Consider the following 72,089-nt stretch of genomic DNA (forward strand, 5'->3'; position numbering starts at 1 on the left):
AACCTTGGTCGGTTGGTTGAGGATTTTCTTTTACTTAACCGTTTTATTATTTCCCCCACCGGTTCTATTTCTTCATCCGGTTCCTCCTCTTCCGGTTCTGATTCTTCTTCCGGTTCCGACTCTTCTTCCGGTTCCTCTTCGGGAATTTGTGAATCAGTCCACGAATCATTCCAATTTACATTTGACTCTTCATTATTATTAGGTGAGTCAATGGGACTTGTTCTAGAGGTAGACATCTATCACATAATATCAAACGCGTTAAGAGATTAATATATCACATAATATTCACATGTTAAAAATATATAGTTTCCAACAAAATTTGTTAAGCAATCATTTTTCAAGTAAACACGGTCGAAGTCCAGACTCACTAATGTATCCTAACAAACTCGATAAGACACACTAATGCAAAATTCTGGTTCTCTAAGACCAACGCTCTGATACCAACTGAAATGTCCCGTTCTTATTGATTAAAAACGTTCCATATTAATTGATTTCGTTGCGAGGTTTTGACCTCTATATGAGACGTTTTTCAAAGACTGCATTCATTTTTAAAACAAACCATAACCTTTATTTCATCAATAAAGGTTTAAAAAGCTTTACGTAGATTATCAAATAATGATAATCTAAAATATCCTGTTTACACACGACCATTACATAATGGTTTACAATACAAATATGTTACAACAAAATAAGTTTCTTGAATGCAGTTTTTACACAATATCATACAAGCATGGACTCCAAATCTCGTCCTTATTTAAGTATGCGACAGCGGAAGCTCTTAATAATCGGCAGAGAATAAACATGCTTAAAACATCAACAAAAATGTTGGTGAGTTATAGGTTTAACCTATATATATCAAATCATAATAATAGACCACAAGATTTCATATTTCAATATACATCCCATACATAGAGATAAAAATCATTCATATGGTGAACACCTGGTAACCGACATTAACAAGATGCATATATAAGAATATCCCCATCATTCCGGGACACCCTTCGGATATGATATAAATTTCGAAGTACTAAAGCATCCGGTACTTTGGATGGGGCTTGTTGGGCCCGATAGATCTATCTTTAGGATTCGCGTCAATTAGGGTGTCTGTTCCCTAATTCTTAGATTACCAGACTTAATAAAAAAGGGGCATATTCGATTTCGATAATTCAACCATAAAATGTAGTTTCACGTACTTGTGTCTATTTTGTAAATCATTTATAAAACCTGCATGTATTCTCATCCCAAAAATATTAGATTTTAAAAGTGGGACTATAACTCACTTTCACAGATTTTTACTTCGTCGGGAAGTAAGACTTGGCCACTGGTTGATTCACGAACCTATAACAATATATACATATATATCAAAGTATGTTCAAAATATATTTACAACACTTTTAATATATTTTGATGTTTTAAGTTTATTAAGTCAGCTGTCCTCGTTAGTAATCTACAACTAGTTGTCCACAATTAGATGTACAGAAATAAATCGATAAATATTATCTTGAATCAATCCACGACCCAGTGTATACGTATCTCAGTATTGATCACAACTCAAACTATATATATTTTGGAATCAACCTCAACCCTGTATAGCTAACTCCAACATTCACATATAGAGTGTCTATGGTTGTTCCGAAATATATATAGATGTGTCGACATGATAGGTCGAAACATTGTATACGTGTCTATGGTATCTCAAGATTACATAATATACAATACAAGTTGATTAAGTTATGGTTGGAATAGATTTGTTACCAATTTTCACGTAGCTAAAATGAGAAAAATTATCCAATCTTGTTTTACCCATAACTTCTTCATTTTAAATCCGTTTTGAGTGAATCAAATTGCTATGGTTTCATATTGAACTCTATTTTATGAATTTAAATAGAAAAAGTATAGGTTTATAGTCGGAAAAATAAGTTACAAGTCGTTTTTGTAAAGGTAGTCATTTCAGTCGAAAGAACGACGTCTAGATGACCATTTTAGAAAACATACTTTCACTTTGAGTTTAACCATAATTTTTGGATATAGTTTCATGTTCATAATAAAAATCATTTTCTCAGAATAACAACTTTTAAATCAAAGTTTATCATAGTTTTTAATTAACTAACCCAAAACAGCCCGCGGTGTTACTACGACGGCGTAAATCCGGTTTTACGGTGTTTTTCGTGTTTCCGGGTTTTAAATCATTAAGTTAGCATATCATATAGATATAGAACATGTGTTTAGTTGATTTTAAAAGTCAAGTTAGAAGGATTAACTTTTGTTTGCGAACAAGTTTAGAATTAACTAAACTATGTTATAGTGATTACAAGTTTAAACCTTCGAATAAGATAGCTTTATATGTATGAATCGAATGATGTTATGAACATCATTAGTACCTTAAGTTCCTTGGATAAACCTACTGGAAAAGAGAAAAATGGATCTAGCTTCAACGGATCCTTGGATGGCTCGAAGTTCTTGAAGCAGAATCATGACACGAAAACAAGTTCAAGTAAGATCATCACTTGAAATAAGATTGTTATAGTTATAGAAATTGAACCAAAGTTTGAATATGATTATTACCTTGTATTAGAATGATAACCTACTGTAAGAAACAAAGATTTCTTGAGGTTGGATGATCACCTTACAAGATTGGAAATGAGCTAGCAAACTTGAAAGTATTCTTGATTTTATGTAACTAGAACTTGTAAAATATATGAAGAACACTTAGAACTTGAAGATAGAACTTGAGAGAGATCAATTAGATGAAGAAAATTGAAGAATGAAAGTGGTTGTAGGTGTTTTTGGTCGTTGGTGTATGGATTAGATATAAAGGATATGTAATTTTGTTTTCATGTAAATAAGTCATGAATGATTACTCATATTTTTGTAATTTTATGAGATATTTCATGCTAGTTGCCAAATGATGGTTCCCACATGTGTTAGGTGACTCACATGGGCTGCTAAGAGCTGATCATTGGAGTGTATATACCAATAGTACATACATCTAAAAGCTGTGTATTGTACGAGTACGAATACGGGTGCATACGAGTAGAATTGTTGATGAAACTGAACGAGGATGTAATTGTAAGCATTTTTGTTAAGTAGAAGTATTTTGATAAGTGTCTTGAAGTCTTTCAAAAGTGTATAAATATATATTAAAACACTACATTATATACATTTTAACTGAGTCGTTAAGTCATCGTTAGTCGTTACATGTAAGTGTTGTTTTGAAACCTTTAGGTTAACGATCTTGTTAGATGTTGTTAACCCAATGTTTATAATATCAAATGAGATTTTAAATTATTATATTATCATGATATTATCATGTATGAATATTCTTAATATGATATATATACATTAAATGTCTTTACAACGATAATCGTTACATATATGTCTCGTTTAAAAATCATTAAGTTAGTAGTCTTGTTTTTACATATGTAGTTCATTGTTAATATACTTAATGATGAAATGTCCCGTTCTTATTGATTAAAAACGTTCCATATTAATTGATTTCGTTGCGAGGTTTTGACCTCTATATGAGACGTTTTTCAAAGACTACATTCATTTTTAAACAAACCATAACCTTTATTTCATCAATAAAGGTTTAAAAAGCTTTACGTAGATTATCAAATAATGATAATCTAAAATATCCTGTTTACACACGACCATTACATAATGGTTTACAATACAAATATGTTACAACAAAATAAGTTTCTTGAATGCAGTTTTTACACAATATCATACAAGCATGGATTCCAAATCTTGTCCTTATTTAAGTATGCGACAGCGGAAGCTCTTAATAATCACCTGAGAATAAACATGCTTAAAACGTCAACAAAAATGTTGGTGAGTTATAGGTTTAACCTATATATATCAAATCGTAACAATAGACCACAAGATTTCATATTTCAATACACATCCCATACATAGAGATAAAAATCATTCATATGGTGAACACCTGGTAACCGACAATAACAAGATGCATATATAAGAATATCCCCATCATTCCGGGACACCCTTCGGATATGATATAAATTTCGAAGTACTAAAGCATCCGGTACTTTGGATGGGGTTTGTTAGGCCCAATAGATCTATCTTTAGGATTCGCGTCAATTAGGGTGTCTGTTCCCTAATTCTTAGATTACCAGACTTAATAAAAAGGGGCATATTCGATTTCGATAATTCAACCATAGAATGTAGTTTCACGTACTTGTGTCTATTTTGTAAATCATTTATAAAACCTGCATGTATTCTCATCCCAAAAATATTAGATTTTAAAAGTGGGACTATAACTCACTTTCACAAATTTTTACTTCGTCGGGAAGTAAGACTTGGCCACTGGTTGATTCACGAACCTATAACAATATATACATATATATCAAAGTATGTTCAAAATATATTTACAACACTTTTAATATATTTTGATGTTTTAAGTTTATTAAGTCAGCTGTCCTCGTTAGTAACCTACAACTAGTTGTCCACAGTTAGATGTACAGAAATAAATCGATAAATATTATCTTGAATCAATCCACGACCCAGTGTATACGTATCTCAGTATTGATCACAACTCAAACTATATATATTTTGGAATCAACCTCAACCCTGTATAGCTAACTCCAACATTCACATATAGAGTGTCTATGGTTGTTCCGAAATATATATAGATGTGTCGACATGATAGGTCGAAACATTGTATACGTGTCTATGGTATCTCAAGATTACATAATATATAATACAAGTTGATTAAGTTATGGTTGGAATAGATTTGTTACCAATTTTCACGTAGCTAAAATGAGAAAAATTATCCAATCTTGTTTTACCCATAACTTCTTCATTTTAAATCCGTTTTGAGTGAATCAAATTGCTATGTTTCATATTGAACTCTATTTTATGAATCTAAACAAAAAAAGTATAGGTTTCTAGTCGGAAAAATAAGTTACAAGTCGTTTTTGTAAAGGTAGTCATTTCAGTCGAAAGAACGACGTCTAGATGACCATTTTAGAAAACATACTTCCACTTTGAGTTTAACCATAATTTTTGGATATAGTTTCATGTTCATAATAAAAATCATTTTCTCAGAATAACAACTTTTAAATCAAAGTTTATCATAGTTTTTAATTAACTAACCCAAAACAGCCCGCAGTGTTACTACGACGGCGTAAATCCGGTTTTACGGTGTTTTTCGTGTTTCCAGGTTTTAAATCATTAAGTTAGCATATCATATAGATATAGAACATGTGTTTAGTTGATTTTAAAAGTCAAGTTAGAAGGATTAACTTTTGTTTGCGAACAAGTTTAGAATTAACTAAACTATGTTCTAGTGATTACAAGTTTAAACCTTCGAATAAGATAGCTTTATATGTATGAATCGAATGATGTTATGAACATCATTACTACCTTAAGTTCCTTGGATGAACCTACTGGAAAAGAGAAAAATGGATCTAGCTTCAATGGATCCTTCAATGGATCTAGCTTCAAGCAAAATCATGACACGAAAACAAGTTCAAGTAAGATCATCACTTGAAATAAGATTGTTATAGTTATAGAAATTGAACCAAAGTTTGAATATGATTATTACCTTGTATTAGAATAATAACCTACTGTAAGAAACAAAGATTTCTTGAGGTTGGATGATCACCTTACAAGATTGGAAGTGAGCTAGCAAACTTGAAAGTATTCTTGATTTTATGAAACTAGAACTTTTGGAATTTATGAAGAACACTTAGAACTTGAAGATAGAACTTAAGAGAGTTCAATTAGATGAAGAAAATTGAAGAATGAAAGTGTTTTTAGGTGTTTTTGGTCGTTGGTGTATGGATTAGATATAAAGGATATGTAATTTTGTTTTCATGTAAATAAGTCATGAATGATTACTCATATTTTTGTAATCTTATGAGATATTTCATGCTAGTTGCCAAATGATGGTTCCCACATGTGTTAGGTGACTCACATGGGCTGCTAAGAGCTGATCATTGGAGTGTATATACCAATAGTACATACATCTAAAAGCTGTGTATTGTACGAGTACGAATACGGGTGCATACGAGTAGAATTGTTGATGAAACTGAACGAGAATGTAATTGTAAGCATTTTTGTTAAGTAGAAGTATTTTGATAAGTGTATTGAAGTCTTTCAAAAGTGCATAAATACATATTAAAACACTACATGTATATACATTTTAACTGAGTCGTTAAGTCATCGTTAGTCGTTACATGTAAGTGTTGTTTTGAAACCTTTAGGTTAACGATCTTGTTAAATGTTGTTAACCCAATGTTTATAATAACAAAAGAGATTTTAAATTATTATATTATCATGATATTATGATGTACGAATATCTCTTAATATGATATATATACATTAAATGTCGTTACAACGATAAACGTTACATATATGTCTCGTTTCAAAATCATTAAGTTAGTAGTCTTGTTTTTACATATGTAGTTCATTGTTAATATAATTAATGATATGTTTACTTATCATAATATCATGTTAACTATATATATAACCATATATATGTCATCATATAGTTTTTTTACAAGTTTTAACGTTCGTGAATCACCGGTCAACTTGGGTGGTCAATTGTCTATATGAAACCTATTTCAATTAATCAAGTCTTAACAAGTTTGATTGCTTAACATGTTGGAAACATTTAATCATGTAAACATCAGTCTCAATTAATATATATAAACATGTAAAAGTTCGGGTCACTACAGTACCTACCCGTTAAATAAATTTCGTCCCGAAATTTTAAGCTGTTGAAGGTGTTGACGAATCTTCTGGAAATAGATGCGGGTATTTCTTCTTCATCTGATCTTCACGCTCCCAGGTGAACTCGGTTCCTCTACGAGCATTCCATCGAACCTTAACAATTGGTATCTTGTTTTTCTTAAGTCTTTTAACCTCACGATCCATTATTTCGACGGGTTCTTCGATGAATTGGAGTTTTTCGTTGATTTGGATTTCATCTAACGGAATAGTGAGATCTTCTTTAGCAAAACATTTCTTCAAATTCGAGACGTGGAAAGTGTTATGTACAGCCGCGAGTTGTTGAGGTAACTCAAGTCGGTAAGCTACTGGTCCGACACGATCAATAATCTTGAATGGTCCAATATACCTTGGATTTAATTTCCCTCGTTTACCAAATCGAACAACGCCTTTCCAAGGTGAAACTTTAAGCATGACCATCTCTCCAATTTCAAATTCTATATCTTTTCTTTTAATGTCAGCGTAGCTCTTTTGTCGACTTTGGGCGGTTTTCAACCTTTGTTGAATTTGGATGATCTTCTCGGTAGTTTCTTGTATAATCTCCGGACCCGTAATCTGTCTATCCCCCACCTCACTCCAACAAATCGGAGACCTGCACTTTCTACCATAAAGTGCTTCAAACGGCGCCATCTCAATGCTTGAATGGTAGCTGTTGTTGTAGGAAAATTCTGCTAACGGTAGATGTCGATCCCAACTATTTCCGAAATCAATAACACATGCTCGTAGCATGTCTTCAAGCGTTTGTATCGTCCTTTCGCTCTGCCCATCAGTTTGTGGATGATAGGCAGTACTCATGTCTAGATGAGTTCCTAATGCTTGCTGTAATGTCTGCCAGAATCTTGAAATAAATCTGCCATCCCTATCAGAGATAATAGAGATTGGTATTCCATGTCTGGAGACGACTTCCTTCAAATACAGTCGTGCTAACTTCTCCATCTTGTCATCTTCTCTTATTGGTAGGAAGTGTGCTGATTTGGTGAGACGATCAACTATTACCCAAATAGTATCAAAACCACTTGCAGTCCTTGGCAATTTAGTGATGAAATCCATGGTAATGTTTTCCCATTTCCATTCCGGGATTTCGGGTTGTTGAAGTAGACCTGATGGTTTCTGATGCTCAGCTTTGACCTTTGAACACGTCAAACATTCTCCTACGTATTTAGCAACATCGGCTTTCATACCCGGCCACCAAAAATGTTTCTTGAGATCCTTGTACATCTTCCCCGTTCCAGGATGTATTGAGTATCTGGTTTTATGAGCTTCTCTAAGTACCATTTCTCTCATATCTCCAAATTTTGGTACCCAAATCCTTTCAGCCCTATACCGGGTTCCGTCTTCCCGAATATTAAGTTGCTTCTCCGATCCTTTGGGTATTTCATCCTTTAAATTTCCCTCTTTTAAAACTCCTTGTTGCGCCTCCTTTATTTGAGTAGTAATGTTATTATGAATCATTATATTCATAGATTTTACTCGAATGGGTTCTCTATCCTTCCTGCTCAAGGCATCGGCTACCACATTTGCCTTCCCCGGGTGGTAACGAATCTCAAAATCGTAATCATTCAATAATTCAATCCACCTACGCTGCCTCATATTCAGTTGTTTCTGATTAAATATGTGTTGAAGACTTTTGTGGTCGGTATATATAATACTTTTGACCCCATATAAGTAGTGCCTCCAAGTCTTTAATGCAAAAACAACCGCGCCTAATTCCAAATCATGCGTGTAACGACCCGCACTTTTTCGATCGTTCTATACTTATAAGATTAATATTTACATAAATTAAACCTTACCAACATGATAAGCAATCCAAATTGTCGAGATTTATATTTCCGAAAAGAGTTTACACAACGTTTGACCGTCTAGTTTGACCGATGATATCACGAACTATATAACATATGATAATTATACGTTTGTGTATATATATGTATATATATATATATTTAACATGATCTAAGAATGTTTTAATATCTCATTTTGTATTAATAACAATAAGTTATAAGTATATTTTAAAACTACTAACTTAAGTTTTCAAAACGATAACTATACGTAATGTTTTTCGACGTAAATACTTATAACCTATATTACTTATACATGCATCGTATAGATATGTATTTTATCACTTTTAAAGGGCTTACATACATAAAACAATATAAGTATATTTGCAAAAGATAGCTATATTTGAATCCTCGTTCCGTTTCCTCAAAGATTTCTATACGTATACCTAGAGTATATGTACCCGTATCATACGCAGCTTCTAGATGTATTTACTATTGGTATATACCAATAAAAATCTGCTCCTTAGCAGCCTTAAATGATTAAGAAACATGTGGAACCAACCATTTGTCAAGTAGCATGAATTATTTAGCAAGAAAACAACGTTAGGTATCTTTTTTTTCCTTTATAACCTAAAAACGTTTTTATGCATGCACACCATTTCTTCACCCCATTTTCTCATACTTACACTTCCATTTCTCTCTCAAAATACTCTTAACTTCATACTTGATCATCTCCAAGCATTTTCCCCATCATTTAGCTTCAAAAACAACACTTAAACCTCATAAGAAAACCTTACAAAAACACTTCAAGAAATCCTTCCAAGAACACCAACTTACTTCCAATCTTTCATCCACTTCCATCACCCTTTTGGTTCTAGGTTCTTACTCCTCTTTTACAACAACCTTGTCCAAGGAACTTGAGGTAGTAACTATGTTCATAGCCTTATTCGATTCATATATATATAGCTATCTTATTTTGTGGTATAAAATTTTAACAACAAGAACATAGTTTGAAAGTTTTCAAACTTGTTTGCAAACTAAATAGATCCTTCTAACTTAACTTTTAAAATACTTCAAGACCTGTAATATAACTTAATTACATGCTAATTTAACAAGGTATAACTTGGTTTTTCAAAGAACACCTTAAAAACTGTTTTTACGACGTCGGAGTGCCACCGGGGGCTGTTTTGGGTTGGATAATTAAAAACCATCTTAAACTTTGAATTGGAGGTTTATTTTTTGAAAAAATGATTTTTACTATGAATATGATAACACATAAAAATTTCATGATTTAACTCAAAGTATAAGTATTTTTAGAAAAATAATCATTTAAGGTTGTTTACATGATGGAAAATGATTAACTTCATAAGTTTCACTAAAGTTTGACCTATGCCGTGTGATTTTGAATACAAACTAAGGTATTTACAGTTCATAGTCTTAAAGAAGGACTCGATCCAAGGAGATGGCAAGTTGAATCAACGAAAACGGAGTTGTAACGAAGAAACTATGACCGAAACAAAATCGGATATCCAAGACTAGTTTAGCCACGAAAATAATTGGGAAAAATTAAATAAATCACATCTTTTTAAGTTAACATGATATTTTATATATATGTACTTATAATTCAATTTTATATGGTTCAGAATCACCCGTAAACAACACGAGAAGATTAATCATAAGATCCCATGATTGTACGCAACACGTCATTTGACAACACCGGTACTTTATGTACGCAACACGTCATTTGACAACACCGGTACCGTGGGTCAAGATTAATCTCGACCAATACATATACGATGGGGTTTTATTTATTTCATTGGGGGTTTTATTTATTTCATTGCGGGTATATTAAACATCTAAAAATGAACCATTAAAATTGAGTTACTAACAACGAACTGCTAACTACGGACTAAGGAATTATTCAAAGTATTAAAAGTATAACAAGTATATATATGTGACGTTTGTTTAAAAAGAAAAGGTATTGATATATTATATATGGATAGGTTCGTGATATCAACCGGAGACCAAGTCAAATTATATATATATCTTCAAGACGAAAGTGAGTATATAGTCCCACTTTTAAACTCTAAATATTTCGGGATGAAAAATATATTCCCTGTAGCTTGGACACAAGTAACTGAAAAATATATTCTACGTTGAGTTGTACCACTGGCATACTTCCCTGTAGCTTGGTAACTGTTATTTACAGCGGTATTGTAAACGCGAATCCTGTTGATAGATCTATCGGGCCTGACAACCCCAACCGGACTGGACGACCAGTATTCAACGGTTGCACAGTACTTCGTTTCGTGACTACACTTGGTACGGTGTAGTAAGATTTCATAATAAAGGGAATATGCGACGTGATTAAATGTTAAGTATGGTTACCAAGTGCTCAACCACTTAGAATATTTTTATTAAACTGTTTATATACGAAATCTTGTGGTCTATATATATATATTGCTGCCGGCATTAAACCTATATCTCACCAACTTTATGTTGACCTTTTAAAACATGTCTATTCTCAGGTGATTACTAAAGCTTCCGCTGCATTATGTTGAATTTGAGCAGGATCTTGCGTACGCATATTTGTGTCAAAAATAAAACTGCATACCCAAGGATTTGTGTTGTAAAATATGCTCGAAATCGTGTTGTTATCATTATATGTAAAGTTTGTAAGTCGAAGATTATCGCTAAACGATAATCATCTTTTTATTGTCTAAAGCTTGTAACAAAAATAATGGTTATGGTTTGTAATGTATAATATATGCAGTTTCTCTTTTAAAAATGTCGCATATAGAGGTCAATACCTCGCAATGAAATCATACGTTATCTAACACGTTCTTATGGTTAAGGACGGGTTATGACATGTGGTATCAGAGCGGTGGTCTTAGCGAACCAGGTTTGCATTAGTGTGTCTAACTGATAAGTCGTTAGGATACATTAGTAAGTCTAGACTTTGACCGGGTCTGATTTAAAAACCATTGCTTATCATTGTTGGTTAAAATTTATATGTAAATATTATGTAGTACTAATGGGTTAGTTGTTGTGTGATAGATGTCGGGCTCAAAACTTGTCATCACGTTCAGCGACTCCGAACCAGAATCTTCAGATGGTGTTCCAGTCATTAACCTATCCGATGACGAAAATAATATCTTTGGGGAAGACTCACAAATTCCGGATGAACCGACTATAGAGAACCCGGAAAGTGAACCCGAGGAGGAAAGTGAACCCGAGGAGGAAAGTGAACCCGAGGAGGAAAGTGAACCCGAGGAAGAAATACAGGAAGTTACAAAAGATGAGTTCGAACTAGGAAAGAAACGAAAGGCTAATGAATTAGAAAATTCAAATCCCGAGTTTAGTAAGGATGATGTGGCACCAACTCCACTAGACACTACCACCCCTATTCTCGCTATTCCTATTCGTTCTATTCCGGCATCCAGTTCTTCAGCCCCACAGCCAAAATATAGGCAGACAGCCAGGATAAGCGTTAAGCGATTCTTTGAACCTAAACGTCCTAGAAAATAGACCAAACGATGCGCTGCCGTATTAAACCATGGGATCATATAATGTTTTGTATAATATTATTAGTGTGGTTTGCTTAATGTTCGATGTAAGATAAGCATATGTAAAATAGTGAAGTGTGAAATGCAATAATTTTCCATGGTTAAGTATTACTTAGATGGTAGTAATTGATTCTGTACTAAGCTATTAAATATGGACATTAACGGGTAGGTACTACCCTAGATATAATTATAAAACGCTAATAAGAAGAAAAGGCTTTTATAATAATACCTGGTTCATATTATTAATAAGCTATAATGTACTGTAAATATACACTACATCTATAATATTCCATGTGAATAATTATTTTCTTTTCATTCTTATAGAAGAATATGGCGCGATTGAACCGAATGACGGAACAAGAAATCCAGGAACTCATCAATCAGCGAGTGAACGACAGAATGTTATGGGTCGAGGCTGCAAGAGGTGCTGCAGTTAACCCAAATCCTCGTGTGGGGTGCACTTACAAAACTTTTCAAGCTTGCAAGCCCTCATCATTCAGTGGAACAGAAGGACCGATCGGTTTAACCCGGTGTAACGACCCGCACTTTTTCGATCATACTATACTTATAAGATTAATATTTACATAAATTAAACCTTGCCAACATGATAAGCAATCCAAATTGTCGAGACTGATATTTCCGAAAAGAGTTTTACACAACGTTTGACCGTCTAGTTTGACCGATGATATCACGAACTATACAATAGATGATAATTATACGTTTGTGTATATAAATGTATATATACATATTTAACATGATTAATAAATGTTTTAATATCTCATTTTGTATTAATAACAACAAGTTATATGTGTATTTTGAAACTACTAACTTAAGTTTTCAAAACAATAACTATACGTAACGTTATTTGACATAAATACTTAAGACTTATAATGTTATACATATATTGTATAAGTAATGTATTTAATTACTTTTAAAGAACTTAAATACATAAAACCATATAAGTGTATTCACAAAAGATAGCTATATTTGAATCCTCATTTCATTTTTCACAAAATTTCTATACGTATACCTAGAGTATTTGTACTCGTATCATACCTAGCTCCTATACGTATTTACTAATAGTAAATACACATCAAAATCACCACCTAACCAGCCATTATTCATGCCCTTAGAGCTAGGTAATTACTTTTGGATGATTACTTGACTAATTAGCAAGATTACACACTAGAATTTTGTCCATGAACACCTAATGCCACGTTTTTTTAAGGCCTTTATATGTATCATCATCTTCATTCATTTTACTTCAACTTTCTAGCCAAAACACACACATACTTTGAAGCCTTAAAACCCTTAATCAATTCAGCAAAGTTTCTAAGAAGATCTAGCTTCAAAAACCATACTAAAACACCATAAGAAAACCATACAAAAACACTTCAAGAAAACCTTCCAAGAACACCAACTTACTTCCAAACTTTCATCCACTTCTATCACCCTTTTGATTCTAGCTTCTTACTTCTCTTTTACAGCAACTTCATCCAAGGAACTTGAGGTAGAATCTATGTTCATAACCTTATTCGATTCATATATATATAGCTATCATATTTTGTGGTATACAAGTTTAACAACAAGAACATAGTTTGAATGTTTTCAAACTTGTTTGCAAACTAAATAGATCCTTCTAACTTAACTTTTAAAATACTTCAAGACATGTAACATGACTTATTTATATGTTAATTTAACAAGGTAAAACTTGGTTTTTCAAAGTATAAGTATTTTTGGAAAAATGGTCATTAAATGATTTTGTTGTAACAAAAATGTTTAACTTCATATGTTTCACTAAACTTTCACTTATGCCGTATGATTTTGAATACAAACCAAGGTATTTACAGTTCATAGTCTTAAAGAAGAACTCGATCCAAGAAGATGGCAATTTGAATCAACGAAAACGGACTTGTAACGAAGAAACTATGACCGAAACAAAATTGGCTATTCTAGACATTTTCAACTTCGGGATTCATTGGAAAAATTTACATAAAATCACATACTTCTAAGATAACATGATATTTTATATATATGTACTCATAATTCAATTTCATATGGTTCAGGATTCACCCGTAAGCAACACGAGAAGATTAATCATAAGATCCCATGATTGTACGCAACACGTCATTTGACAACACCGGTACTTTATGTACGCAACACGTCATTTGACAACACCGGTACCATGGGTCAAGATTAATCTCGACCAATACATATACGATGGGGTTTTATTTATTTCGTTGGGGGTTTTATTTATTGCGGGTATATTAAACATCTAAAAATGAACCATTAAAAATTGAATTGCTAACCTCGGACAGCTAACTTCGGACTAAGGAAATATTCAAAGTATTAAAAGTATAACAAGTATATATATATATATAACGTTTGTTTTAAAATGAAAACATATTGATATATTATATATGGATAGGTTCGTGATAACAACCGGAAGACCGAGTCAAAATATATATATCATCAAGACAAGAGTGAGTATATAGTCCCACTTTTAAACTCTAAATATTTCGGGATGAGAATACATGTATTTTATGTTTTACGATATGGACACAAGTAACTGAAAAATATGTTCTACGTTGAGTTGTACCACTGGCATACTTCCCTGTAGCTTGGTAACTAATATTTACAGCGGTATTGTAAACGCGAATCCTGTTGATAGATCTATCGGGCCTGACAACCCCAACCGGACTGGACGACCAGTATTCAACGGTTGCACAGTACTTCGTTTTGTGACTACACTTGGTACGGTGTAGTAAGATTTCATATTAAAGGGAATATGCGACGTGAAAATGTTAAGTATGGTTATCAAGTGCTCAACCACTTAGAATACTTTTATTAAACTGTTTATATACGAAATCTTGTGGTCTATATATATATTGCTGCCGGCATTAAACCTATATCTCACCAACTTTATGTTGACCTTTTAAAACATGTCTATTCTCAGGTGATTTCTAAAGCTTCCGCTGCATCATGTTGAACCTAAGCAGGATATTGCGTACTCATATTTGTGTCAAAAATAAAACTGCATATCCGAGGAGTTGTACTGTAACTTATGGTCGAAATCGTGTTGTTATCATTATTTGTAAAGTTTGTAAGTCGAAGATTATCGCTAAACGATAATCATCTTTTTATTGTCCAAAGCTTGTAACAAAAAATAATGGTTATGGTTTGTAATGTATAATATATGCAGTTTTCTTTTAAAAATGTCTCATATAGAGGTCAATACCTCGCAATGAAATCATACGTTATCTAACGCGTTCTTATGGTTAAGGACGGGTTATGACATGTGGTATCAGAGCGTTGGTCTTAGCGAACCAGGTCTGCATTAGTGTGTCTAACCGAGAAGTCGTTAGGATACATTAGTAAGTCTGGACTTTGACCGGGTCTGATTTTGAAAACCATTGCTTATCACTGTTGGTTAAAAATTTATATGTAAATATTATGTAAGTACTAATGGGTTAGTTGTTATGTGATAGATGTCGGGCTCGAAACTTATTATCACATTCAGCGACTCCGAATCAGAACCTTCAGATTGTGTTTCAGTCATTAACATATCCGATGACGAAAGTGGTATTTTTGGGGAAGACTCACAATTTCCGGATGAACCAACTATAGAAATATCGGAAAGTGAACCCGAGGAGGAAAGTGAACCCGAGGAGGAAAGTGAACCAGAGGAGGAAAGTGAACCAGAGGAGGAAAGTGAACCCGAGGAAGAAATACAGGAAATTACAAAAGACGAGTTCGAACTAGGAAAGAAACGAAAAGCTAGTGAATTAGAAAATCCAAATCCCGAGTTTAATGAGAATGAAGTGGCACCAATTCCACTAAACACTACTACCCCTATCCCCGCTATTCCTATTAGTGCTATCCCCGCATCTAGTTCTTCGGCACCTCAGCCAAAACGTAGGGAGACAGCTAGGATTCGCGTTGGGGGATTCCCTGGACATAAATGTTTTGGGAAATAGACCAAATGATGCGCTGCCGTATTAAACCATGGAATCACATAATGTTTTGTATAATATTATTAGTGTGGTTTGTTTAAAGTTTGATGTAAGCATATGTAAAATAGCGAAGTATGAAATGCAATAATTTTCCATGGTTAAGTATTATTTAGATTGTAGTAATTGATTCTGTACTAAGCTATTAAGTATGAACATTAACGGGTAGGTACTACCCAAGATATAATTATAAAACGCTAATAAGAAGAAAAGGCTTTTATAATAATACCTGGTTCATATTATTAACAAGCTATAAATGTACTATAAATACACACTACATCTATAATATTCCATGTGAATAATTATTTTCTTTCATTAGGAAATGGCGCGATTGAATCGAATGACGGAACAAGAACTCGAGGAACTCATCAACCAGCGAGTGAACGATAGAATGCTATGGGTTGAGGCTGCAAGAGCTGCTGCAGTTAATCCAAATCCTCGTGTAGGATGCTCCTACAAGACGTTCCAAGCTTGCAAGCCATCATCATTCAGTGGAACGGAAGGACCGATCGGTTTAACCCGATGGATAGAAAAGATGGAGACGGTGTTTAAAATCAGTGGTTGTGATGAAAAAGACATGACCAAGTTTGCATCGTGCACTTTACAAGATAGTGCACTCACATGGTGGAAGAATTATGTGAAGGCGGTAGGAGGAGATGTAGCTTATGATACTCCATGGGAAGAATTCAAAGCGATGATAATCACCGAGTATTGTCCAAGGAATGAGGTTATTAAGTTAGAAGATGAGTTACGAAGTTTGAAGGTGGTTGGTACTGAAATCACCAACTACAATCAGCGATTCATGGAATTGGTTTTACTATGTCCTGAATTGGTTCCAACCGAAGCACGGAAGATTGAAATATACAAAGGTGGTTTGCCCAAAAAGGTCAAGGCAAACGTTACAGCATCGAAACCTAAAACAATTCATGAAGCTATAACCATGGCGAACGAGCTAATGGATCAGGTCATTTTGGACAAGAAAGCATTCAATACTGAGGTGAAGGTATTAGGGAACAAGAAAAAGTGGAATGGAGGTTATGATCGAGGTAACCAACAACAACCTTATAAGAAACAAGAAACCACGAAAGGTGCGGGTAGCGGTTCAGGCTTTGGTTACAAAGGACAAAGTCCTTTATGCAACCGTTGTCACAAACATCACTTTGGTTACTGTAGTGTGTTGTGCACCAAATGCAATCGACAGGGACATCTTGCTGAAGATTGTAAGGCTCTCGTTACAAATGCAAATGGTAACAAGACTCCTGCCACCAACGCAAATAGAACTGCTTTGGCTAACGTTACTTGTTTTGGGTGTGGAAAACAAGGTCATTATAAGAGTCAGTGCCCGAATCCAGAAAAGAATGGCGGACCTGCACGTGGAAGAGCGTTTGTTATTAATGCTAGAGAGGCACGTGAAGACCCGGAGCTTGTTACGGGTACGTTTACCATCAATAACTTATCAGCATCTATTTTATTTGATACTGGCGCCGATAGAAGTTACGTGTGTATAAATTTTTACACTAAATTGAATTGTTCATCATTACCTCTAGATGCTAAGTACTTGATTGAGTTAGCTAATGGTAAACTAATCAAAGCCGATAAAATTTGTCGTGATTGTGAAATAAATCTAGCCGGAGAAACGTTTAAAATCGACTTAATACCCGTAGAATTAGGAGGTTTTGATGTAATAGTCGGCATGGACTGGATGTCCAAAATAGGAGCGGAAGTTGTTTGTGCCAAGAAGGCAATTCGTATTCCTGGTAAGGATAAAATACCGGTGATGATTTATGGAGAGAAGGGTAATTCAAAGCTAAAACTCATTAGCTGTTTGAAAGCCAAGAAGTGTTTAGAAAAGGGATGTTACGCTATTTTAGCACATGTTAATAAAGTCGAAAAGAAAGAAAAGTGCATCAACGACGTGCCTGTGGCAAGAGATTTTCCTGAAGTTTTTCCGGAAGAATTGCCGGGATTACCTCCATTTAGATCGGTAGAATTTCAAATAGATTTAGTACCAGGAGCTGCACCAGTGGCTCGTGCTCCATATAGACTTGCACCGTCCGAGTTAAAAGAACTTCAAAGTCAGTTAAAAGAATTACTGGACCGTGGATTTATACGACCAAGTACTTCACCGTGGGGAGCTCCAATTTTGTTTGTTAAGAAGAAAGATGGATCTTTCAGGATGTGTATAGATTATCGTGAATTAAATAAGTTAACTATCAAGAATCGGTATCCACTACCGAGAATTGATGACTTATTTGATCAATTGCAAGGATCATGTATGTATTCGAAAATCGACTTAAGATCGGGCTATCATCAACTACGCGTCAAAGAAGAGGACATTCCGAAAACTGCTTTTCGGACACGCTACGGCCATTACGAATTTTTAGTCATGCCGTTTGGATTGACGAATGCGCCAGCTGTATTCATGGACCTCATGAATCGAGTTTGTAGTCCGTATTTAGATAAGTTTGTTATCGTTTTCATTGATGATATTCTTATCTATTCCAAGAGTGAGCAAGAGCATGAAGAGCATTTAAGGTTGATATTGGAGTTGTTAAGAAAAGAACAGCTATATGCTAAATTTTCTAAGTGTGCTTTTTGGTTGAAAGAAGTGCAATTTCTTGGCCATGTTGTTAATAGCGAAGGAATTCAGGTTGATCCAGCAAAAACTGAAGCTATTGAAAAATGGGAGACTCCTAAGACACCAACGCAGATACGCCAATTTTTGGGTTTAGCCGGTTATTATAGAAGGTTTATTCAAGATTTTTCCCGAATAGCTAAGCCGTTGACAGCATTAACGCAAAAAGGGAAGAAATACGAATGGACCTCGGAGCAGGAGAACGCATTTCAATTACTGAAGAAGAAGTTAACTACGGCGCCTATTTTATCGTTACCAGAAGGGAACGATGATTTTGAAATATATTGTGACGCTTCGCGACAAGGTTTTGGTTGTGTTCTTATGCAACGAAAGAAAGTAATTGCATTTGCATCCCGACAATTGAAGATTCACGAGCGGAATTATACGACCCATGATCTAGAATTGGGAGCAGTCGTGTTTGCATTGAAGATGTGGAGACACTACTTGTATGGGGTTAAATTCACTGTGTTTACTGATCATAAAAGCCTTCAACATATTTTTGATCAGAAACAATTGAACATGAGGCAACGTAGGTGGGTCGAGTTAATAAACGACTATGATTGTGAAATTCGTTATCATCCCGGAAAGGCGAACGTGGTGGCCGATGCTTTAAGCAGAAAGGAACGAGAACCAATTCGAGTTCGAGCAATGAATATAAAAATTCGCCTAAATCTCAACTCACAAATCAAAGAAGTTCAACGAGAAGCACTTACTAAAGAAAATAAAGGAAATGAAATAATGAAGAAGTATGAGAAGCAACTCGTTATGCGGGAAGATGGAATTCGATATTTTGCAAATCGTATTTGGGTACCGAAGTTGGGTGGATTAAGGAAGTTGATATTGAACGAGGCACATAAGACAAGATATTCGATACATCCTGGAGTTGGAAAGATGTACCAAGATCTTAAGACGCATTATTGGTGGCCTAATTTGAAGACAGACGTTGCAACATATGTTGGGGAATGTTTAACTTGTTCCAAAGTCAAAGCAGAACACCAGAAGCCGTCAGGGTTACTTCAACAACCAGAAATTCCAGAATGGAAATGGGACGGTATTACCATGGATTTCATCACGAAGTTACCAAAGACTGCCTGGGGATACGACACCATTTGGGTAATTGTTGATCGTCTTACCAAATCTGCACATTTCTTGCCTATAAAGGAAACAGATAGAATGGAGAAATTATTACGATTATATATAAAGGAAGTTGTTTCAAGGCATGGAATACCTATTTCCATTATATCCGATCGTGATAGTAGATTTACTTCAAAGTTTTGGCAATCACTACAAGAGGCACTAGGAACTCGTTTGGATATGAGCACCGCATATCATCCGCAAACCGACGGGCAGAGTGAGAGAACGATTCAGACTCTCGAAGACATGCTCAGGGCATGTGTGATCGATTTTGGAAACGGATGGGATAAATATCTACCGTTAGCAGAATTCTCGTATAATAATAGTTATCATGCGAGCATTGGAGCTGCGCCATTCGAAGCATTGTATGGAAGGAAGTGTAGATCTCCTATCTGTTGGAATGAAGTAGGAGATCGACATTTAACTGGTCCCGAGATTATACACGAAACGACCGAGAAGATAGTACAAATCAAGGAGAGATTGAAAACAGCCCGTAGTCGACAAAAGAGCTACGCCGATGTCTGAAGGAAACCATTAGAGTTTCAGGTCGGGGACATGGTTATGCTAAAGGTGTCACCTTGGAAAGGTGTAATACGTTTCGGCAAAAGGGGTAAACTAAACCCAAGATATGTAGGCCCGTTTAAGATCATCGAACGCATTGGACCGGTAGCTTATCGACTCGAGTTACCGCAACAACTAGCCGGAGTACATAATACTTTTCACGTCTCAAACCTTAAGAAGTGTCTTGCAAAGGAAGACCTCACCATTCCTCTTGAAGAAATCCATGTCGACGAGAAACTACAATTCATCGAAGAACCAATTGAAATCATGGATCGTGAAGTTAAACAGCTCAAGCAGATCAATATACCGATTGTTAAAGTTCGTTGGAATGCTCGAAGAGGTCCCGAGTTTACGTGGGAACGGGAGGATCAGATGAAACAAAAGTATCCACACTTGTTTCTCGATAACGCAAAATAGGTACAATTTTAAAATTTCGGGACGAAATTTATTTAACGGGGAGGTAATGTAACGACCCGCACTTTTTCGATCATACTATACTTATAAGATTAATATTTACATAAATTAAACCTTGCCAACATGATAAGCAATCCAAATTGTCGAGACTGATATTTCCGAAAAGAGTTTTACACAACGTTTGACCGTCTAGTTTGACCGATGATATCACGAACTATACAATAGATGATAATTATACGTTTGTGTATATAAATGTATATATACATATTTAACATGATTAATAAATGTTTTAATATCTCATTTTGTATTAATAACAACAAGTTATATGTGTATTTTGAAACTACTAACTTAAGTTTTCAAAACAATAACTATACGTAACGTTATTTGACATAAATACTTAAGACTTATAATGTTATACATATATTGTATAAGTAATGTATTTAATTACTTTTAAAGAACTTAAATACATAAAACCATATAAGTGTATTCACAAAAGATAGCTATATTTGAATCCTCATTTCATTTTTCACAAAATTTCTATACGTATACCTAGAGTATTTGTACTCGTATCATACCTAGCTCCTATACGTATTTACTAATAGTAAATACACATCAAAATCACCACCTAACCAGCCATTATTCATGCCCTTAGAGCTAGGTAATTACTTTTGGATGATTACTTGACTAATTAGCAAGATTACACACTAGAATTTTGTCCATGAACACCTAATGCCACGTTTTTTTAAGGCCTTTATATGTATCATCATCTTCATTCATTTTACTTCAACTTTCTAGCCAAAACACACACATACTTTGAAGCCTTAAAACCCTTAATCAATTCAGCAAAGTTTCTAAGAAGATCTAGCTTCAAAAACCATACTAAAACACCATAAGAAAACCATACAAAAACACTTCAAGAAAACCTTCCAAGAACACCAACTTACTTCCAAACTTTCATCCACTTCTATCACCCTTTTGATTCTAGCTTCTTACTTCTCTTTTACAGCAACTTCATCCAAGGAACTTGAGGTAGAATCTATGTTCATAACCTTATTCGATTCATATATATATAGCTATCATATTTTGTGGTATACAAGTTTAACAACAAGAACATAGTTTGAATGTTTTCAAACTTGTTTGCAAACTAAATAGATCCTTCTAACTTAACTTTTAAAATACTTCAAGACATGTAACATGACTTATTTATATGTTAATTTAACAAGGTAAAACTTGGTTTTTCAAAGTATAAGTATTTTTGGAAAAATGGTCATTAAATGATTTTGTTGTAACAAAAATGTTTAACTTCATATGTTTCACTAAACTTTCACTTATGCCGTATGATTTTGAATACAAACCAAGGTATTTACAGTTCATAGTCTTAAAGAAGAACTCGATCCAAGAAGATGGCAATTTGAATCAACGAAAACGGACTTGTAACGAAGAAACTATGACCGAAACAAAATTGGCTATTCTAGACATTTTCAACTTCGGGATTCATTGGAAAAATTTACATAAAATCACATACTTCTAAGATAACATGATATTATATATATATGTACTCATAATTCAATTTCATATGGTTCAGGATTCACCCGTAAGCAACACGAGAAGATTAATCATAAGATCCCATGATTGTACGCAACACGTCATTTGACAACACCGGTACTTTATGTACGCAACACGTCATTTGACAACACCGGTACCATGGGTCAAGATTAATCTCGACCAATACATATACGATGGGGTTTTATTTATTTCGTTGGGGGTTTTATTTATTGCGGGTATATTAAACATCTAAAAATGAACCATTAAAAATTGAATTGCTAACCTCGGACAGCTAACTTCGGACTAAGGAAATATTCAAAGTATTAAAAGTATAACAAGTATATATATATATATAACGTTTGTTTTAAAATGAAAACATATTGATATATTATATATGGATAGGTTCGTGATAACAACCGGAAGACCGAGTCAAAATATATATATCATCAAGACAAGAGTGAGTATATAGTCCCACTTTTAAACTCTAAATATTTCGGGATGAGAATACATGTATTTTATGTTTTACGATATGGACACAAGTAACTGAAAAATATGTTCTACGTTGAGTTGTACCACTGGCATACTTCCCTGTAGCTTGGTAACTAATATTTACAGCGGTATTGTAAACGCGAATCCTGTTGATAGATCTATCGGGCCTGACAACCCCAACCGGACTGGACGACCAGTATTCAACGGTTGCACAGTACTTCGTTTTGTGACTACACTTGGTACGGTGTAGTAAGATTTCATATTAAAGGGAATATGCGACGTGAAAATGTTAAGTATGGTTATCAAGTGCTCAACCACTTAGAATACTTTTATTAAACTGTTTATATACGAAATCTTGTGGTCTATATATATATTGCTGCCGGCATTAAACCTATATCTCACCAACTTTATGTTGACCTTTTAAAACATGTCTATTCTCAGGTGATTTCTAAAGCTTCCGCTGCATCATGTTGAACCTAAGCAGGATATTGCGTACTCATATTTGTGTCAAAAATAAAACTGCATATCCGAGGAGTTGTACTGTAACTTATGGTCGAAATCGTGTTGTTATCATTATTTGTAAAGTTTGTAAGTCGAAGATTATCGCTAAACGATAATCATCTTTTTATTGTCCAAAGCTTGTAACAAAAAATAATGGTTATGGTTTGTAATGTATAATATATGCAGTTTTCTTTTAAAAATGTCTCATATAGAGGTCAATACCTCGCAATGAAATCATACGTTATCTAACGCGTTCTTATGGTTAAGGACGGGTTATGACACCCGGTGGATAGAAAAGATGGAGACTGTGTTTAAAATAAGTGGTTGTGTTGAAAAGGACATGACCAAGTATGCATCGTGCACTTTACAAGATAGTGCACTCACGTGGTGGAAAAATTATGTGAAGGCTGTAGGAGGAGATGTAGCTTATGATACTCCTTGGGAAGAATTCAAAACAATGTTAATCAACGAGTATTGTCCAAGGAACGAGGTTAGGAAGTTGGAAGATGAATTACGAAGCCTGAAGGTTGTTGGTACTGAAATCACCAACTACAATCAGCGATTCATGGAATTAGTTTTGCTATGTCCTGAATTGGTTCCAACCGAAGAACGGAAGATTGAAATGTACAAAGATGGTTTGCCCAAAAAGGTCAAGGCAAACGTTACAGCATCGAAACCTAAGACAATTCATGAAGCTATAACCATGGCAAACGAGCTAATGGATCAGGTCATCATGGATAAGAAAGCATCCAATACTGATGTGAAGGTATCAGGTAACAAAAGAAAGTGGAATGGAAATTATGATCGAGGTAACCAACAACAATCTTTTAAGAAACAAGAAACCATACAAGGTGCAGGTAGTGGTTCAAGCTTTGGTTACAAAGGACAAAATCCTTTATGCAACCGATGCCACAAACATCACTCTGGCTACTGTAATGTGGTATGCAACAAATGTAATCGAAAGGGTCATCTTGCTGAAGATTGTAGGGCTCTCGTTACAAATACAAATGGTACCAAGACTCCTGCCACCAATGCAAATAGAACTGCTTTGGCTACCATTACTTGTTATGGGTGTGGAAAACAAGGTCACTATAAGAGCCAGTGTCCGAATCCAGAGAAGAATAATGGATCTGCACGTGGAAGAGCATTTGTTATTAATGCTAGAGAGGCGTGTGAAGACCCGGAGCTTGTTACGGGTACGTTTACCATTAATAACTTATCCGCATCTATTATATTTGATACTGGTGCCGATAGAAGTTACGTGAGTAGAGGCTTTTACGCTAAATTGAATTGTTCATCATTACCTCTAGATGCTAAGTACATGATTGAGTTAGCTAATGGTAAACTAATTAAAGCCGATAAAATTTGCCGTGATTGTAAAATAAATTTAGCCGGAGGAAACATTTAAAATTGACTTAATACCCGTAGAATTAGGAAGTTTTGATGTAATAGTCGGCATGGACTGGATGTCCAAAGTAGGAGCTGAAGTTGTGTGTGCCAAGAAGGCAATTCGCATTCCTTGTAAGGATAGAATGCCGGTGATGATTTATGGAGAGAAGGGTAACTCAAAGCTAAAACTCATTAGTTATTTGAAAGCTCAAAAGTGCTTGAAGAAAGGGTGCTATGCTATCTTAGCACATGTTAATAAAGTCGAAAAGAAAGAAAAAGAGAAGTGCATCAACGACGTGCCTGTGGCAAGAGATTTTCCTGAAGTATTTCCGGAAGAGTTGCCGGGATTACCTCCATTTAGATCTGTAGAATTTCAAATAGATCTTGTACCAGGAGCTGCACCGGTTGCCCGTGCTCCATATAGACTTGCACCGTCCGAGTTAAAAGAACTTCAGAGTCAGTTAAAAGAATTACTGGATCGTGGATTCATACGACCAAGTACTTCACCGTGGGGAGCTCCAATTTTATTCGTCAAGAAGAAAGACGGATCTTTCCGAATGTGTATAGATTATCGTGAATTAAATAAGTTAACTATCAAGAATCGGTATCCACTACCGAGAATTGACGACTTATTTGATCAACTCCAAGGATCATGTGTGTACTCGAAAATTGACCTAAGATCGGGCTATCATCAATTACGTGTCAAAGAAGAAGATATACCGAAAACTGCTTTTCGGACACGTTATGGTCATTACGAATTTTTGGTCATGCCGTTTGGGTTGAAAAATGCGCCAGCTGTATTCATGGACCTCATGAATCGAGTTTGTAGTCCATATTTAGATAAGTTTGTTATCGTTTTCATTGATGATATTCTTATCTATTCCAAGAGTGAGCAAGAGCATGAGCAGCATTTAAGGTTGATATTAGAGTTGTTAAGAAAAGAACAGCTATATGCTAAATTTTCTAAATGTGCTTTCTGGTTGAAAGAAGTGCAATTTCTTGGCCACGTTGTTAGTAGCAAAGGAATTCAGGTTGATCCAGCAAAAATTGAAGCCATTGAAAAATGGGAGACTCCTAAGACACCAACGCAGATACGCCAATTTTTGGGTTTAGCCGGTTATTATAGAAGGTTTATTCAAGATTTTTCCCGAATAGCTAAGCCGTTGACAGCGTTAACGCAAAAAGGGAAGAAATATGAATGGACTTCTGAGCAGGAGAGTGCATTTCAATTACTGAAAAAGAAGTTGACTACGGCGCCTATTTTATCGTTACCAGAAGGGAACGATGATTTTGAAATATATTGTGACGCTTCGCGACAAGGTTTTGGTTGCGTTCTTATGCAACGGAAGAAAGTTATTGCATACGCATCCCGACAATTAAAGATTCACGAGCGGAATTATACGACGCATGATCTAGAACTGGGAGCAGTCGTGTTTGCATTGAAGATATGGAGACACTACTTGTATGGGGTTAAATGCACTGTGTTTACTGATCATAAAAGCCTTCAACATATTTTCGATCAAAAACAGCTGAACATGAGGCAACGTAGGTGGGTCGAGCTGATAAACGACTATGATTGTGAAATTCGTTATCATCCCGGGAAGGCGAACGTGGTGGCCGAAGCTCTAAGCAGAAAGGAACGAGAACCAATTCGAGTACGAGCGATGAACATAAAAATTCGCATGAATCTCAACTCACAAATCAAAGAAGTTCAACGAGAAGCACTTACTAAAGAAAACATAAGAAATGAAATAATGAAGAAGTATGAGAAGCAACTCGTTATACGGGAAGACGGAATTCGATATTTTGCAAACCGTATTTGGGTACCGAAGTTGGGTGGATTAAGGAAGTTGATATTGAATGAGGCACATAAGACAAGATACTCGATACATCCTGGAGTTGGAAAGATGTATCAAGATCTTAAGACGCATTATTGGTGGCCTAATTTAAAGACAGACGTTGCAACATATGTTGGGGAGTGTTTAACTTGTTCCAAAGTCAAAGCAGAACACCAAAAGCCGTCAGGATTACTTCAACAACCAGAAATCCCAGAATGGAAATGGGACGGTATTACCATGGATTTCATCACGAAGTTACCAAAGACTGCCTGGGGATACGACACTATTTGGGTAATTGTTGATCGTCTTACCAAATCTGCACATTTCTTGCCTATAAAGGAAACGGATAGAATGGAGAAATTATTACGATTATATATAAAGGAAATAGTTTCAAGGCATGGAATACCTATTTCCATTATATCTGATCGTGATAGTAGATTTACCTCAAAGTTCTGGCAATCACTACAGGAGGCACTAGGAACTCGTTTGGATATGAGTACCGCATATCATCCGCAAACGGACGGGCAGAGTGAAAGAACAATTCAGACTCTTGAAGACATGCTCAGGGCATGTGTGATCGATTTTGGAAACGGATGGGATAAATATCTACCGTTAGCAGAATTCTCGTATAATAATAGTTATCATGCGAGCATTGGAGCTGCGCCATTCGAAGCATTGTATGGAAGGAAGTGTAGATCTCCTATCTGTTGGAATGAAGTAGGAGATCGACAATTAACGGGTCCCGAGATCATACACGAAACGACTGAGAAGATTGTACAAATCAAGGAGAGATGGAAAACAGCCCGTAGTCGCCAAAAGAGCTACGCCGATGTTCGAAGGAAACCATTAGAGTTTCAGATCGGTGACATGGTTATGTTAAAAGTGTCACCATGGAAAGGTGTAATACGTTTCGGCAAAAGGGGTAAACTGAACCCAAGGTACGTAGGCCCGTTCAAGATTATTGAACGCATTGGACCGGTAGCTTATCGACTCGAGTTACCGCAACAACTCGCCGGAGTACATAATACCTTTCACGTCTCGAACCTTAAGAAGTGTCTTGCAAAGGAAGATCTCACCATTCCTCTTGAAGAAATCCATGTCGATGAGAAACTACAATTCATCGAAGAACCAATCGAAATCATGCACCGTGAAGTTAAACAGCTCAAGCAGAGCAACATACCGATCGTTAAGGTTCGTTGGAATGCTCGAAGAGGTCCTGAGTTTACTTGGGAACGAGAAGATCAGATGAAACAAAAGTATCCACACTTGTTTCTCGATGACGCAAAATAGGTACAATTTTAAAATTTCGGGACGAAATTTATTTAACGGGGAGGTAATGTAACGACCCGCACTTTTTCGATCGTTCTATACTTATAAGATTAATATTTACATAAATTAAACCTTACCAACATGATAAGCAATCCAAATTGTCGAGATTTATATTTCCGAAAAGAGTTTACACAACGTTTGACCGTCTAGTTTGACCGATGATATCACGAACTATATAACATATGATAATTATACGTTTGTGTATATATATGTATATATATATATATTTAACATGATCTAAGAATGTTTTAATATCTCATTTTGTATTAATAACAATAAGTTATAAGTATATTTTAAAACTACTAACTTAAGTTTTCAAAACGATAACTATACGTAATGTTTTTCGACGTAAATACTTATAACCTATATTACTTATACATGCATCGTATAGATATGTATTTTATCACTTTTAAAGGGCTTACATACATAAAACAATATAAGTATATTTACAAAAGATAGCTATATTTGAATCCTCGTTCCGTTTCCTCAAAGATTTCTATACGTATAACTAGAGTATATGTACCCGTATCATACGCAGCTTCTAGATGTATTTACTATTGGTATATACCAATAAAAATCTGCTCCTTAGCAGCCTTAAATGATTAAGAAACATGTGGAACCAACCATTTGTCAAGTAGCATGAATTATTTAGCAAGAAAACAACGTTAGGTATCTTTTTTTTCCTTTATAACCTAAAAACGTTTTTATGCATGCACACCATTTCTTCACCCCATTTTCTCATACTTACACTTCCATTTCTCTCTCAAAATACTCTTAACTTCATACTTGATCATCTCCAAGCATTTTCCCCATCATTTAGCTTCAAAAACAACACTTAAACCTCATAAGAAAACCTTACAAAAACACTTCAAGAAATCCTTCCAAGAACACCAACTTACTTCCAATCTTTCATCCACTTCCATCACCCTTTTGGTTCTAGGTTCTTACTCCTCTTTTACAACAACCTTGTCCAAGGAACTTGAGGTAGTAACTATGTTCATAACCTTATTCGATTCATATATATATAGCTATCTTATTTTGTGGTATAAAATTTTAACAACAAGAACATAGTTTGAAAGTTTTCAAACTTGTTTGCAAACTAAATAGATCCTTCTAACTTAACTTTTAAAATACTTCAAGACCTGTAATATAACTTAATTACATGCTAATTTAACAAGGTATAACTTGGTTTTTCAAAGAACACCTTAAAAACTGTTTTTACGACGTCGGAGTGCCACCGGGGGCTGTTTTGGGTTGGATAATTAAAAACCATCTTAAACTTTGAATTGGAGGTTTATTTTCTGGAAAAATGATTTTTACTATGAATATGATAACACATAAAAATTTCATGATTTAACTCAAAGTATAAGTATTTTTAGAAAAATAATCATTTAAGGTTGTTTACATGATGGAAAATGATTAACTTCATAAGTTTCACTAAAGTTTGACCTATGCCGTGTGATTTTGAATACAAACTAAGGTATTTACAGTTCATAGTCTTAAAGAAGGACTCGATCCAAGGAGATGGCAAGTTGAATCAATGAAAACGGAGTTGTAACGAAGAAACTATGACCGAAACAAAATCGGATATCCAAGACTAGTTTAGCCACGAAAATAATTGGGAAAAATTAAATAAATCACATCTTTTTAAGTTAACATGATATTTTATATATATGTACTTATAATTCAATTTTATATGGTTCAGAATCACCCGTAAACAACACGAGAAGATTAATCATAAGATCCCATGATTGTACGCAACACGTCATTTGACAACACCGGTACTTTATGTACGCAACACGTCATTTGACAACACCGGTACCGTGGGTCAAGATTAATCTCGACCAATACATATACGATGGGGTTTTATTTATTTCGTTGGGGGTTTTATTTATTTCATTGCGGGTATATTAAACATCTAAAAATGAACCATTAAAATTGAGTTACTAACAACGAACTGCTAACTACGGACTAAGGAATTATTCAAAGTATTAAAAGTATAACAAGTATATATATGTGACGTTTGTTTAAAAAGAAAAGGTATTGATATATTATATATGGATAGGTTCGTGATATCAACCGGAGACCAAGTCAAATTATATATATATCTTCAAGACGAAAGTGAGTATATAGTCCCACTTTTAAACTCTAAATATTTCGGGATGAGAATACATGTATTTTATGTTTTACGTTATGGACACAAGTAACTGAAAAATATATTCTACGTTGAGTTGTACCACTGGCATACTTCCCTGTAGCTTGGTAACTGTTATTTACAGCGGTATTGTAAACGCGAATCCTGTTGATAGATCTATCGGGCCTGACAACCCCAACCGGACTGGACGACCAGTATTCAACGGTTGCACAGTACTTCGTTTCGTGACTACACTTGGTACGGTGTAGTAAGATTTCATAATAAAGGGAATATGCGACGTGATTAAAAGTTAAGTATGGTTACCAAGTGCTCAACCACTTAGAATATTTTTATTAAACTGTTTATATACGAAATCTTGTGGTCTATATATATATATTGCTACCGGCATTAAACCTATATCTCACCAACTTTATGTTGACCTTTTAAAACATGTCTATTCTCAGGTGATTACTAAAGCTTCCGCTGCATTATGTTGAATTTGAGCAGGATCTTGCGTACGCATATTTGTGTCAAAAATAAAACTGCATACCCAAGGATTTGTGTTGTAAAATATGCTCGAAATCGTGTTGTTATCATTATATGTAAAGTTTGTAAGTCGAAGATTATCGCTAAACGATAATCATCTTTTTATTGTCTAAAGCTTGTAACAAAAATAATGGTTATGGTTTGTAATGTATAATATATGCAGTTTCTCTTTTAAAAATGTCGCATATAGAGGTCAATACCTCGCAATGAAATCATACGTTATCTAACACGTTCTTATGGTTAAGGACGGGTTATGACAATGCGTCGTATAATTTTGTTCGTGAATCTTCAATTGTCTAGACGCATAAGCAATCACCTTCGTTCGTTGCATTAATACACAACCGATACCTTGCTTTGATGCGTCACAATAAATCACAAAATCATCATTCCCTTCAGGCAATGACAATATAGGTGCCGTAGTTAGCTTTTTCTTCAATAACTGAAACGCTTTCTCTTGTTCATCATTCCATTCAAATTTCTTCCCTTTATGCGTTAATGCAGTCAAGGGTTTTGCTATTCTGGAAAAGTCTTGGATGAACCTTCTGTAGTAACCAGCTAGTCCTAAAAACTGGCGTATGTGTTTCGGAGTTTTCGGGGTTTCCCACTTTTCAACAGTTTCTATCTTTGCTGGATCCACCTTAATACCTTCTTTGTTCACTATGTGACCGAGGAATTGAACTTCTTCCAACCAAAATGCACACTTTGAAAACTTAGCGTACAATTCTTCCTTCCTCAATACTTCTAACACCTTTCTCAAATGTTCACCGTGTTCTTGGTCATTCTTTGAGTAAATAAGTATGTCATCAATGAAAACAATGACAAACTTGTCAAGGTATGGTCCACACACTCGGTTCATAAGGTCCATGAACACAGCTGGTGCATTAGTTAAACCAAACGGCATGACCATAAACTCGTAATGACCGTAACGTGTTCTGAAAGCAGTCTTTGGAATATCATCTTCTTTCACCCGCATTTGATGATACCCGGAACGTAAGTCAATCTTTGAATAAACAGACGAGCCTTGTAGTTGATCAAATAAGTCGTCGATTCTCGGTAGTGGGTAGCGGTTCTTGATGGTAAGTTTGTTCAACTCTCGGTAGTCGATACACAACCTGAATGTACCATCTTTCTTCTTGACAAACAAAACAGGAGCTCCCCAAGGTGATGTGCTTGGTCGAATGAAACCACGCTCTAAAAGTTCTTGTAATTGGCTTTGCAGTTCTTTCATCTCGCTGGGTGCGAGTCTGTAAGGAGCACGAGCTATTGGTGCAGCTCCTGGTACAAGATCTATTTGAAATTCAACGGATCGATGTGGGGGTAATCCCGGTAATTCTTTCAGAAATACATCGGGAAATTCTTTTGCAATGGGAACATCATTGATGCTCTTTTCTTCAGTTTGTACTTTCTCGACGTGTGCTAGAACAGCATAGCAACCTTTTCTTATTAGTTTTTGTGCCTTCAAATTACTAATAAGATGTAGCTTCGTGTTGCCCTTTTCTCCGTACACCATTAAGGGTTTTCCTTTTTCTCGTATAATGCGAATTGCATTTTTGTAACAAACGATCTCCGCTTTCACTTCTTTCAACCAGTCCATACCGATTATCACATCAAAACTCCCTAACTCTACTGGTATCAAATCAATCTTAAATGTTTCGCTAACCAGTTTAATTTCTCGATTCCGACATATATTATCTGCTGAAATTAATTTACCATTTGCTAATTCGAGTAAAAATTTACTATCCAAAGGCGTCAATGGACAACTTAATTTAGCACAAAAATCTCTACTCATATAGCTTCTATCCGCACCCGAATCAAATAAAACGTAAGCAGATTTATTGTCAATAAGAAACGTACCCGTAACAAGCTCCGGGTCTTCCTGTGCCTCTACCGCATTAATATTGAAAACTCTTCCACGGCCTTGTCCATTCGTGTTCTCCTGGTTCGGGCAATTTCTAATAATGTGGCCTGTTTTTCCACATTTATAACAAACTACATTGGCATAACTTGCTCCGACACTACTTGCTCCGCCATTACTCGTTCCGACACCATTTGTTCCTTTCGTTCTATTAACCCCTGGTCCGTAGACCTCACACTTCGCCGCGCTATGACCATTTCTTTTACACTTGTTGCAAAATTTGGTGCAGAACCCCGAGTGATTCTTTTCACACCTTTGGCATAGTTGCTTCTGATTGTTGTTGTTGTTGTTGCGGTTATTATTATTGTTGGGATGATTGTTGTAGTTGCTGTTGTTGTTGTTGTTGTTGTTGTTGGGCCGTTTGTTGTAGTTACGATTGATGTTGCGATTGTTGGGATAATTGTTGCGATTATTGTTGTAATTGCTGTTGTTGTTGTATTGGTGATTCTTATCACTGTTTTCCTCCCACTTTCTTTTGACTTGCTTCACATTGGCCTCTTCAGCAGTCTGTTCTTTAATTCTTTCTTCAATCTGGTCACTAGTTTGTGAGCCATTCTACATGCCTGTTGTATGGAGGCGGGCTCGTGTGAACTTATATCTTCTTGGATTCTTTCCGGTAATCCTTTCACAAACGCGTCGATCTTCTCTTCCTCATCTTCGAATGCTCCCGGACACAATAGGCACAATTCTGTGAATCGTCTTTCGTACGTGGTAATATCAAATCCTTGGGTTCGTAACCCTCTAAGTTCTGTCTTGAGCTTATTGACCTCGGTTCTGGGACGGTACTTCTCGTTCATCAAGTGCTTAAATGCTGACCACGGTAGTGCGTACGCATCATCTTGTCCCACTTGCTCTAGATAGGTATTCCACCATGTTAACGCAGAACCTGTGAAGGTATGCGTAGCGTACTTCACTTTGTCCTCTTCAGTACACTTACTTATGGCAAACACCGATTCAACCTTCTCGGTCCACCGTTTCAATCCGATCGGTCCTTCGGTTCCATCAAATTCCAAAGGTTTGCAGGCAGTGAATTCTTTGTAGGTGCATCCTACACGATTTCCTGCACTGCTAGATCCAAGGTTATTGTTGGTATGTAGCGCAGCCTGTACTGCGGCTATGTTTGAAGCTAGAAAAGTACGGAATTCCTCTTCATTCATATTCACGGTGTGTCGAGTAGTCGGTGCCATTTCCTTCAAAATAGTTAAATGGAACAAGTTAATCATACAGAATATTAAGAGTAGTTAATAGTATTTCGTAGCATAATATGAACTCATTTATAAAAGCTTTTTCTTCATATTAGCGTTTTATAAGTTTAAATTCGGGTAGTACCTACCCGTTAAGTTCATACTTAGTAGCTAATATACAATTCAACTACTACAATTCTATATGAAAAACTGATTATAATAATATTTCGCGTTCAAACTTTTACACAATATTTTACAAACTTACAATACCGCTTATTTTACATATAGCATGAAATATAGGACACAATAAATTTGATACAAGATGGTTGTGAAGATAATTCTAGCTAGTACACAAGTCGTTTAGCAAAGGCAATAAAGACACGTAATTCATACGTCCAGAAACAAGTCATGCATTCTGGTTTTACTAGGATTACTTCCCATCCTTGGTCTTGTGGAACATAACCGTTATGGACGTTGATAAGACAGCGTGTTGTAACGTCGTCAAAGGGACGAGGGTTACGTAATGTCCAACAGTCCCGTAACAATCTAAAAACCTCATTTCTTACCCCAATTACCGACTCCGTAACTTGTGGGAATGTTTTGTTTAATAGTTGTAGCCCGATGTTCTTGTTCTCACTTTGGTGAGAAGCGAACATTACGAAAGCCTTTTATAAACCAAGGCATTCTCGGAACGTTCTTCGAATGTCTTACAAACTGATCTCGCCTTAAATAGTTGTGCCGAAGAATTCTGACCGACTCTAGACAAGATTTCATCAATCATGTCTCCGGGTAGGTCTCTTAAAATATTGGGTTGTCTATCCATTTTGTGTTTTTATACTGTAAAATAGACAAGAGTTAGATTCACAAAAAAAAATACTTATTAATACAAGCAATTTTTACATATATCATAAAGCATAAGCACACTATATTACATATATTACACCACACGAATACAACTATCTTATTCCGACTCGCTTGTTTCTTCTTCTTCGGTTTTGGTTCGTTTTACCAAGTTTCTAGGGATATATGATGTTCCCCTAATACGAGCCATTGTTTTCCACATTGGTTTAGAAAAACCTGGTGGTTTAGAGGTTTCCGGGTCATTGTTACAACTTAAGGACTTCGGGGGTTGACGATACATATAAAGTTCATCGGGGTTGGAATTGGATTTCTCTATTTTTATGCCCTTTCCCTTATTATTTTCTTTTGTCTTTTTAAATTCAGTTGGGGTAATTTCTAAAACATCATCGGAATTCTCGTCGGAATCCGATTCATCGGAGAATTGGTAATCCTCCCAATATTTTGCTTCCTTGGCGGAAACACCATTGACCATAATTAACCTTGGTCGGTTGGTTGAGGATTTTCTTTTACTTAACCGTTTTATTATTTCCCCCACCGTTTCTATTTCTTCATCCGGTTCCGATTCTTCTTCCTGTTTCGATTCTTCTTCCGGTTCCGACTCTTCTTCCGGTTCCTCTTCGGGAACTTGTGAATCAGTCCACGAATCATTCCAATTTACATTTGACTCTTCATTATTATTAGGTGAGTCAATGGGACTTGTTCTAGAGGTAGACATCTATCACATAATATCAAACGCGTTAAGAGATTAATATATCACATAATATTCACATGTTAAAAATATATAGTTTCCAACAAAATTTGTTAAGCAATCATTTTTTAAGTAAACACGGTCGAAGTCCAGACTCACTAATGCATCCTAACAAACTCGATAAGACACACTAATGCAAAATTCTGGTTCTCTAAGACCAACGCTCGGATACCAACTGAAATGTCCCGTTCTTATTGATTAAAAACGTTCCATATTAATTGATTTCGTTGCGAGGTTTTGACCTCTATATGAGACGTTTTTCAAAGACTGCATTCATTTTTAAACAAACCATAACCTTTATTTCATCAATAAAGGTTTAAAAAGCTTTACGTAGATTATCAAATAATGATAATCTAAAATATCCTGTTTACACACGACCATTACATAATGGTTTACAATACAAATATGTTACAACAAAATAAGTTTCTTGAATGCAGTTTTTACACAATATCATACAAGCATGGATTCCAAATCTTGTCCTTATTTAAGTATGCGACAGCGGAAGCTCTTAATAATCACCTGAGAATAAACATGCTTAAAACGTCAACAAAAATGTTGGTGAGTTATAGGTTTAACCTATATATATCAAATCGTAACAATAGACCACAAGATTTCATATTTCAATACACATCCCATACATAGAGATAAAAATCATTCATATGGTGAACACCTGGTAACCGACAATAACAAGATGCATATATAAGAATATCCCCATCATTCCGGGACACCCTTCGGATATGATATAAATTTCGAAGTACTAAAGCATCCGGTACTTTGGATGGGGTTTGTTAGGCCCAATAGATCTATCTTTAGGATTCGCGTCAATTAGGGTGTCTGTTCCCTAATTCTTAGATTACCAGACTTAATAAAAAGGGGCATATTCGATTTCGATAATTCAACCATAGAATGTAGTTTCACGTACTTGTGTCTATTTTGTAAATCATTTATAAAACCTGCATGTATTCTCATCCCAAAAATATTAGATTTTAAAAGTGGGACTATAACTCACTTTCACAAATTTTTACTTCGTCGGGAAGTAAGACTTGGCCACTGGTTGATTCACGAACCTATAACAATATATACATATATATCAAAGTATGTTCAAAATATATTTACAACACTTTTAATATATTTTGATGTTTTAAGTTTATTAAGTCAGCTGTCCTCGTTAGTAACCTACAACTAGTTGTCCACAGTTAGATGTACAGAAATAAATCGATAAATATTATCTTGAATCAATCCACGACCCAGTGTATACGTATCTCAGTATTGATCACAACTCAAACTATATATATTTTGGAATCAACCTCAACCCTGTATAGCTAACTCCAATATTCACATATAGAGTGTCTATGGTTGTTCCGAAATATATATAGATGTGTCGACATGATAGGTCGAAACATTGTATACGTGTCTATGGTATCTCAAGATTACATAATATATAATACAAGTTGATTAAGTTATGGTTGGAATAGATTTGTTACCAATTTTCACGTAGCTAAAATGAGAAAAATTATCCAATCTTGTTTTACCCATAACTTCTTCATTTTAAATCCGTTTTGAGTGAATCAAATTGCTATGGTTTCATATTGAACTCTATTTTATGAATCTAAACAAAAAAAGTATAGGTTTCTAGTCGGAAAAATAAGTTACAAGTCGTTTTTGTAAAGGTAGTCATTTCAGTCGAAAGAACGACGTCTAGATGACCATTTTAGAAAACATACTTCCACTTTGAGTTTAACCATAATTTTTGGATATAGTTTCATGTTCATAATAAAAATCATTTTCTCAGAATAACAACTTTTAAATCAAAGTTTATCATAGTTTTTAATTAACTAACCCAAAACAGCCCGCGGTGTTACTACGACGGCGTAAATCCGGTTTTACGGTGTTTTTCGTGTTTCCAGGTTTTAAATCATTAAGTTAGCATATCATATAGATATAGAACATGTGTTTAGTTGATTTTAAAAGTCAAGTTAGAAGGATTAACTTTTGTTTGCGAACAAGTTTAGAATTAACTAAACTATGTTCTAGTGATTACAAGTTTAAACCTTCGAATAAGATAGCTTTATATGTATGAATCGAATGATGTTATGAACATCATTACTACCTTAAGTTCCTTGGATGAACCTACTGGAAAATAGAAAAATGGATCTAGCTTCAATGGATCCTTGGATGGCTCAAAGTTCTTGAAGCAAAATCATGACACGAAAACAAGTTCAAGTAAGATCATCACTTGAAATAAGATTGTTATAGTTATAGAAATTGAACCAAAGTTTGAATATGATTATTACCTTGTATTAGAATAATAACCTACTGTAAGAAACAAAGATTTCTTGAGGTTGGATGATCACCTTACAAGATTGGAAGTGAGCTAGCAAACTTGAAAGTATTCTTGATTTTATGAAACTAGAACTTTTGGAATTTATGAAGAACACTTAGAACTTGAAGATAGAACTTAAGAGAGTTCAATTAGATGAAGAAAATTGAAGAATGAAAGTGTTTTTAGGTGTTTTTGGTCATTGGTGTATGGATTAGATATAAAGGATATGTAATTTTGTTTTCATGTAAATAAGTCATGAATGATTACTCATATTTTTGTAATCTTATGAGATATTTCATGCTAGTTGCCAAATGATGGTTCCCACATGTGTTAGGTGACTCACATGGGCTGCTAAGAGCTGATCATTGGAGTGTATATACCAATAGTACATACATCTAAAAGCTGTGTATTGTACGAGTACGAATACGGGTGCATACGAGTAGAATTGTTGATGAAACTGAACGAGAATGTAATTGTAAGCATTTTTGTTAAGTAGAAGTATTTTGATAAGTGTATTGAAGTCTTTAAAAAGTGCATAAATACATATTAAAACACTACATGTATATACATTTTAACTGAGTCGTTAAGTCATCGTTAGTCGTTACATGTAAGTGTTGTTTTGAAACCTTTAGGTTAACGATCTTGTTAAATGTTGTTAACCCAATGTTTATAATAACAAAAGAGATTTTAAATTATTATATTATCATGATATTATGATGTACGAATATCTCTTAATATGATATATATACATTAAATGTCGTTACAACGATAAACGTTACATATATGTCTCGTTTCAAAATCATTAAGTTAGTAGTCTTGTTTTTACATATGTAGTTCATTGTTAATATAATTAATGATATGTTTACTTATCATAATATCATGTTAACTATATATATAACCATATATATGTCATCATATAGTTTTTTTACAAGTTTTAACGTTCGTGAATCACCGGTCAACTTGGGAGGTCAATTGTCTATATGAAACCTATTTCAATTAATCAAGTCTTAACAAGTTTGATTTCTTAACATGTTGGAAACATTTAATCATGTAAACATCAATCTCAATTAATATATATAAACATGGAAAAGTTCGGGTCACTACAAATGATATGTTTACTTATCATAGTATCATGTTAACTATATATATATATCCATATATATGTCATCATATAGTTTTTACAAGTTTTAACGTTCGTGAATCACCGGTCAACTTGGGTGGTCAATTGTCTATATGAAACATATTTCAATTCATCAAGTCTTAACAAGTTTGATTGCTTAACATGTTGGAAACATTTAATCATGTAAATATCAATCTCAATTAATATATATAAACATGGAAAAGTTCGGGTCACTACAATAGTCAGTAGGAAGGAGAAGATATAGAAATAGACAGAATACGGGTTAAAAATAATTGGACGGGTTATAATCTCAGAAAAACAGAAACAGACCCATGGTTAAGAGTGTTACTGTGCGGACGGGAGGTCTTGGGTTCAAATCCCTGGAACAGCAGTATATTTTTTTTTGGGCGAATTTCTTGGAAGGTAGCTTTACTTTTTATAAAATTATTATCATTATTATCATTTTCATTATTAATATTATTATTATTATTGTTATTACTAATATTATTATCAAAATAAGTATTATTAAGTAATATAATTATCATTATTAATGAGATTTTTATTACTATCATTATAAGTATCTGTATTAACAAAATCATTATTAGAGTTATTATTAATGAAGTTAGTATTATTATTAAATCTTTATTATTAATAAAACTATCCTTTTAAAACAAATGAATATTTTGTGCATAAAAAAAATATAGTTGTTACACATATATTATAATTTTATTAATATTCTATATAACTATATATTTATATCAAACATTATGAATAATTACACAAACTAAATAAATACAATATATAAATTAGGATATAATATATCAACTTGTTCGATTTCGATTATATATTTTAATAAATGTATAAATGGTATAGGTTCGTGAATCTGAGGCCAACCTTATACTTGATCAATGATGTTATATGTATTTTTACTACAAAATACAGTATGGTGAGTATATAGTCCCTTTTTAAACTTTAAATATTTAGAGATGAGAATACATGCATTTTATGATTTACGTTATGGACACAAGTGACTAAAATTACATTCTACGTTGAGTTGTACCACTGCATATCTCCCTATAACTTGGTAACTACTATTTACAAGCGGTATTGTAAACGTGAATCCTGTTGATAGATCTATCGGGCCTGACAACCCCAACCGGACTGGATGACCAGTATTCAACGGTTGCACAGTACTTCGTTTCGGTGACTACACTTGGTACGGTGTAGTAAGATTTCATAATAAAGGGAATATGCGACGTTGATTAAATGTTAAGTATGGTTATCAAGTGCTCAACAACTTAGAATATTTTTATTAAAACGATTATATATATGAAATCTTGTGGTCTATATTTATAACGCTGCTAGCACTTAAACCTATATCTCACCAACTTTATGTTGACATTTTAAAGCATGTTATTCTCAGGTACGAATTAAGTCTTCCGCTGTGCATTTGCTCATTTTAAGGACATAACTTGGAGTCGATCATCGCAATGGGACCAAATATTGATGACTTCGTCCAGGTGGATTAGGACGGGTTGTTAAAGTTGGTATCAGAGCGGTGGTCTTAGCGAACGAGGTCTTGCATTAGTGTGTCTAACTGGTAGTTGTTAGGATACATTAGTAAGTCTGGACTTCGACCGTGTCTGCGTGTTAAAGGTTTTGCTTATCATTTCTAGTCGGAAATTATCTCTTATCATCCTTGGGAAATTACCTGCTTATCATTCATAAGTCTAGACACGTCTAACTGCATTTAGTACATCGATAATGTATAGACAAAAATTCATATCTTAGCACATCTGTAGACTTGTCTGACATATGCCGTAAATTCCTCTGTAGTCTACAAAATCTTTAGTATTATATATAGATATTCTATATAGTTAGAATATCATCTGATATCTGAAAATCATTTCACATCGAAGATCCCTTCCATCCACCAAATTGTTCTCCTAGCGACGAACCAGAAGCACTTACCGGCGAACCTATCCGAACCACCATTTTCTTTTCCATTTCTAGAGTATCTCGTCATGATTATATACTATCCCATATTTCGAATCTTGTTCATTCGCTCGCCCCAATCACCAATCATCCCGGTGTACTAGCGGAAGTTAACGAACTTCGCGCTCGCGTGATGGCTTTGGAGAACATGGTGCGAAGGTTACAAACACCAGCAGCAGCACCGGTAGCATAACCAGTACCGCCAGCAACATCAACATCAAAAGCTTCGGTACCAGCAGCATCACCGACATCAACGGCATCACCATCATCAACACCAACCGTATCGTTACCACCACCAACAATCACCTCCGCACCACGTGCCTCAATATCTCATTCTGTACTTTGAGTATGATCTTCATTCTACATATTGTTCTACATCGATTATCCTCACTTTACGTATCATTTTACCTCAGTTATCTTCGTTCGACATGGCGCTTATAACGATAAATCAAATGAGTTTAATATCTTATTGACTCATTAGATCCATGATTACATCCGAAGAAAATATATATGCAAGTATATTTTTATAAAGATTGTAATTAAAAATTCTTTCGTACAAACTGTTAATGATGAAAATATTTTAACGGGTAGGTAACACCCGAGAAATATTTAGATTTCACATTAATAAGTTACACTGTACATTTTTCGAATCTGATTCGACAGTCATTTTCTATCCTACTCACATTCACAGAGATAAAAATCCGTTCACCACAGAATAATCTTTTCCATTCAAATTTCATATTTGAGATTTTGACCTATCAGAATCCAACAAGTGGCATAACGAAGAAAACATTGGAAAAAAATAAAAAGTGTTAGAAACAAACAAATTAACTATGATGAATTTTGTTAAGATTCCACGCTAACTGTTCCTAGCGAACTGTTCTTAGCTAACTGGTTACATTTTATTTATCGCAATTTAATTATCGCAATTTATATTCTCGCAATTTTATTTATCGTCATTTAATTTATGTTATTTACTTTTACGCACTTTAAATAACGGGACACGTATACAAGGTTTCGACCTATCATATCGACCCATCTATATATATATTTCGGAACAACCATAGACACTCTATATGTGAATGTTGGAGTTGGCTATACAGGGTTGAGGTTGATTCCAAAATATATATATGGTTTGAGTTGCGATCAATACTGAGACCGGTACACGGGTCAAGATACGTATTAATTAATTCGAATATTATATATTAAACTATATATGAACTATTGGACTATTGGACTACTAACATTGGACAATTAAAATGAATTAAAATATTGATTATAACATATGAAACTAAACAATTCTTCAAGTTTGCCACTTGATTTCAACTTAAGCCTCATTTGTACCTCGACAGTTACAATTCGCATTCAAATCTTTTATGATTCTTGAAAACACCTCAATTGAGAGGTTGAACCAACCGCATCTCATCTATGGAAGAAAAGATCTCTGCATATATTTATGCATCTGAAAAACTCTTGAACCCAAAGTCATAGTTTAACCTGTAACTGCGTCGAATCCTTTAGCATTTATTAGCAAAAACAACCTTATGATTTCTTTTCAAAGTAGCCAATTTTGTCACAGCTCCAGTAAGCCAACTTCGAGTTTTCGTTCGAATCAACCTTATTATAACTTTATACGATTAGCTTTCCTCATCATTACCGGAGAACCTTTTATATTTCATCATATTACCATCAGCGTTTAATCATCTAAAAACACAAATCTCCTGAAACCACATCGGTTTGATAACCAATGACCCAGATCCGTTAACTTTAAAAATGCTGACGAAGCAGCATGTTGCAGATGGTCTTAATGGCCAAAAGTTGGAAACGCTCAATAGAAAATTTAGCACCGAAAAGTAGACTATGCGAAACTATGAAGGCCGTGAACCAATCACAAAGAATAAGTTTGACTTCAAAGGATCCAAATAATTCAGTGTCTGCTGAAATTGTTAGCAAACACCTTACTCCTTATTCTAAACCTTTCCAGATAATATTCTTTATCATCATCTTATCTTAGATATTATAAGGTATCATCGTATTTTCATTATAAATATCCTCAATATTTCTGAAGATATTTTCACAATTTTTCTTATCTGAGATCATTTATCTCTCCGTAATATCTGCGTTACAACATAAAAGAAACTGTGTTAGTTTCTAAATTCTGAAACCTCCGAATTTAAAATATGAATGTTTTGAAGTAGTGTTGGAAACTGAAGCATGGATTAGTATAATATAATGACACTTGATCAACGTCATTATATTACAGTAAGTCATGTTGAGTTTCTAATGAAATGTGATGATTCACAGTACCATCATCATGTACCATGCTACACGGCTCTTATATTCTATTCAAATTCTAAAAATATCAAGAAAATATTTCTTGATGATTCGGTCTTTTCCAGGATATTCTGGTAATTTCACAAATCAAAATTTGTTCCATTACCAGTTCTATCTTAGAGCATTAACAATGTTCATTCCAAAATCCATATGTGTGAATTCCGGACCATTACAAGAGATGCTTAGTTGAAAAGGAGGAAAAGAAAAAGAATGAAGCTTCGAAATGAAAATTGTAGTAAAAATCGCAGCAAATAGGAAAGAGCATTAACTGTGGATGACAATGATTATAGAAGACAGAAGCAGGAACATCGAAGTGTAAGGGAAGATATAAAACGCAATAACGACCCTAAAACTACAAACCGTGTATATCAATACGTATCGCCACGTAAAGTCACGGGAAGATTAATAACACTATAACCCCAAGATAATAGTAGAAGTAAATAAAATCCTCCGGTGGAAGATAAAAGAGAAGGATGACAGATGTGAAGATTAAGAGTATATCAAGGATCAGAATAGGATGAAGCATATTGACGAATGTCTTAAAGTAGGGATTAAGGAGAAAGAGTAGAAGATGTGAGTTGTGAAAAATAAGGAAACGAAGGAGTGGATTTATAGTAAAGTATCCGACAGAAAAATCAAAACAGATTGCCACATTAAATCAAAGAAGATCCTGATCGCCGAAGAACCAAATCTTATTACGTAAGATTTTCTTTAAATCCCTTAAATCCCGGAAGTCAATAGTAACTACGTCATCGGTTGAAACGAATATATTTATTTACTCATTTCACTCTTTTGTGATAGCTTCACTCGTACGCTTCACATGATCGAATCGTTTTATCTATATCTCTCAATAATGATAAAACTCCATTATTACCTCATATTTGTCATGAAAACATTCCTATTGTTATCCATGACGACCTCTATCAAATTTCAGGGACGAAATTTCTTTAACGGGTAGGTACTGTAATGACCGAGAAATTTTCGACCAAATTTAAACTATAATCTTTATATGTTTCCGACATGATAAGCAAAATCTGTAATGTTGAGTTTAGAAAGTTTGAAATCTATGTTTAGGTAATCAATTACCACTTGACTATACCTGACGATTCACGAACAATTATGTGTAAATAGATATGTATGGATATATAGATATGTATGATTATTAAGTTAAGAAATGTTAATAAAATATTTAACGGTTTGGTTGATACGAAATTAAGTTATGAAGTTAAGATATAGCTACTAAGGTAATATTATTACCACCTTATAAATGATATCAATACTAGTATTTTTAATATCAGTATAATAAATATATAACATATAGATATAGAATTTGATATATAAATATTATCATTATTATTATTATTATCCTTACTAATACTAAAATATTTAGTATTGTTATTATTATTAATAATATTATTATTATCAAATTCACTAAAATTATTTTTATTATGACCTATTAGTATTGTTACTCTTATTATTATTATTATTATAAATAATTATGATTATTATTATTATTAGTATTATTATTAAAATATTTATTAGTTATTAATAGTAATTATAATTTATAAAATTATGATAAATACAAGTAATCTGTTAAAACTATCAGCTTTTAATTTCTCTGGTTACCCTACATAACAGTAAATTGATTTTGTAAATCAATCGAATATTTATCAACTGTATCAAATTTGTACGAATCTATTACCTATATACATCAAACTGTGCTCGATTTTGTTTCTTGTTCTTGTCCTGGTCACTAATTGGAATCAATTATAAATACACAGCAAATCGATAGCCATGGTAGTCTGTTTAATATTTTTTTTTATTTTCTTTTATTCCTGTTCTTGACTCAGAAGGTGAAAGTCGATATATATACATCATTGTTATATAACAATCGAATCTTCATAAGTCATCTTATTATTTTCACCATCATTATCAAATACAAATTGTAATTTAATCGATTTGTCGAGTTAAAACCGAAAAGAAACTGGAAACCAGTCGTTTATACTCTGTTATTCATCTTTTCAGTTAAAATTCGATTTATCAATTAATTTTAAAATCTTTAAACGATGTTATGTTTGGAATCTTTATTTGAAACTATCTGCCAAAGTTCAAATCACAATTTTCCAAATCGAATCTGAATTTTGAGGTCAAAGATTTGTTTTCAAAAGGTCAACAATCATGAATTCATCAAATTCGAGTTATGTGAATTGTTTTTGGATAAATTAAGAATTCCTAAAGATTAAAGGATTTATTTAGAACATAATTCATGTTATAATATTTTCTTAAAACCGTTTCTAAATCAAAATCAAGGATTGAGTTATGGTTTTCATCACGATACAGCGTTTTTTTTTCCTTCTTGACTGAATTATAAAAATATCCTATACAGATAATTCCTGGTTCTTTTACACCTTCTAACACAGTTAGTAAATTGATTGTCATAATTTTGATATATATATATATATATATATATATATATATATATATATATATATATATATATATATATATACTCTGGTCGATTATAGTCAGTAGGAAGGAGAAGATATAGAAATAGACAGAATACGGGTTAAAAATAATTGGACGGGTTATAATCTCAGAAACACAGAAACAGACCCATGGTTAAGAGTGTTACTGTGCGGACGGGAGGTCTTGGGTTCAAATCCCTGGAACAGCAGTATATTTTTTTTTTGGGCGAATTTCTTGGAAGGTAGCTTTACTTTTTATAAAATTATTATCATTATTATCATTTTCATTATTAATATTATTATTATTATTGTTATTACTAATATTATTATCAAAATAAGTATTATTAAGTAATATAATTATCATTATTAATGAGATTTTTATTACTATCATTATAAGTATCTGTATTAACAAAATCATTATTAGAGTTATTATTAATGAAGTTATTATTATTATTAAATCTTTATTATTAATAAAACTATCCTTTTAAAACAAATGAATATTTTGTGCATAAAAAAATATAGTTGTTACATATATATTATAATTATATTAATATTCTATATAACTATATATTTATATCAAACATTATGAATAATTACACAAACTAAATAAATACAATATATAAATTAGGATATAATATATCAACATGTTCGATTTCGATTATATATTTTAATAAATGTATAAATGGTATAGGTTCGTGAATCTGAGGCCAACCTTATACTTGATCAATGATGTTATATGTATTTTTACTACAAAATACAGTATGGTGAGTATATAGTCCCTTTTTAAACTTTAAATATTTAGGGATGAGAATACATGCATTTTATGATTTACGTTATGGACACAAGTGACTAAAATTACATTCTACGTTGAGTTGTACCACTGCATATCTCCCTATAACTTGGTAACTACTATTTACAAGCGGTATTGTAAACGCGAATCGTGTTGATAGATCTATCGGGCCTGATAACCCCAACCGGACTGGACGACCAGTATTCAACGGTTGCACAGTACTTCGTTTTGGTGATTACACTTGGTACGGTGTAGTAAGATTTCATAATAAAGGGAATATGCGACGTTGATTAAATGTTAAGTATGGTTATCAAGTGCTCAACAACTTAGAATATTTTTATTAAAACGATTATATATATGAAATCTTGTGGTCTATATTTATAACGCTGCTAGCACTTAAACCTATATCTCACCAACTTTATGTTGACATTTTAAAGCATGTTATTCTCAGGTACGAATTAAGTCTTCCGCTGTGCATTTGCTCATTTTAAGGACATAACTTGGAGTCGATCATCGCAATGGGACCAAATATTGATGACTTCGTCCAGGTGGATTAGGACGGGTTGTTAAAGGGTCTATTTAAAGGGAACTCTCCATCCATTCCAAGACACACTCAAATTGTAATTCATTTCATATTTTCAAGTTTTTAGTTAGTTTTTAATAGTAGTTAGCTTAGCTTTTATTTTCCGGAGGATATCCCGGCGAGTCCCTGCGATCTCGGGCAGATTTCTTCGGCCTTTTCAAGTTTTTATCCGAAACGCTTGTCTTTTGTATTAAACATGTGTTCTTACTTTTTATGTTTAATAATGCATTCCGAAATTGCCATGATAGCTTAATTAATCTGTATGTTGCCATGATAGAAGTCTGGGTTAGCGTAATTATGTTAAATTAGTACGATTACTGTTATAATACTGAACTAGGAAGTCTGATAGATTTGTATGCTAGCATCTTAAGGATTGACCAACCTAGGTTGTGATCAGGACTTTTCCACCTGTATGAAATTAGCTACTTCATAGGATTAAGACCCCTGGTTATACTGCATCTGAAGATTCTATGAACTCGGTATGGCCGGAGTTCCCGAGAGGCATCTAATTCACTTTTAGGACACGGAACTTAGGAATTGAGACATGAATGACCTAGTATGTGTAACATCCTGCCTTTTTCCGTTTACTTTTCTGTTTAACTATTTAAATCCATTTATATGTTTATAACATCTCCGGTTAATACGTGTTTTAAAAATATCTCGTCTAGGTATTTCACGCACCCGCAAACGAACTTGAGGGATTAGTTTCGCCAAAATGCCAAAGAGGTGACTAGCCTTTGACTAGTCAACCCCCACCCCCATCTTTTCTTTTTCATTTCCCTTTTCTTCTTCTACTTCCATATTTTCTCTAAATTCTCCAATTTTAAGAATCATCATCTAAATCAAATCGAGCAAGCATCCATCTAAACAAATTGCATATTCGGAATCCTCTCATCTTCCTCTTCGATTCCATACCGATTTCATCAAGTTTGGGTAACTTTCTAAAATCACTAGATTTTGTGTTCTTGATGTTTTTAACTTATAAAGTTGTTAATTAGTGTCTATGGCTCAAGTCTAACATGATTATATGATTTATATGCTCGATTTCGTTATTTGAAGTAACTAGCTTAAATATGAACTTTGGTGTGTTTGATTTGGTAATTTGGTTGCTTAAATGTTGTTGTTATGGTAAAGTGCAAGTATTAAATGTGTTACTAGTAGCACTAGCTTCAATTTGATGTGTAGGTTGTTTTAGAAAACTTCATAAACTTGATTATTAGTTTTGGTGTATTTAGGTTAGGATTTGATGAACTTGAAATGAACTTTTGATGCTTTGAATGACATGAAATGTTATTTGTAAGTGTTAGGTTGTATTGTATGCTTGATCACCTTCGAAACGGCATATCATTCATGTAAATTGGTTGCCGAATCATCGAATTTCATTTATGAACTTGAGTGCATTTAAAGAGGAGCTTTGAATGTGATTTTGGTTGTTGTAAAAGTAAATGTGATGGATGAAATGTGTTTAGTTGTTTTCCTTGTCAAAATACCTTTCCGATGATATAAGATACATGCTTTGGTTGTTTGCGGGTCATAAATGGTGATTGGTTGAAGTTAGGTTCGTGCATAAAACTTAAAAACTGCCAGAATTCTCTGCACAGGTAATGGCGCGGTGCGCCATATACCCGCGTGGCGCGCCAAAGTGGTCTGTCCAACTTTGTCGATTTTTGAATAATGTTTGCTATGCTACGCACCTCCGATTCACATGTAACTTGTTCTAACATGCTCATATATGATTAAAAACCTCAGAAAAATAGTTCGGGACCCGACCCGAACGTGTTGACTTTTTCGTTAACTTTGACCGACCAAAGTTTGACTTTTTGTCAAACTTAACCAAATGATTATGCAACCTTCCTAACATGTTCCTATACTTGTATCTTGCATGAAACTTGACAATTTGATTTCACATGCTACATAATCGAGTCGTAACGAGCCATAGGACTAATTGAACATCTTTGACCTATCGTGTTTAGCGTTATTGATACGACCTATTTGTTTAGGTCAAGACTAGCACTATCCTTCGCACACGTTACTGTGTGAAGTACTTTTCATACGTGCACTCAAGGTGAGATCATAGTCCCATCTTTCAAACAACTTTTATGCTTTAAACTAGGGATGAGAAACATATACGTATCATACTTTTATACATTGAACACAAGTACGAAAACGAACATTCCACGTACGGGTTTGAACGAAAATCCTCAATTCAATTATCATTAGTTACACTTGCAGGGTGTAAACGTGAACTTATATTATGTGATCACATGGGCTTGACGAGCCTCATTCGGACGGTTCACTACCGTTAGCGGATGAAATATATTTTCGGGTCTAGTGTATGTTCTAACACTACGCAAAGGGTGCAAAATAGTTAAGTTTGATAATTGGGTGCCCGCGAAACAAATAACAACTTTGGAATGCAAATGATTTTGAAAATCATATTATATTAAATCTTGTGGTTCAAATGCGACGTTTACTAAAACACCTATGATTTCACCAACGTTTTTGTTGACAGTTTTCTATATGTTTTCTCAGGTCCTTGAAAGCTACTTGATACATGCTTCCGCACTCTTTTTGATACTTGCTTGGATGTCGAGTATGCATGCATAGTTGGAGCGTCTTTTGACTACTTTAAATTGTGTCGCATAGGTTTCATTCGTACGTTAAACTTTGTATTGTAACTAATCTTTTGAACTACATTTGTAAACTTGAAACATCCTTTTACTTATGAAATGAATGCGACATATTTTGGTCAAACGTCATAATAAAGACTTATGACCATGCAACGGGACCGAAGTAGTCGGCGCCGTCAAACATGATTTGGTCGGGTCGCTACAGATGGTATCAGAGCGTTGGTTGTAGGGATTTAGAGTTCATTGGTGTCAACCCCGAGTCATAGGGTACATTGGTGAGTCTAGACTACAACCGGCATATAGACTTGAAGTAGGAATTACTTGACTACTTGTGCATTATACTCAAACTCGTCTATCACATCAAATTCTTATTCAACCTTAATTTCACGTTACTTAATTTAATTGACGCGCCACCTTGACTATATGAATTAGTGTCGAATACACATATGAATTAGGGTAATATAATTTCCGGGATTATATTACGGTGACTCATATGAACATTCTGACATTATGACATAAAGAATTTAAGGCGAGTCAAGGAAAATTTTTCTCTATCCTTATTCCATAGCATGGTTAGTATTATTAAGAATACTAATCAACGGTATTCTTGCGTTTTGAAGGAACAATGCCTCTTCGTCGTGTGCCACGCCATGAGACTCCCGAACAAGCTATACAACGAATGATAGCCATCGCCGTGGAAGCGGCCATGGCCGATCACTTCTCCAACAATAACAACAACCACAACAACAACAACAATGGAGCCAGTAACTTAAACGAATGGTGCTTCTACAAATCCTTCATGGGGTGCAAACCTCACACTTTTGATGGAACCTGGGGACCGGTTACTCTTACTCGATGGTTCGAACAAACGGAGGCTGTCTTTAGCATAAGCGGTTGTCGGGACCAAGACAAGGTCAAATACTCCACTCACACCTTCGCCGGTGTCGCTCTTACATGGTGGAATACTTATGTACAATCGGTGGGTACTGATGAAGCTCACGCCCTATCTTGGGTCGATTTAAGGGAAAAGATGGTCATCGAATATTTCCCTCGCGAAGAAACCCGAAAGCTCGAACAAGAGCTAAGAACCTTAGAGGCGGTCGGAAACTATCTCAATGCCTATAATCAACGATTCGCCGAACTATCCTTGATGTGTCCCAACCTCGTAAACCCCGAATCTTAAAGGGTCGAACTTTATATGTATGGTCTTCCAAAGAGCATCAAACAAGGGGTGATGTCATCCAAACCCGCTAACCTACAACAAGCATTGAACATGGCCCTACAATTGATCGAAACGGTTGACGAAATCGTAGTTCCGGCACCTAAGGCCGAGGATAAATCGGGCGGCAACAAAAGAAAATGGGAAGCCCCCCAATCAAGCAACAACTACAACAACAACTTCACCAAAAAGCCTTTCACCTCCGATGCTAAGAAAAGTTATGGCGGAAATAAACCCTTTTGCAACAAATGCCACAAACACCACTATAGTGAATGTAGCAATCTATTTTGCCATCGGTGCCAAAGGGGTGGTCATGTGGCCAACGATTGTAGAAGTGCCGCCCCCGTCGCTCAAAAGGTGCCCAATGCACCAAAACCGGGTACTTGTTATGAATGTGGCCAAACGGGTCATTTTAAAAATGCGTGTCCGAAGAAGAAAGCCAACACCAACACGCGCGTACGAGCTTTCAACATCAACACCGAGGAAGCCCGAGATGACAATGAATTAGTCACGGGTACGTTTCTCCTCAACAACACTTATGTTACTTGTTTATTCGATTCGGGTGCCGATAAGAGTTTTGTATCCAAGACTTTGACTCATTCTTTTAACACTCCACCACTTCCACTAGATACCACTTATACCATTGAAGTGGCCAACGGAAAACTATTGAGTGCCGACACATATTACCGGGGGTGTACGTTAAACATTTTGGGTAATGAGTTTGAAATTGACTTGATACCCATGGAACTAGGAAGCATCGATGTAATAATCGGTATGAATTGGCTAGCCAAAATGAAATCTCACATCCTTTGTGATCTTAAAGCAATCCGAATTCCTATCGAGAATGGTGAACCTTTGATCGTCTATGGCGATAAGAGTTGCACCGGACTCAACCTCATTTCATGCATTAAAGTTAGAAAACTACTCCGTAAGGGTTGTTTTGCGATCCTTGCTCACGTCAAGAAAGTCGAGTCCGATGAGAAGCACATCGATGATGTACCAATTGTTAGTGACTATTCCAATGTATTTCCCGACGAATTGCTGGGTCTTCCACCTCATCCACCGGTTGAATTCCAAATCGATCTTATTCCGGGAGCCGCGCCCGTAGCACGTGCACCATATAGACTCGCTCCATCCGAAATGCAAGAATTGCAAAGTCAAATGCAAGAACTACTTGATCGTGGTTTTATCCAACCTAGCCATTCACCTTAGGGCGCTCCGATTTTGTTTGTTAAAAAGAAAGACGGATCCCTACGAATGTGCATTGATTATCGTGAACTAAACAAATTGACGGTTAAGAACCGATATCCTCTTCCTCGCATCGATGACCTCTTTAATCAACTACAAGGGTCTTGTGTATATTCAAAAATCAATCTCCGCTCGGGTTATCATCAACTAAGGGTTAAAGGGGAAGATATCTCCAAAACCGCTTTCCGAACTCGTTATGGTAGTTATGAATTCCTTGTCATGCCATTTGATCTCACTAACGCACCGGCGATGTTCATGGATCTTATAAACCGCGTGTGTAAACCATATCTTGACAAATTCGTTATCGTGTTCATCGATGATATTTTGGTTTATTCTAAAAAGCGAAGAAGAACACGAGGAGCACCTCCGACTTGTGCTTGAACTTTTAAGATAAGAACGACTCTATGCCAAAATCTCCAAGTGTGAATTTTGGTTAAAGGAAGTTCAATTTCTTGGTCATGTTGTAAGTGACCAAGGTATTAAAGTCGATCCAACAAAAATCGAAGCCATTAATAAATGGGAGACTCCTACTACTCCTACTCACGTTCGTCAATTCTTGGGTCTCGCCGAATACTACCGTAGATTCATCAAGGATTTTTCTTTGGTTGCTCGTCCTCTAACCGCTTTAACTCACAAGGGAAAGAAATTCAATTGGGCGACCGAACAAGAATCCGCATTTCAAATCTTGAAAACAAAGCTAACCACCGCTCCTATCTTGTCACTTTCCGAAGGCAATGACGATTTTGTTGTGTATTGCGACGCCTCGAAACATGGTTTTGGGTGTGTGTTGATGCAACGAACGAAAGTCATTTCTTATGCTTCTCGACAACTCAAAATTCATGAACGAAACTACACGACACATGATCTCGAACTCGGAGCCGTTGTCTTTACACTTAAAATGTGGAGACACTATCTTTATGGAACCAAGAGTACTATCTTTACCGATCACAAAAGTCTCCAACACATTTTCGATCAAAAGCAACTAAACATGAGATAACGAAGGTGGATTGAAACCTTAAACGATTACGATTGCGAGCTTCGTTACCATCCCGGGAAGACAAATGTAGTAGCCGATGCCTTAAGTCAAAAAGAAAGAGCGGTGCCTCTTCGTGTCCGAGCCTTAAACATCACCATCTACACAAACCTTAATAGCCAAATTCGGGTAGCCCAAGATGAGGCTCTCAAGGATGAAAACGTTTCACACGAGCTCTTGAACATTCTCGTCTCTCGATTCGAAACTAAGGAAACCGAACTCCGATATTTCGCCGGAAGGATTTGGGTGCCTAGTTATGGGGACCTACGAAGCCTTATTTTAGATGAAGCCCATAAGTCACGATACTCGATACACCCCAGTGCCAATAAGATGTACCACGACCTTAAACAACTATATTGGTGGCCGAACATCAAAAGGGACGTAGCTACTTATGTTTCCAAGTGTTTGACATGTTCCAAAGTCAAGGCCGAACACCAAAGACCGTCCGGATTACTTCAACAACCCGAAATCCCGCAATGGAAGTGGGAAAGAATAACAATGGATTTTATCACCAAACTACCAAAAATGACGGGCGGTTATGATACCATTTGGGTTATTGTTGACCGTCTCACCAAATCCGCACACTTTCTCGCTATGAAAGAAACCGACAAAATGGAGAAACTTGCACAACTTTACATAAAGGAGATCGTAGCTCGACACGGTGTACCTTTATCGATTATCTCCGACCGAGATGGCCGTTTTGTTTCTAGATTTTGGCGTACCTTGCAAGAAGCTTTGGGAACGCGTTTAGACATGAGCACCGCATATCATCCTCAAACCGATGGACAAAGCGAAAGTACAATTCAAACCTTAGAGGATATGTTACGAGCTTGCGTGGTTGATTTTGGAAAAGCTTGGGACAAGCACTTACCTCTCGCCGAGTTCTCTTACAACAATAGTTATCACGCGAGTATAAAAGCCGCCCCATTCGAAGCATTATATGTCCAAAAATGTCGTTCACCTCTTTGTTGGGCCGACGTAGGCGACGTGCAAATCACCGGACCTGAACTCATTCACGAAACCACCGAGAAGATCGTTCAAATCCGAGATAGGCTTCGGACTGCCCAGAGTCGTCAAAAGTGCTATACCGACAAAAGACGCAACGACCTTGAATTTCAAGTCGGTGACCGCGTCATGTTAAAAGTCGCACCTTGGAAGGGTGTAATCCGTTTTGGGAAATGCGGGAAGCTAAATCCGTGGTATATTGGTCCTTTCGAAATCTTGGAGCGTATTGGAACCGTTGCTTATCGTTTAGATCTTCCGCCTCAATTGAGCTCCGTTCATCCTACCATCCATGTATCTAACTTGAAAAAGTGTCTTGCCGAGCCCGATATCGTCATCCCCCTCGAGGAACTTACTATTGATGTCAAACTTCATTTTGTGGAGGAACCGGTTGAAATTGTGGACACCTCCGTCAAGACATTGAAACAAAGCCGAATTCCAATTGTTAAAGTCCGTTGGAACGCCAAAAGGGGACCCGAGTTTACTTGGGAAAGGCAAGATCAAATGCAAAAGAAATACCCTCATTTATTCCCGGCTCCGGAAACGCAAGATCCCGAGGAAGAAACAACAACTACTACGCCTACTTAAATTTCGGGACGAAATTTCTTTTAAGGAGTAGGTAATGTAACATCCTGCCTTTTTCCATTTACTCTTTCGTTTAACTATTTAAATCCCATTATATGTTTATAACATCTCCGGTTAATACGTGTTTTAAAAATATCTCGTCTAGGTATTTCACGCACCCGCAAACGAACTTGAGGGACTAGTTTCGCCAAAATGCCAAAGAGGTGACTAGCCTTTGACTAGTCAACCCCCACCCCCACCTTTTCTTTTTCATTTCCCTTTTCTTCTTCTACTTCCATATTTTCTCTAAATTCTCCAATTTCAAGAATCATTATCTAAATCAAATCGAGCAAGCATGCATCTAAACAAATTGCATATTCGGAATCCTCTCATCTTCCTCTTCGATTCCATACCGATTTCATCAAGTTTGGGTAACTTTCTAAAATCACTAGATTTTGTGTTCTTGATGTTTTTAACTTATAAAGTTGTTAATTAGTGTCTATGGCTCAAGTCAAACATGATTATATGATTTATATGCTCAATTTCGTTATTTGAAGTAACTAGCTTAAATATGAACTTTGGTGTGTTTGATTTGGTAATTTAGTTGCTTAAATGTTGTTGTTATGGTAAAGTGCAAGTATTAAATGTGTTACTAGTAGCACTAGCTTAGATTTGATGTGTAGGTTGTTTTAGAAAACTTCATAAACTTGATTATTGGTTTTGGTGGATTTGGGTTAGGGTTTGATGAACTTGAAATGAACTTTTGATGCTTTGAATGACATGAAATGTTATTTGTAAGTGTTAGGTTGTATTGTATGCTTGATCACCTTCGAAACGGCATATCATTCATGTAAATTGGTTGCCGAATCATCGAATTTCATTTGTGAACTTGAGTGCATTTAATGAGGAGCTTTGAATGTGATTTTGGTTGTTGTAAAAGTAAATGTGATAGATGAAATGTGTTTAGTTGTTTTCCTTGTCAAAATACCTTTCCGATGATATGAGATACATGCTTTGATTGTTTGTGGGTCATAAATGGTGATTGGTTGAAGTTAGGTTCGTGCATAAAACTTAAAAACTGCCAGAATTCTCTACACAGGTAATGGCGCGGCGCGCCATATACCCGCGTGGCGCGCCAAAGTGGTCTGTCCAACTTTGTCGATTTTTGAATAACGTTTGCTATGCTACGCACCTCCGATTCACATGTAACTTGTTCTAACATGCTCATATATGATTAAAAACCTCAGAAAAATAGTTCGGGACCCGACCCGAACGTGTTGACTTTTTTGTTGACTTTGACCGACCAAAGTTTGACTTTTTGTCAAACTTAACCAAATGATTATGCAACCTTCCTAACTTGTTTCTATACTTGTATCTTGCATGAAACTTGACAATTTGATTTCACATGCTACATAATCGAGTCGTAACGAGCCATAGGACTAATTGAACATCTTTGACCTATCGTGTTTACCGTTATTGATACGACCTATTTGTTTAGGTCAAGACTAGCACTATCCTTCGCACACGTTACTTTGTGAAGTACTTTTCATACGTGCACTCAAGGTGAGATCATAGTCCCATCTTTCAAACAACTTTTATGCTTTAAACTATGGGATGAGGAACACATACGTATCATACTTTTATACATTGAACACAAGTACGAAAACGAACATTCCACTTACGGGTTTGAACGAAAATCCTCAATTCAATTATCATTAGTTACACTTGCAGGGTGTAAACGTGAACTTATATTATGTGATCACATGGGCTTGACGAGCCTCATTCGGACGGTTCGCTACCGTTAGCGGATGAAATATATTTTCGGGTCTAGTGTATGTTCTAACACTACGCAAAGGGTGCAAAACAGTTAAGTTTGATAATTGGGTGCCCGCGAAACAAATAACAACTTTGGAATGCAAATGATTTTGATAATCATATTATATTAAATCTTGTGGTTCAAATGCGACGTTTACTAAAACACCTATGATTTCACCAACGTTTTCATTGACAGTTTTCTATATGTTTTCTCAGGTCCTTGAAAGCTACTTGATACATGCTTCCGCACTCTTTTTGATACTTGCTTGGATGTCGAGTATGCATGCATAGTTGGAGCGTCTTTTGACTACTTTAAATTGTGTCGCATAGGTTTCATTCATACGTTAAACTTTGTATTGTAACTAATCTTTTGAACTACATTTGTAAACTTGAAACATCCTTTTACTTATGAAATGAATGCGACATATTTTGGTCAAACGTCATACTAAAGACTTATGACCACGCAACGGGATCGAAGTAGTCGGCGTCGTCAAACATGATTTGGTCGGGTCGCTATAGTATGCCTATTGACTGTTCCGAAGAGACCTCTTTGGAACTGTTAAGATCTAGTTAGTGCCTTTACTGTATGACCCAAGCCTATTGCATGTTCTTGTCTGATTGTTGCCTTAGGTCTTAGTCATATCAACTGTTTAGGTATTCATTAGGTTTCTATCTACTTTACTATCAGTATATTAACTGTGATGCTGTATAATGTTTGAATGTTGTGATCTCATTAGTACGATGGAACGGTTGTTAGTTTTCATTTAAGGTTTTTCCAACTTAAGCTGACAGATTCCTTCCGTTTATGATCAGTGTTCAATCAACACGGCACGTTGTTATTCAGTTATCTAAACTGATAACGAGGGTTAGGATTAGAGCTTAACTCACTAATAAACCTAGTACTTTACTGAGGATAAACTCCGAGGTATTGTTACCCTTCAATTATACGACCAAGTGACATACTTCTCACTGCTCAAAGAGAACTCCGAGAGCTCAGAGAAAAGTAGGTCTGTGTAATTGGCTCATCCAACCAGATCTACATCATTCCAAGCATAGTCTTAACATAAGCATGATTACGTTTCCCTAACCTAGTACTGATATCTTGGTCAACATTTCCCTGATCTGCATACTCCGGATATCCTTCCACTTTATTTACCTTTCTGCATTTAGGACCTTTAGCTAAAATCAACTACTATCTTTTATCCAGGTAGTTTAACTAAAAGACAATTATCCACTTGATCTTCAATTCGTTAATCTGTAAAAAAATACGACACTAGGTTAACTTACACCTTCTACACCTTAGAAAGTAAAAGTAAATTTAGGCCTCGCAAAATATAAATAAACGAAGACCATGTGTGCTACCGAATCGGACATCCTGCGACCTAATGACATCGCACAAATAAAACCGTCCGTTAGTGGCATATCAGTAGCTTTTCTTAGCGCCACTTCCAGGGATCGAATATTTTGATTGATAAAGTTTTTTAACAGACAAAGTATTGTTTGGTGGTGTCTAAGAAAGACAATTATACACGGACTTGGTTGTTGGATTTTCCGAACAGTCTCCAATTATATTGGAACCAAAAGGATCCTGCCTCTCCGTAGTCGGCCTGGCCACCTCGATACAAGTAATCTGTGAGAAGTCTTATCAGTTAAGATATCCGATTTGGTTAGCGACCGAATTTCAAGAATAATTATTTTTATTAAATTATCGATCCTTTTAGTAAATTAATATTTTCTAAAAGTTACTTTTAAGTCTTTTTAAACAGAAAATCTAAAAAATGGCACAACAAGACACCCTTTCTTCTATGCATGAGTCATGCTTAGAGGAAAGAGGAGGACCAATCACCTTAGGAACTGAAGAAATTCCTGAAATCAGTTCACACATGATTAAACTAGTCAGTATGATCTGTAAATTTCAAGGATTATCGTCTGACGATCCAAACTTTCATATAAATAAATTTATCAGTCTGGTTGACTCTTTTAAGAAAGAAGCAAACGAGAAAAACATTTTAAATCTTCATCTTTTTCAATATTCACTTTCTGCACACGCTTTAGCATGGTTTGACAAACTTAACCCGAATTCAATCCATACATGGGAGGATTTAGCCACTAAAATTCTAAACAAATTTTATCCACCCTCCCTGTAAACCTGTTTAAGAAATGACATCACAAACTTTTCTCAAAAAGAAAACGAGTCATTGTGTCTAGCATGGAATAGAGTAAAGATGATGCTTAAAAGATGTCTGAATCATTCGTTAAGTCGGGCAGACATAATCTGTATGCTTTACAATGGTTTGACCAAGAATGATAAGTCTCTCCTAGACATGGCCTCGCAAGGCAATTTCATGTCCCGAACAGCAGACAAAGCATGGAATCTCTTAAACACAATATCTGTACAACAGGAAGATTGAAACAATGAAGTTGCTGAGAAAGATGACGTCTTCGATCATACGATAAAAATGCTGGAAACCAGGTTACAAGATCTCAACCTCACTCTTCAAAATTTACCAATTACTAGAAACTCCGATGCTACTAGAACCAATCTATGGTATCCTTACCCTAGATGGGCACACAAATAGCAAAATAGCTCGGATCATAATATAATCTTCCCGTTTCACAAACCTACTCTCCACACTAAGGAAATTTTAGTTGAATTTATGAAAAAGCAATACACGATAAAACTTCAAGTCATAGAATGCCAGAATAATTTCAACACTTTGATAACGACTTTTGAAGAATTAATCATAATTTTCAGCTTACGCTAAAACGATTAACCACTAAAGTTGATATAGAGTGTAGTGAGTTTGATGCCCTAGTAATTACTAGAGGAGGGAAGGAAACAACTGTTAATATACCCATACAAGATTTTTCTGATAAGGAACCTGTGCCAATTGACCAAGTGGTAAATCCACCGGAACCTATCTCTCCTAAGGCCCCTGAAATTATTCCGCGCGCCCGCATACATTTCCCAGGTAGGCTTAAGAAGGAAAAACAAGAAGCGCAATTCACTAAGTAATGGGATATTATTAAGAATTTGCATTTGAATGTACGACTAGTAGATGCTTTAGTAGAAATGCCAAACTGCGCTAAATTTTTCAAAGAACTGCTTTCAAATAAAGAGAGATTGAGAGAGATAGTTAGCTTACCCTTAAGTGAAGAATGCTCGTTAGTGTTACAACATGGAATCCCTCCTAAGTTAGGAGATAACGGAATATTTACGGTACCTTGCTACCTGCAAGATGTCTAAATTAGCAATGCATTAGCAGACTTAGGAGCCAGTGTAAACCTAATGCCCTATTCGTTATTCAAAAAGCTAGGACTAAATGAATTAATACCCACCAGAACGACTATCCAACTCGCTGACAGATCAATTAAAATTCCTCAGGAAATAGCTGAAGATGTCCTAGTTAGAGTGGATAAGTTCGTGTTTCCCGTTGATTTTGTCATTATGGATATTGAGGAAGACACGAATGTCCCACTCATTCTTGGCAGACCATTCCTAAATACTGCCAAAGCCGTAATTGACGTTCACGAGAAATCACTGAAGTTAAGGGTTGGAGGAGAAGAAATCACATTCAATGTTGATCGCCTCATGAACCATCCTGAGGAAGAAGATGTGAATCTCTCTGATTCTTTTCAAGAACTCATCAACGAATACCTGGAAGAGTCTATGGCTGTATGAAGTCAAGATCAAATTTCTAAGGATCTGTTCTTTACACCTCCTGAAGGAAATCTCGACAACCATTCCGCCATAGACCTTAGTCAACACATATCTCCCCTCTCTGAAAGTAACTTTCTTGGCAAAACTATTCAGATAGCACCGCTAGGACAAGGCATTCCTTTACCTCTATTAAGGAGAAGACCGAATGAAGAAACAGATTTCATTCCGGTATATCAGGAACCCTAGTCAAGGGAAAACTGTGAGGAGTTTCCCGAACCTACCTTCGAAACTAAAGAAGACGTTTCTGAAGAGGAAGCATTAAGAAGGACGATTTTTAGAAATGAAGAACAAATTGCATCAGTGACCGCTACTGAAGAATCAGAATTCCAAGAGAAGTACGACTCGTTAGACCGAAAGGAGATAGCTAGGATGAAGCCATCTATCGAGGAACCTCCGGAATTGGAATTGAAGAAGTTACCCGACAATCTGGAGTATGCATTCTTAGAAGGAGAATCGTAACTCCGTGTGATCATATCAAAAGACCTTACACCACAAGAGAAGGCTAAATTGATTCAAGTTTCATAAGAAGGCAATTGCATGGAAGATCACCGACATCAAAGGGATCAGCCCCAACTATTGCACTCACAAGATCTTCATGGAAGATGATTTCAAACCTTCAGTTCAGAAGCAAAGAAAGGTCAACCCTATGATTCAAGAAGTCGTCAAGAAAGAAGTAATCAAACTTCTGGACGCCGGTCTGCTCTATCCTATCTCTGATTCACCATGGGTTAGTCCTATTCAAGTGGTACCCAAAAAGGGAGGGACAACCGTGATTCAAAATGAGAATAATGAGCTTATTCCAACTCGAGAAGTCACCGGTTGGAGGGTTTGTATAGATTATCGTAAACTAAACGATGCAACCCGGAAGGAACATTTTCCATTACCTTTCATCGATCAAAGGTTGGAACATCTATCAGGAAATGAATACTACTATTTCCTTGACGGTTTTTCCGGATACTTTCAAATCCCCCTCGATCCAAAGGACCAAGAGAAAACAACCTTCACCTGTCCTTATGGAACACTTGCTTATCGACGTATGCCCTTTGGGTTATGCAATGCACCAGCTACATTCCAGCGATGCATGGTAGCAATATTTCACGACATGATTGAACGTTGTATGGAAGTCTTCATGGATAACTACTCAGTCTTTAGTAGTACCTTTGATTCGTGCCTTTCAAACCTTGACAAGATGCTCACTCGGTGTGAAGAGTCAAATTTAGTTCTGAATTGGGAAAAATGTCACTTCATGGTAAAAGAAGGGATAGTTTTAGGACATAAGATTTCAAAAGCATTAATAGAAGTTGATAAGACTAAGATTGAGACCATTACTAAGCTTCCAGAACCTACCACAATAAGAGTGGTAAGAAGTTTCCTAGGACACGTCGGTTTCTACCGATGTTTCATTAAGGATTTTTCAAAGGTCACATGACCTCTCACTAACATCCTAGGAAGGGAAGTCCCGTTTGTCTTCGATGAAGAATGTCGAAAAGCATTCAACTATCTGAAAGGACAGCTAACGCATGTGCCCATCATGATAGCTCCTGATTCGAGTCTACCCTTTGAGATCATGTGTGATGCGAGTGATTTCGCAGTTGGGTCTGTGCTTGGACAACGGGTAGATAAACACTTTCATCTAATCTATTACGCAAGCAAAACCTTAACTGGAGCTCAAGAGAATTACACTACCACGGAAAAGGAGCTGCTAGCCGTAGTATTCACCTTCGACAAATTCCGTTCCTATCTCATCCTATCCAAAACTACAGTCTATACAGATCATTCAGCCCTCAAATATCTATTCAGTAAGCAACACGCGAAACCAAGACTCCTACGATGGATCTTACTTCTTCAAGAATTCGATATCGAGATTAAAGATAAGAAAGGAGCAGATAACATCGCAGCAGATCATCTTAGTCATTTGGAGAACCCAGCGATGGAAAAACTTGCTGAATAAGATATCAGAGATAAATTTTTGGAAGAACAGCTTATGAGTTTAGGACAAACTCACATAGGATCACAATTTACTGACACTCCCTGGTATGCCGACATGGCCAACTACTTAGTTGCCGTAGTAGTATAAAAGGGGATGAGTACCTCCCAAAGAAGTAAGTTCTTCAGGGATGCCAAGTACTACTACTAGGAAGATCCTTACCTGTTTAGAATTTGCCCTGATCGGATAATTAGGAGGTGCGTAGATGAAAAGAAAGCAGCAGGGATTCTTCACCAATGTCACCATGGACTAACTTGAGGTCATCATGGAGCAAACTTAACCGCAAGAAAAGTCTACAAATCAGGATTCTATTGGCCTTCTATATTCCAAGATGTGCAAGAGCTTGTAAGGCGTTGCAATGCATGCCAAAGGTAAGGTATTATCTTTATGAAGAATGAGATGCCTCGGACCAATATCCAAGCTTGCGAGATCTTCGATATATGGGGATTAGACTTCATGGGCCCATTCCCAAAGTCTAACGAGAAAGAATTTGTCCTCGTAGCAGTAGATTACCTCTCCAGATGGGTCGATGCTCAAGAATTTCCAACTAATGATGCCAAAGTCGTCACCAACTTCCTGAAGAGACACTTCTGCAGATTTGGAGCTCCCCATGCTATAATAAGTGATAGAGGCACACACTTCTGTAATACTCAATTTTTGAAAGTGATGCAACAATACGGAGTTACCCACAAAATGTACAATGCCTATCATCCGCAGACCAACGAACAAGCAGAGGTCACGAACAGAGCACTCAAAAGAATCTTAGAAAGAACTTACAACCATCATGGAAATAAATGGGCTGAAAAACTGGACGATGCTCTGTGGGAATTCTGGACTGCCTACAAGAATCCTCTAAGAACCACACCCTACCGTATGATCTATGGAAAAGCTTGTCACCTTCCACTGGAACTTGAATATAAAGCTCTCTGGGCTCCGAAGACCTGCAACCTCGATCCTTCAGTTACCGGAAGACATCGAAAAATGCAAATGAATGAACTCGCCGAATTGAGAGACCAAGCATATGAAACGTCATACATCTACAAGGAACGAACAAAGCTTACGCATGACGCAAAAATTGATTCCTACAAAGTTCGCCCCTGGAGATAAAGTCCTTCTCTTCAATTCTTGGTTCAAGAAGTTCGCAGAAAAATTTAGATGAAGATGGAGTGGCCCATAGAAAGTTGTACATACTTTTACACGCGGAGCCGAGGAATTGGAAGGACCTACTGGTAACTTCAAAGTAAATGGCCACCAATTGAAAGCTTATCTAGAAGACCACGATAAGGAGGAGCACCTCTTCTCCTTTGATCCATTCTGAAGATCTGACAAGGAAAAGTCGAGCCGTAACGACTTTATAAACAAAGCGCTCTTGGGAGGCACCCCTTGCTTATCCTTTTTTATTACTTATTATTATTTTCATTTCAATTATTTTCAGTCTTAAGATATTATCTCTGTACTAACAACTAAGCGCCATACTTGCGCTTAGTACTCACAAGTTTGTTGAATGTGTTCAAGCAAAATGCCAAGTTCAGGAGCTTCAGCTTACATTCCAGTTCGTAGAAGGAGGACTCCTAGAGTTTACTCATCCGGAAGTAGTGCTGATCAGAACAGGCCATCAATAGGGCAACTAAGACCAAGGTGATTGATATTGGAGAGTGTCGAGGAGCATATCAGCACAGCACCGCCAGCTCCTCCCGTATGATGATCTAGACGTTTAGCCAGGAGACCAGCCGAGCACACACAGTTGCCAGATACGCATGAGCCACAGACAGTGATACACTACGAAGCTACTTTAAGTGACCCTGATGTTGCATGGGCACTACTCATAGATCAATAGAGACTCTACAGAGCTCTGAGAGCATACCTCTAGCGCGAGGGGATGCCGTGCAGTACTTTGGGCCCGTATTCATTTAGGCTAGCGCACCGTGTTTAGATAACATGACAAGCTACGCCCAAACATTCCACATCGGCCTCAGTTCACTCAGTTGCCTCAGCTGCCATGCCTGCACATGCTCCTCCTTTTCCCATCACGCCGCCTATTCCAGTCACCGAGCCAGTTCCAGTCACTGAGTTATCAGAGGGTTGTTGTGATGCCCCGTACAAAACCATCGTGTACGAATCATCAACAACAGGATCATTACAAGGTTAAGTACTATATGCTGTAATAAAAGAAGTTGCATTCACGATTAAAAAGGTGACGTCATAACCGACATCAAATGTTTTACACCAACAATATGCTTCTACGAATAGCAAGCATGAATAAATGAATGTGACCCTTAGGTCGTTACAAAACATAGTTCAAAAGTATTAAAGTTTAAATGCAAAATAAAGTGTTTCATGCAGTTGACATCTCTAGAGCAGCGGGTGTCTACATCAAGTCTAGTAACACAGCGGAAGCAAACCTTAGGCACCTGAGAAAAACATGCTTAAAATGTCAACACAACGGTTGGTGAGCTATAGTTTAAGTCTAACAGTAATATAAGGTAGGCCACGAGATTTCAATGCTACAAAGAGCGTTTCAAAACGATATGATAAAGTATATGCTTAACCGTGGACACTTGGTAACTAACTTAACGCTTATACCCCCAGAAAGTACACTTGGCAAGTGCGTATGATTTTGAAGTATTAATCACTCGTTAAATGCTAGCGCGACTAGCCCGAGTGGGGGTGTCAAACCCTATGGATCCATATCTAAGATTCGCGTTCACCGGTTCAAAAACCAATGACTAAACGTTACCGAGCTAAAGGGAATGTTTATGCCGTTGTATAACCCACACATATATAAGTTTTTAATTACTCGTGCCTAGTATGTAAAACATAAAACGTGCATGTATTCTCAGTCCCAAATAGTTAAAGTAAAAAGGGATGCTATAACTCACAATGATAATGTAGTCGTAAAGTCGGTTCGGAAAGGTGTGCAAGTAATCGGTCCGAAGGTCCTCAACCTAAGTCAAATAGTACTAAGTCAGTAAATCGTCCCAAAAGGTTTAAAAATATGTAAATAAGGTATTAAGGGTCATCATCATTCATCATCAAACAAAAGGCGTAAAGTAAGTTTCGTTCATGAAAGTAGTTTAAAACAAGGGCTAAGTTCGGTCAGTCACCGCGGCCTCTACACCTATTGAAATACGGTGAGACCAGTGGCCATGGTTCCGTATATGAGTCCTTTAAGTGTGGTAAAATTTACATAAGCAAACTCGTCGTTGTTTGACCGTGGCAACGGTCTAAGTGCGAGTAGGTCAGAAATTTCTGCACAACGTTAAAAGGACATAGTGACGATCGGAGGGCCATAAATCCTAAACCGTAACTCGGATTAAGATGAGTCCTATATGAAAAGTTATCTACACGAAAAGATATATTTGAAAATAATGGTCTCAGTAGCCCAGGTCTACTGGTCTGTTACATAAACAGTAGGACAGAGGGCAGTAAACAGAAAACAGGAAGTTAAAAGTGAGTTCCGGTGGTCTTGGTGCTTGATGTTCATCACGGTTCTCATCCTTGATGCATATAGCTTTAAGTGTACAACTCATTGATGTGTTTGCATCATCTTAACCAAGATTTAACCATCATAACACTAGTGTAAGTCAATGATATGAAGCACAACTCACATAAGAGTTGTATGAAGTTTGATGAACCAAAGTTGCATCAAGATCATAGATTCAACACATGCATGAATTAGAAAAGTAATATTGTACTACAAACTTGAAAATAAACTAACTAATCAAGATCTTAAGTGGTTAGTTTGATCTTGAAGATCCAAGACCCAAAAGTTATTAAGTAAATTTTTATGTTCTTGAACCTTTTAAAGTTAATCTTTAGCTCAAGATAAATGAGATCAAGGTTAACTTGTAACACTTGACCATCTACAACCAAAATCACGATTTTAATATGTGAACAAATGAAAAAAAAAATAAACTAAGTACACAAGTAGTAAGTTCATGGGTTTCATACTTTTAAAGATTCAAGCCTAGGTCTTGATCTTTAGAAAGTAAACTTTAAGTTTACTAACATGAATGCATGTATGATTTTTAGAACTTATGAATGTTAAATCTTTGAAACACTAATTGTGGAACCATAAACTAGAGAGTTTAGATCCTTGCATGTTCTTGAATAACAAGATAATATGAAGAACAAACTAGGAAGTTTGGTTCTTACAACAAGTAAGTAAACATTAACTAAGAACGTGTAACTAAACAACAACAAGAATCAAGTAAAAGAGTGATGATGATGGCGGTTTTTAGGAGAGAAAAAGAAGAGAGAATAAGTCTTGTTACTTACCAAGTAGAGAGAAAAATGTGAGCAATTGAAAGTGTGCAAGTATGTGTAAGTATAAGTGAGATAATACTAGGGAATATGTAGTCAAAATTTAAAACCAAACCCCCTCCCAAGACCCCCCTTGGCCGACGGTTTTGACCATCCAATGGGGTGGTTACATTGCCATTTTTCTTGTATTGGAGAGTGGTGTTTGTGTGGAATGGGAAAAGCTAAGTGCATGTGGGAATATTTACTAGCATGCTTGTAAGTGTTTATTATTAGTTTAAGCTAGTCATTCCAAGGTTTATTTTAACAAGTTACTAGTATACAATTTGGGCTCCTAGTAGTCCAACAAGAGGAGTAGGGTGGGCTCATTAGTCTACTAACATTAATAAAGCCCAAGTTCCATTAATTAACAAATAAATCCAACAAGAGCCCAAGTAATAACTAATAGTCATAGTTAATTAAAATGATTAATAAAATTAATCACGAATGTAAATAACATCTGAAAATATTATTCGTGTAATGTATGCATGTAACAAAGATGTTTCGGGCATTAAAGAATCAAGTATGGTTAATCATGGCAATACGTAAATGTAATAACATACGTTCGTATAATCGCAAGTATTAATAATATTAATTATTAATAAACGTGGAAAAAAAACTAGGGTCGTTACATTACCCACCTGTTAAAGAAAATTTCGTCCCGAAATTTAAGCTGAGGTAAATGGAGGAGTCGGGAAAAGGTGAGGATACTTCCGCATCATTTGATCCTCTCGTTCCCAAGTAAACTCAGGTCCTCGTTTGGCATTCCATCGTACTCAGACGATCGGAATCTTGTTGCATTTCAAAGTTTTGATCTCACGATCCATAATTTCAACAGGTTCTTCCACAAAGTGGAATTTGTCATCAATTGTAAGTTCTTCCAGTGGTATGATAAGTTCGGGTGCAGCAAGACACTTCTTCAAGTTTAACACGTGGAAGGTAGGATGAACTGAGCTCAATTGTGCTGGTAGATCCAAACGGTAAGCAACGGGTCCAACACGTTCCAAGATTTCAAAAGGAACAATGTATCGTGGGTTCAACTTTCCACGTTTTCCAAAACGGATCACACCCTTCCAAGGTGCAACCTTCAACATTACACAGTTAAATTCAAAGTCTTTACGTTTAAGATCGGCATAACTCTTTTGGCGATCGCGGGCAGTCTTAAGTCTCGCTTGTATCTGATCAATCTTCTCCGTCGTTTCGTGGACTACCTCGGGTCCGGTGATTTGCTTTTCGCCTACGTCGGCCCAACAAATAGGAGATTGGCACTTACGACCATACAATGCTTCAAAAGGTGCAGCATTAATGCTCGAGTGATAACTGTTGTTGTACGAGAATTCAGCTAACGGCAAATGCCTTTCCCAGGCCTTTCCGAAATCAATGACACATGCACGCAACATATCTTCCAATGTCTGAATTGTTCGTTCACTTTGCCCGTTGGTCTGAGGATGATACGCAGTACTCATGTCGAGACGAGTTCCCATGGTGTCTTGTAAAGAACGCCAAAATCTAGTAGTAAAACGGGGATCGTGATCGGAGATGATCGATAAAGGTACACCATGATGAGATACAACCTCCTTGATGTATAATTGAGCAAGTCTTTCCATTGTATCAGGTTCCTTCATTGCTAGGAAGTGTGCAGATTTGGTGAGGCGGTCAACAATAACCCAAATGGTATCGCATCCGCCTACCGTCTTTGGCAGCTTGGTGATAAAATCCATTGTGATCCTTTCCCACTTCCATTGTAGGATCTCTGGCTGTTGAAGTAAACCAGAAGGTCTCTGATGCTCGGCTTTAACCTTCGAGCAAGTCAAACACTTACCAACATAAGTCGCAACGTCCTTCTTGAGATTCGGCCACCAATACTGTTCTTTTAGGTCATGGTACATCTTGCCCGCTCCAGGATGAATCGAATATCTCGACTTGTGTGCTTCATCAAGTATAAGGTTCTGTAAATCTCCATAAAGAGGTACCCAAATTCTTCCGGCATAACATCGGAGTCCAGAATCCCTAACCTCGAATCGAGAGACAAGTATGTTCAAATGTTCATGAGATATATTCTCCTCCTTGAGAGCCTCCTCTTGGGCTACTCGGATCTGGCTGTTGAGGTTCGAATGGATGGTGATGTTCAGAGCCCTAACACGAAGAGGTGCCGTCCTCTCCTTTCGGCTTAAAGCATCAGCTACAACATTGGCCTTGCCAGGGTGATAACGGAGTTCACAATCGTAGTCGTTGAGCGTCTCAATCCATCGATGCTGTCCCATATTTAGTTGCTTCTGATCGAAGATGTGCTGGAGACTCTTGTGATCGGTGAAGATAGTGATCTTAGTTCCATACAAATAGTGTCTCCACAATTTGAGCGCAAAGACAACGGCTCCAAGTTTGAGATAGTGAGTAGTGTAGTTCCGTTCGTGAATCTTCAATTAGCGGGAGGCATAGGCAATAACCTTTGATCGTTGCATCAGTACACAACCAAAACCACTCTTCGATGCATCACAATAAACAACAAAGGCGTCACTGCCTTCAGGAAGTGATAGGATAGGTGCAGTGGTCAACTTCTTCTTCAAAGTTTGAAATGCTGATTCGCGTGTGGGTTTCCAAATGAACTTCTTGCCCTTGTAAGTCAGCGCGGTCAAAGGACGCGCAATCAGAGAAAATCCTTCGATGAATCTTCGGTAGTACCCGGCGAGACCTAGGAATTGGCGAATATGAGTTGGAGTAGTGGGGGTTTCCCACTTGCTGATGGCTTCAATCTTGGCGGGATCAACTTTGATACCCTGGTCGCTCACAACATGACCCAGAAACTGGACTTCCTTCAACCAAAATTCACACTTGGAGAATTTGGCGTATAGTTGCTCTTGTCTCAAGAGTTCAAGCACTAATCGGAGGTGTTGCACATGCTCTTCTTCGCTCTTAGAGTAGATGAGGATATCATCTATGAAGACGATAACAAACTTATCCAAGTACGGCATGCAGACACGATTCATGAGGTCCATGAACACAGCAGGTGCATTTGTTAATCCGAATGGCATCACGAGAAACTCATAATGACCATAGGGAGTCCTAAATGCAGTCTTCATCACATCACTCTCTTTCACCCTCAACTGGTGATAACCGGATCGCAAATCAATCTTAGAGTAAACGCTCGATCCTTGCAGCATTCGTGGTAGTGGATACCGATTCTTGATTGTCAATTTGTTGAGTTCACGGTAGTCGATACACATACGGAAGGATCCATCCTTCTTCTTCACAAACAAAACAGGTGCGCCCCACGGCGAAGAACTTGGTTGAATAAACCCTCGATCTAGGAGTTCCTGTAGTTGGTTTTGTAACTCTTGCATCTCGCAAGGTGCAAGTCGGTACGGTGCGCGAGCTACAGGTGCACCTCCTGGCACTAAATTGATCTAAAATTCCACTGCCCTTGGTGGTGGTAATCCAGGTAACTCCTCTGGAAAGACATCAGGAAACTCGTTCACAATCCGTACGTCGTTCACACTCTTTACCTCGGTTTCTACCATTTTCACGTGTGCTAGGACAGCAAAAAGTCCCTTCTTCATAATCTTTTGTGCTTTCACGCAACTAATGAGGTTCAGCTTAGTCGTACATCTCTCCCCATAGATAACCAGCGGCTCGCCATCTCTTTGTGGTATACGAAGAGCTTTATCTCCACAAATAATATCGGCCCTTACTTTGGTCAACCAATCCATACCGACGATCACGTCAAAACTTCCCAGTTTGATAAGTATCAAGTCAATTTCAAAATTCGCACCAGCTATATTAATAATAGCTCCTCGGCCAATTTGGTCAACCTTTTCAAGTTTACCGTTGGCTACCTCGACAAGCATACTTTCTTTTAAAGGGACTAACGACCAATTTATCTTATCACAAAAGTGTCTACATACATAACTTCTATCGGCACCAGTATCAAATAGGACAGAAGCTAAAAGATTGTTGATAGTGAATATACCTGTCACCAAGTCGGGGTTCTCGCGTGCATCCCTTGCATTAACATTAAAAGCTCTACCTCGCGGTAGTCCTCCGTCTTTTCGCTTGTCGGGACACTCATTCCTGAAGTGACCCGTCTTTCCGCATCCGTAGCACTTCTTCGGCCAGGTGGGGTTCGCCCTTGCATTCAAAGTTGTGACCTTGCAATCCTTGCCTATATGTCCAGACCATTGGGACTTCTTACAAACCACATTACAATACCCAGTGTGGTGTTTGTAACACCTCTTGCATTGCGGTAGCGTACCTTTGTAGTTCGGGTTGGAGCTTGTGCCGGGGTTAGGATTTCCACCGTTGTTGTGTCTCTTAGCGGGGGTCTGATCATAGGTTCTCCCCCTGTTGTTGTTGTTGTTGTTGTTGTTGTTGTTGTTGTTGTTGTTGTTGTTGTTGTTGTTGTTGTTGTTATTATTATCCCACTTTCGCTTTTCACTACTTCCAGCTTCAAACTTAGCCTTCTCCGGCTCATCAATGAGAATCTGATTCATGAGGGTATGCGCCATGCGCATTGCTTCGGGAACATTCGGTGGTTTGGACGATGTGACGTTTCCTTTGATGGACTTAGTGTGATGACCCGTCCTAATCCACCTGGACGAAATCATCATCATTTGGTCCCATTGCGATAATCGACTCCAAGTAATGTCCTTAAATTGAGCAAATGCACAGCGGAAGACTTAATTCGTACCTGAGAATAAACATGCTTTAAAGTGTCAACCAAAAGGTTGGCGAGTTCATAGGTTTATCAGAACAATCATTTCAATATGTTAATAGACCACAAGATTTCATATTCATAAACATTTTAATAAAAATATTCTAAGTGGTTGAGCACTTGGTAACCATACTTAACATTTAATCAACGTCGCATATTCCCTTTATTATGAAATCTCACTACACCGTACCAAGTGTAGTCACCGAAACGAAGTACTATGCAACCGTTGAATACTGGTCGTCCAGTCCAGTTGGGGTTGTCAGGCCCGATAGATCTATCAACAGGATTCGCGTTTACAATACCAATGTAAATAGTAGTTACCAAGCTACAGGAAAGTATGCCAGTGGTACAACTCAACGTAGAATGTATTTTTAAGTACTTGTATCTATTTCATAAATATGTATAAAAGCAGCGCATGTATCCTCAGCCCAAAAATATATATTGCAAAAGCAATTAAAAAGGGAGCAAATGAAACTCACCGTACTGTATTTTGTAGTAAAAATACATATGACGTCATTTAACAAGTGTAGGGTTGACCTCGGATTCACGAACCTATATCATGTATATATATTAACACATATCACATTTAATCGACTAAGTTTATTTATATTATGTAAGGTATTAAGATTAAAATCTTTATATATATATATATATATATATATATATATATATATATATATATATATATATAGGATTATATTAAAATATCTTTTTATATAATTACTACTTTATTTGGTAAAATAATATTTATAATAGAAAGCTGTAATATTTTTATAAAAATAAGATTACTAATAATAATAGTAAATAATATTAGTGTTAGTAAAAATGATGATAATAATATATAAAAATCTTGACAGTGATAATAATAATAATAATAATAATAATAATAATAATAATAATAATAATAATAATAATAATAATAATAATAA

This window comes from Rutidosis leptorrhynchoides, chromosome 5 (genome assembly GCF_046630445.1).
Source record: "Rutidosis leptorrhynchoides isolate AG116_Rl617_1_P2 chromosome 5, CSIRO_AGI_Rlap_v1, whole genome shotgun sequence".
NCBI classification, from domain to species: domain Eukaryota; kingdom Viridiplantae; phylum Streptophyta; class Magnoliopsida; order Asterales; family Asteraceae; genus Rutidosis; species Rutidosis leptorrhynchoides.